Source organism: Cryptotermes secundus, unplaced genomic scaffold (genome assembly GCF_002891405.2).
Source record: "Cryptotermes secundus unplaced genomic scaffold, Csec_1.0 scaffold825, whole genome shotgun sequence".
Lineage (NCBI taxonomy): Eukaryota > Metazoa > Arthropoda > Insecta > Blattodea > Kalotermitidae > Cryptotermes > Cryptotermes secundus.
Genome location: NW_019738888.1, coordinates 679,780 through 751,868, shown reverse-complemented (window position 1 = coordinate 751,868; position 72,089 = coordinate 679,780). Strand labels below are relative to the sequence as shown.

The 72,089-nt window shown below is 37.9% G+C and overlaps 3 protein-coding genes across 4 annotated transcripts in view; 2 read left to right on the top strand and 1 right to left on the bottom strand.

Annotated features, from left to right (window-relative positions):
- The window catches only part of LOC111871288 (WW domain-containing adapter protein with coiled-coil homolog), a 23,735-nt gene extending 8,306 nt beyond the window's left edge, over positions 1–15,429 (top strand). Inside the window, exons 5-11 of the mRNA XM_023864290.2 lie at positions 4,944–5,030; positions 7,708–7,915; positions 8,003–8,170; positions 10,372–11,103; positions 12,825–13,009; positions 13,666–13,793; positions 13,899–15,429. Coding sequence (XP_023720058.1) covers positions 4,944–5,030; positions 7,708–7,915; positions 8,003–8,170; positions 10,372–11,103; positions 12,825–13,009; positions 13,666–13,793; positions 13,899–13,977 — 1,587 coding nt within the window. The 3' untranslated portion in view covers positions 13,978–15,429. The remainder of the gene's footprint in view (positions 1–4,943; positions 5,031–7,707; positions 7,916–8,002; positions 8,171–10,371; positions 11,104–12,824; positions 13,010–13,665; positions 13,794–13,898) is intronic.
- Positions 15,430–18,903: 3,474 nt separating this feature from the next.
- LOC111871289 lies at positions 18,904–60,372 on the top strand. Of its 2 annotated transcripts, none has more exons than XM_023864293.2 (12): positions 18,904–19,046; positions 20,266–20,422; positions 28,715–28,900; positions 30,968–36,405; positions 39,432–39,675; positions 41,005–41,182; positions 41,262–41,453; positions 48,294–48,457; positions 50,204–50,378; positions 54,080–54,274; positions 54,991–55,308; positions 57,351–60,372. In XM_023864293.2, the coding sequence occupies exons 2-12, from the start codon at positions 20,304–20,306 to the stop codon at positions 58,782–58,784; spliced, it is 8,643 nt and encodes a 2,880-aa protein (XP_023720061.1). In that variant the 5' UTR covers positions 18,904–19,046; positions 20,266–20,303; the 3' UTR covers positions 58,785–60,372. The 2 variants fall into 2 exon arrangements, with proteins under 2 accessions (XP_023720061.1, XP_033610080.1); XM_033754189.1 differs by lacking the exon at positions 18,904–19,046 and adding an exon at positions 19,529–19,736.
- Positions 60,373–72,076: 11,704 nt separating this feature from the next.
- LOC111871291 (UPF0428 protein CXorf56 homolog) overlaps positions 72,077–72,089 on the bottom strand; it is a 9,196-nt gene continuing 9,183 nt past the window's right edge. Inside the window, exon 4 of the mRNA XM_023864294.2 lies at positions 72,077–72,089. This exon is cut by the window's right edge and continues 294 nt beyond it. The gene's annotated coding sequence lies outside the window, so the exon portion shown is untranslated.

Sequence of the window (72,089 nt, the reverse complement as noted above, 5' to 3'; positions counted from 1 at the left end):
TTTCCAGGCATCGAAGGTGTCATGGTAGGCCTCCTCCGGAATGTCCTTTAGAGCCTTGGTGCAAGCCTCTTTGACTTCATCAACTGTCCCAAAATGATGTCCTTTCATTGGAGTTTTCAAGTGCGGAAACAAAAAGAAGTCTGGGGGGAGCCACGTCAGGACTGTAGGGTGGCTGGAGAACTGTTGGCACCTTTGAATCAGTCAGGAAGCCGGTCACGAGGAAGGCAGTGTGGGCTGTCGCATTGTCATGGTGAAGTTTCCAATCGTCCACGATGTCGGGTCGGATGCGATAAACCCTTTGTTTAAGTCTCTTTAGCACTTCCACGTAGAATTTGGCGTTGATTGTTGTACCATGTGGCACAAACGCATGGTGGACAAGCCCCCTGAGGTCAAAGAACACAATGAGCATAACCTTAACCTTTCACCTGCTCATTCTGGCCTTCTTGGGACGAGGGGATGCTGAGGTGTGCAACTCGGCACTTTGCCTTTTTGTTTCGGGGTCGTACTCAAACACCCAAGTCTTGTCACCTGTGATGACATCATCTAAAAAGTGAGGGTCACTTTCACATAAGTCCAAAAGTTCTTGGCACGTTTCAACTTTGCGCGACTTTTGGTCGTCCGTTAACACTTTGGGTACCCGCTTTGCGCACACTTTTCGCATCTGCAAATTTTTCGTGACAATTTCGTGAACGGTACTTTTCTAATGTTTAATGTCTGTGCCATTAAACAAACACTCAAACAACGGTCTGAGTTGAAAAGTTCTCTCACACGCGTCACATTTTCGTCGGTGGTGCTTGTTGATGGCCGTCCAGCGCAGGCTTCATTGCCGACCTCTTCACAGCCTTCTAAAAAGGCCTTGTGCCACCGGTATACCTGACCTTCCGACAAACAATCATCACCGAAGGCCATCTTTATCATGGGAAAAGTTTCCACTGCAGACTTGCCAGCTTTCACACAAAACTTGATGGCAATCCTTTGTTCCAAGGAGCGCTGCATTGCGGCTTGCACGGGAGACAAAAATGAGTTTCACGGAAAAGCCTTTCGTCACTCTCAGGAAGTTCGGAGACAACTAAGTGACCCCGCGTTCATAAGCTGACTTCCCCCTGCACCGATCCCAACCAGTCTGAGCGTGCTGCGACGTATAGTCACTTCACAATAAAATCACTGACATTACTTTTCGGACAAACCCTGTATATTGTGTTCTGATTATCCCACTGCAGGATTTGTATTAGCAACTAAATAAATACCAAGGCAAATTATGTAAACAAATGTGCAAAGAATACGCTTAGGAAATATGTCTGCCATAATTGGAGAATTCTTTGTGCTCTTCCTGGCTGAAAATAATCCAGCTGGTTTAAATACAAAGTGCATATAGAAACAGATGAAAAGGATGGTTGAAATCCACATAGTACTGTAAGATTGAACAATCAAGATTCAGTGGGCTTGAGTTATTGCATTGTCATGTAATACAGGGTTACTACAAATGATTCATTCCATTTCAAAACCACTATATTTTCCAAAGTATTACACATACAAATATGATTGATACATGAAAAGAACTGCAAACTCACCAAGTTTGTATCGTGATACACCAGTTGGCAGCATGAATGCAGTGCCTCACAGAATGGTGACAAAGCTGGAAAAGAGTTTTTGTGTGTTGAAATATGCGAGATGTTCGTCTGTTATTACAGTGCAGCATGCATTCAGAGCAAAGCACAGAAAAGAACCACCATGTAAACAGCATTCTGCGGTGGTACCAGCAATTTAAGGATACTGATTGTCTGTGTAAACGGAAAAGCACCAGGCGACCAATATAGTGTTTTGAAATGGAATGAATCATTTGTATTAACTCTGTATTTAGCTTATGGTTTTTTCTCTTTGTTTCTTTTCTTCCCTGCTGGCATCATCTGAATTCCTGCTTCATTTTAATTATAATCTCTTATATGATTCACTGGTAATGCAGATACTGCTCCTTAGAATGTAATGTTTATTTATGTACTTTCCTACTAGAATCCAAAATAATTAATCTCTATAACTGATAATATTTTTACTGATCTTATTTTTTTTTATTGCTAGCAGGGTGGGACTAAGTACCTTGTACTGCGGCCACTTCTGGCTTATTGTACCAGCCCCAGATGATAGGTGAGGGTGATTGTGGAGCAATTTGTGGAATGAAGATTGTCAGGGGAAACCGAAGTACTCGGAGAAAACCTGCCCCAGCACCACTTTGTCCACCACAGATCTCACTTGACCAGACCTGGGATCGAACCCGGGCCACCGCGGTGCAAAACCAGCAACTAACCGCTTGAGCTATGGTGCGGCCCTTTACTGATCTTAACAGAAGTGGAAATTATACCATAAGCCCGTTTGTTAATGATCTGTCTGATCATGATGGCCAGATTATATACCTAAATAATATTAACTTACAAATACATGAGCAGTTGCACCCAATTAGTAAGGAAATTTAAATAGTCATCTGTGAATGACTTTTTGATTCAATTAAGTTATGAATATTGGGACAGTATTTTGTTGATCAGGATGTTGATACAGTATTTAACTCCTTTCTTAAGAATATTCTACTCTAACTTTCCAAAAAAACAAGTTCAGTTGAAAACTAACTATAATCATGGATGAAAGTGGTATAAAGATTTCATGTCAGCACAAAAGAGCTCTGTATAACTCTTATGGATAGTAGTGATCAAAACCTAAAATAATATTATAAAACATACTGCAAAATTTTGTCCAATGTTATTAAAGCAGCTAAAAATCTTTATTATAATAGATTAATTTTTAGTTCTAATAACAAAATGAAAGCCACTTGGAGCATTATAAAATCAGTCACAGGTAGAAAAATTAATAAATCAGGTATACAGTTTTTAAATATTGTTGTGAAATTAACTGATAATCATCATATGATAACAGATTCTTTAAATTAGTTTCTAACTATAGCTGACAAAATCAATACTAGTAATGCAAGTGTTGGCCGCATTATGGGCTGAAACTGACAAATATTTGAATTGCCTCTCTCAAGTTTTCAGGACTCCCGTCCCTAAAATTAAATTCAACTATACTTCTAGTAAAGAAACTGAAAAGATAATTAAATCTTTAAAATAAAAAAATTCCAATGAGTATGATGAAATTTCAGTTAAAATTCTAAAAATCGGCATGCCTTTCATTAGTTTGCAATTAACTTATATTTGTAACAGATCCCTTGCAACTGGTGTCTTCCCCACATGGTTGAAATATTTAGAAATAAAACTACTATTTAAAAATGGAGATAAAACTAATATGATTAACTGCATTATTAACTTCCTATTCAAAAGTTGTTGAAAAGGTTATGTATGCAAGACTGCACCAACATATAATGAGTAACAACATATTAGCAAAAGAACAATATAATTTTAGAAGTAATTCATCTACAGAAACGGCCATGTATAAATTAATTAATGAAATATTAAATGTGCTGAATATCAGAATATTAATTTTTATTGTCTGTGATTTGAATAAAGCTTTTGACTGTGTCAGTTATATTTTATTATCTAAACTGGAATTTTACTGAATAGTTGGTAAAGCCAGTGCATTGGTAAAATCCCACCTCAAAAACAGATACCAGAGAGTTGTAATTAATAATTAGCATATTCATTCCAGATAGGGCAAAGTTAATAATGACGTTCCCCAGGGATTGATTATGGGACCTTTATTGTTTCTCTTATATATAAATGATTTTGCGAGTACAGAAACAATCAGATTGCCAAATCTAGTAATACCATATTTCTTGGATTAATTATTAATTAACAGCGAGGACTGTTAAACCTTATACACGTATGTTACAGGAAACATGATTTATTTTTCATATTTTCATTCTGTTATAGTATAAAGAACTTACCTCATGACACAAAACAATTTAGATTTGCTTAAAAAGATTTCTACTTTTAAATTAATTTTACTCATTGGAAGAATATTTTCATTTCAGAATTAATTAATGATCTTAGACTATTTACGCTGGACGGCTAGAAGCATATTCTTATGTTTGATTATCTTGTATGAGAATAGAATGATGCATGTTTTTATGTATATACTTTATAACTGTTTAATGATTTATTCATAATGATTTCTCATGGATAATATGAGCAGTTGTGATGGATTAAGTATAATTAAGTTGTATTTATGTAATTTCCATGACTTATCTTGTTTATCATTGACTGTTTCTGTATCCAGTGGTTTTCTAGCCATGTAAGGAACCATGGAATGTAAATGAATGAATGAATGAATGAATGTTGTGTTTTCTTAAGTAAACTTGAGAGAGTGCAGGAAATGCAAGAAGTGCACTTGGTGGAAAACCTAGGCACAGTTGGGAGCATAGTGTTAAAATACATTTTAGAGAAATAGGGTGGGGGGTGTGGAGTGGATTAACCTGTCTCTTGAGTATGGATCCACTAACAGGCTCTTGTGACATGCTAAATAACTTCAGCTCCTGATGAATGACTCTGTTGCATGGAGTTTGTGTGCGAAAACGTCCAAGAAATCCAAGCTGTTTTTGACTGATTTTTAAATCATTGTGTTTAGCAAAAAGGCCCCTTTTGTACACACATTCCTGCATTCTTGTATCTTGCCTTCCATGAGTTCAACTTTTAAGTTTAATTTTGGAGTATACTAGTATTAATATTCTGATTAAATCTTAAGGTAATAACAGCAAGATTAATGTGAAGATGATTTGGTATACATGTGTTAATACATATGATCATCATTGGATACTTTGAATGTTTCATATATTTCTTTTATCATTTATACATTAAAATTATGTCAATTAATGCAAATTGTTAATGGTATATTGCAGAGTTTAAGTTACTTGTGACTGGATTAGTGGCATTTTCTGTGGAAGACAAACTGTGTATACATTGTAGTTTACAGGCTTTCTAATTTGTGTTATATTTTCTTTTTAGAAAATTATTCTTCACCCTATTAAATTAACAGCGCAGAATGCATCATCTCGGGAATCACAGCGGAAGCCTCTTCACAATTCTTGTCAAGTATGATAGTTTGCATACTATAATGAGTAGAGTACTTACGTAGAGTTGAATTCTTAAAAAAGTGTGTGTGTAAAGGAACATGTAGATTAGTGATGTTTTTCAAAAGTTTTGATCAAGGAATTATGATAGTCTTTCTTTATTCTGAAACTGTGAAAAACTTTCTAATACTTGATATTATCATTAATTCACCAAGAGCAAATAATGTAACTCATTGAAGGCATGCTTTACTGTGGCAGTGGTCCATAAAATATCCCGACTATACAAAATTAAGGGAGAAATTTTGGGCAAGATTCTCTTCCACTCTCAAGTATTTACCACATTTACTTATAAAATTTATACGTTTACATATATTACAGAGGGAGCCGGGATAGCATAGTTGGTATAGTGATTGGCTGTGGGCTGGACGACCGAGGGGTCAGAGTCTCAGTAGCATCAAGAATTTTCACTTCTCCATGTCATCCAGGATGGCTCTGGGGTTCACCCAACCTCCTATCCAATGGGTACTAGGGACTCTCTCCCAGGGGTTAAAGCAGTTGGGGCATGAAGCTGACCACTCACCTCTTAACTAGTGCTGAGGTCAAGAAAATGTGGATCTATACATTCACTCCCCCGTGTGCTTTCATGGTGTAGTGTTTAATTAGTTAAGGAAAGGGATAACTTTACTTTTACCTTTACATAAGTTATAGACCTAACTTTTAGATAAGGAACTTGATGAGAAAAATAAATGCTGTACTTTTACATTCAACACTTTGACGCAGATGTTTTGTTAAATGTGTATGGATGTATGTAAGTAATTCATAATACAGTTTACAGCTTTGCCTACTACGTGCTCCTTAGTTTATATATTGTCAGTTTGTACAACACATGTAGGTCAACAAAGTAATGCATAGAGCATTTGTTTATCTCACTGAATAGGAATAAAAGAACCTGATCCATGGTGTGGTAGCCAGACATAGTTGCTTAGGGTAGAAACAGAAAAATGGAGGGCCAGGAGTTACAGATGTTGACAGTAGTTGGTTTCATTCAGATGGTTACTCTAGAGTAATTTATGATATACCTGCTCAAGAAGCTGTTGCTGTAGAAGCAACTGAAAGTGAAGACAGTGACAGTGTGCAAGATGTGAGTGATTATCAGCATGTGGCTGGCATTTTCTACATTATGTGTGAAGGCATGTGAAATTGTACAGGGCAGAGAGAACAATTTGTTTGTAATCATGAACTTAGAATAAAGTAGAAGATGTAGCTGCAGGATGAAATGTGTTAAAGATATTTTTATACAAGAACTGCCATGAATTATCATATGTAATACAGATCTGTATACATCATGTGAGGATAAGTAAGACATATCCTCAAAATATTCATATTTTTATTTGCAGTTGGCCCCACTGCCGAATGTGAATGCAGCCACAAGCATGGAGCCTCCCTGTCTGTTGTGACTTACTTAATTTCACTTTTATTGTTCACTTGTCTTTTGCCACAGTGGCATCAGCTTGGCCACTCTGCTTACCACATGCACCAAAGAATTGTTGCATGCAGTGATTCGACTTCTGTGGGCTGCAGGTTTATGTGTTGTAGAAATTTACTGAAAACTACAAACTCAGTATGGTAACACTGTTTTGACACAGTGGAAGGTGTACGCATGGCTTGACATGTTCAAAAATGGCTGTACAAGTGTCATTGGTGAAGAGATGTCATTGTCCCTGGCATTTAAAGGAAAGTGGAAATCAAAAGTTCTTTCCATGAATCCTGTTATAGATATTATTAATATAGCTGCAGTGATAGAAATACAGTATGTGCCAAAATATGCAGCACTTAAACTTGCGCATCTTGAACGCACATGTGCGTTTGTCGATGGGGCATAGCTCCAGCCACACATGTTCCCACTAGTGAAAAGGAAGTTGTGTTGTGCAGTTGTTGGAAATGGGTCTCTCGATGGAGGGAAAAGTATTCATAATTGAGTATTATTTCCGCTCATACGGAAGTGGTTGCCAAACAACTTGCTTCCTTGGTTTTGAGCTGCCAGATGTTATCATCCAGAAACTGCTACATAGTACACGTGTGAACATATGGTGTGCCATCTCAGCACACGGTATATTAGGCCCCTATTTCATTGAGGATGAGGATGGCAATGCTCTTACCGTCACCCAACAATGCTACAGGGACATAGTGATCACACCATTTCTTCAGGATTTGAGAAGGTTCTGTTGACCGTGCCATAGCTCAAGCGGTTAGTCGCTGGCTTTCCACCACAGTGGCCTGGGTTGGATCCCGGGTCTGATCAAATGGGATTTGTGGTGGACAAAGTGGCGCTGGGCCAGGTTTTCTCGGAGTACTTTGGTTTCCCCTGCCAATCTTCATTCCACCAATTGCTCCACAGTCACCCTCACCTATCATCTTGGGCTGGTACAATAGGCCAGAAGTGGCCGCAGTACAAGGGACTTAGTCCCACCCCACTAGCATCAAAAAGGAAAGAGGTTCTGTCATGTAAGGGCCCTTCACATGAGCAGACAGTGGTATCAACAGGAAGTCTTTTCATTTTCAGTACTGTTTTATTTTGGCGCATACTGTACTTCTGGGGGAATTTATACTATCCTTAAATATATTTAATGCTAAGGCTGTAATTTCCTAGACATTGGAAGTAAGCTTGAGAAATGAAATGTCATGATATAATTTTGCAGGAAAAACGCGAGGAAAGGGACCGTATTGCTCGGGTGGGAGACTGGTCAGAACACATCAGTTCATCAGGGAAGAAGTACTATTACAATTGCAAGACAGAGGTGTCACAATGGGAGAAACCTCAGGAGTGGATGGAACGTGAGCGCATTAGAGATAAGGCCAGAGACAGGGAAGTTGATAGAAACTATAGCAGCAGTTCCAGTCGTTCCTGTAAGTGAAAAACGTTTAATATTTAGTAATGTACATAGAGGGTTGTTGATTTCACTTCTATTACAGCCTGCTGGTATATTTTTATAGCACATGATAAACATTCCAACTCTCGGCCCTCAATAAGTAATTCGAGGGATCCCGCACCAAAGTCAGCATCTTCACGCCAGACAGACAAAAGGGATGTGTACTGGAACAGCCAGTCCAGCAGCAGCCGGGATGAGACTGATGTGCATGATCGGAGAAAACATCTTGATGGTAAGATTGCTGATTAGTCATGTCAGGCCTGCATATCATATATCACAGCCCCTCTTATTCCAAATGTCATTAAAACTACATTATCTTGAGGCAGCTTCTGCATAACTAATTTTTAAGTCTGGTAAGCACTGAAAAATGAAGATCTGAACTTTTTGTTGTATTTATACCATTAGAAATCCTAGTATGGCAAATTAAATTACCCGCCATTCTTTACTGCAGTTTTCTGTCTCATCACTGAACACTTTAGTACTCCATTGATTGAGGAATCTGACTGAGAGGTAGAGATATTTGGAAGGAATCAAAGAGCTCTATGTCAGAACTAATTGATCCTTCTCATATTCTATGCGTATGTTGGGAGAGGGGGGGGGATTTGTAAATGGATCAAGAAATTGTTTAATGCTGTCATCACATTTTTTGCCTTCTTTTTGAAAGTCATCACAGGTCTGGTCAGATTGTTTATTCATTCAAGAAAAGAACATTTCATTATGTTTGCTTGCTTTTATATACTGACTGTAAGACTATCTTGAGATCTAATAAATCATTTAGATCCCCAGCCGATACTCTAATGCTCACTAGAAGTATGAAGAGATCAGCTGTGCTGTCAAAGCAACAGCTGACAAAAAGTTTAGATATTAGTAGTATGGAACATTTATTAGATTCACACAATGACATTGAAAAGAATGTAGATTATTTTGTAGTAACTGGCACATTAATGAATGATGATGATTGAATGACAGGTGACATTTTGTGCAGAACAGTTCATTAAATTTGTAGGTGAAAATGTTCACACCACATATTCACTATTGACTTGAAAGCTGTTAACATTGGATGACATATTCATGACGTCTGTGTGGATAGCCAGCTCGATAAGATGCATATCTGCATATGGTGGGCTGCACACCGGCATGTATCAAGACATGTAACAGTCAGGACATGATGTCTGTGACATGACGCAAAGAAAGGAGCACAGTTCAAACAAATGAAAACTGCCATACACAACTGTCTGAGTCATGACGTCAGCATCATGACTCAGGCCAGTATCTTGCATCGCTTAATAGTACATATATACAACAGAATGTAGCAATAGGTAGGCCACACACTGGCCTGCATCAAGACATGATGTCTGTGACATGACTCAGACCGTTGTGTGCGGCAGTTTTCATAATCTCATTTATTTCAATTGTGCTCCTTTCTTTGTGTCACGTCACAGACATCATGTCTTGACACATGCTGGCATGCGGCCTACCTATTGCTACATTCTGTTGTATACATGTACTGTTAAGTGATGGAGGATACATGTTGATGGGAGTATACCACATCCATCTTTAAATGAAACCATTATTTCTATATAAATTATTGGCCTGAAGCTGGTTCTCAATGGCCCTCCTTCACTAGGCAGTCCACGTGCCTTGGCTTGGCTGTACCCAACATTTTATCACATTTAGTTGCTGTGAAAATTTCAAGTTTTATATGATATTGTCGCGTATCGGGCGTATATCGCGACAAATAACTTCACGCTGTATTTGATGTAGGGAATTTTATTTCACATTCGCACTTACAATCACCCAAATTACAGATTTACGATTACTGCTATCTGCAGTATCACAAATAGTACACTCCAAATGCCACAATACAACTGACTGGTTGCTGGCTAACTCGGAACTAACTTGGAGGTAGCTCGAGGACTGACTCGTAGGTAGCTCCAGGACTGACTGACTCAGTACAACTCACTGTGAATAGCCTTCGCTGCTCCTTATGTAGCCTTGATCGGACAATATGGAAAACGGCCACGTAATAGGCACCCTTGTTACCTGGCGCCATGTTGCTAGTAACGCTAGCGGTAGTAACCGCTGTTACTACCGTAACAATCCGGTTGCATCACCGTTACGTTACCGTGCGGAGGAGGGGGAGGGGAGCGCTGACTCACCCGCCGCGTCACTGCTGATGGGGGGGGGGTTCTCCTTTGCGCAACATGTCACAATATTTTAGTTGTTACTGGAGTGCTTATACTAAAGGCAGAGTTGAATGCTAAAATAAGGTAATGTAAGTCACATTTCATTGAGCAGAATGAATTACTATTATTGTGTTTTTCCTTTACTTTGTTGGTTAGTATGTTAAATTAACTGCTGTTACATGCTGGTAAAGATGTGGAGGTTAATCATGCCTCTAGTAGAGAAATTTGTGCTGTCTTTGTTTGGCAGGAGAGTCTCAGGCACAAGACATGGACATCTCCCCAGGTGACAGCACGCCAACATCAGAAACATCATATACACACACACCCACCAGCAGAGGAACATCCCACCAACAGCAGCAGCCAGCACCCCAAACTCAGCCACAAGCACAGCAGCAGCAGCAGACACAAGCTCAGGTGTCAGAGCATCACAAATCCAACACAACGGGACCAGTGTTGCTTGCAAATGCCCTTCCACATCTAATATCTCATCCTCACATCTCCACTCCCACTAGCACTGCTTCCTTAGCTCCAGGCAGGAACCTATACCAGCCATCTGGTAAGTCCAGTACTCAGCAAATCCCATCGCCTGTCCAACAGTCCTCAGCATCTTCAACTCCTTCCATGGTCCCTGCACCACTTCAGGGTTCTGTAGCTGCAACAGGCCCTCCTGTGTCCCTGGCCAACTTATCACGTCTGCTTTCTCAGATTACGGGTGCCAAGAATCTGGAACAGCCAGAATTATCCCCTCAGAAAGCCCTACAGACCAATCAGACAGCCCTGCTTCTTTCAAGACAGGTGTCCCTTGAACCAGGAACTGTAGGAACAGGGGGAGGAGGAGGGAGTACTGGTCTTAATAACCAACATCCTTCCCAACCATTGCAACCGCTGAAAGTGGACACAACTAACAACACATCAATAGGAGAGGGCCCTCCCACACCAACACACTCAGAAAGTCAGGACTGCGTGGATGCAAGAAAATGTAAGTAGGATACCCACAGGTTTTAATTTTGTTCCATGTCATATTTTAAGTCTCTGAAGCATGAAACTAATATAAATAACATTTAAGAATTCATTTCCCATCTCATGGAATATACACTGCATCCCCATTAGTCATGCTGAATTCAGGAAAATTATCCAGCAACTTTAATATCTATGAGAGATTTGACTGACAGTGACTGGGATTTCACACCATGTAGTCAGGCAGATGTTTACTGATGTGTGGAGGAGGAGCCTCCCATCTTCAGGGTACAAGTGGAAGCTGAGCATGGAAAAAGTACAGATGTAGGGAAAGGGAGGGTCAGGACTGTGGCCCTAAGCAGACTTGTAGGGTTAAGGAGAACCATAAGAGAATGTAGGGGCCATAAAAAATTATTTTCGAAGAATAGAAAAAGTGGAAAGAGTAGTGGGAAATCAGGAGGGACAGTAAAGAAATGGGAGGTACTTAGCCTATTGGAGTATAGTGTGAATGAGAAAAAAGACAAAACATTAACAGGAGCACAATTGGGGGAAAAGGAGTAGGAAAGATAAACTGAACAATGTGTGTACAGAGGAATGAGGTGCTAATAAGAGTAGTATACAGTAGGCCTAGTGGCCTGGTTGAAAAACCCTGGTACAGAATTTCTGTGAAGGAAGTTTGTCTCTGTTCTCCTAGGGAGCAGTTGAGAGGTTTCTATGATGTGGGAAGCAGCTTATTTGTCAAAATAAATTGACCCAAAAATTTTCAGTGGCCATGATTTATACAATTTTGAAACATGGAAGACAAGTCACATTCATCATACACTGTTAATCTTTTTACACCATTTTATCTAATGGGCTTTACAGGATAGATACTACTTGATTCTACACCAGTTTAGATAGACAAGCCCTTGAAAAAGACTTTATTGTTTCTTAATGGTACCAATTTTACTTCTTTTGTTAAAAAGCTTTTTTTTTTCCTGATTTTACTATCGGGGAAAATAGAGGGTCACCTTATATTTTGGTTTATATGGTATATCTTTCATGGCCAGAGAATACACAACATCCAAACAAAATTCTCCCATTATACAACTTGGAGCTTAACACAAACATTTTTGAAGGTGAGTAGTTTCCATATGCCATACTAAGCACGTGGAACTTATTTGATAATTATAAAAAATAAAACAATTCCGTCCAGTGTGACTGGTGAAGTTTTTCTTATTTCAATTCTTCATGCCCTTACATGTTTGGGTCCTTAGAGTCCATCATCAGAGGGATATCGATACAGTTTGGAAACCACTATTACACTAGGTGTTCTGAATGTTAAAATATACATACATACAATGTTGACAATACACAAATGGATACAAAATCCAAAGTTTTCACAACTACAGCAGCTTTCTTGATATATTAAAAATTTAAACTTTTATTATTTAAGTTAGAATTTATAAACCAAATAGGTTCGTGTCCTCTCTCTTATCACCTCTCTTGACAGGGGCCAAACTTGTGCCACCTGTCTTTCTTGAGAGGGAGGTTCTTTGATGTCATCCTGTGGTTGTTCGTGGCGTGCTGTGTTGTTTTTGTTTTATATCTTTTATAATATTGTTAGTGTGATGGACTAGAATGAAACAAATCAAATTGTTTGATAGTCTTGGTTACTTGTAAACTTTATTATTTATGTGGGAAGTTCAAGATCATCTAAATAATTTCTGACAGCTAATTTTGTATGGAATGATTCTTTTCCAGTGTCAAGCCCACCCAGCAATTTGAGTTCACTGCAGAACCTTGCCCAAGCTGGAGTTGGTAGTTGTAGCTCGCTTCACGCGCTGCGTCCACAAGGTCCACATCTCACTCCCACTTTGGCCAACCACTACCGAGATGACCTTGTAAATCACGTACGTGGCTGGCCTGCAGACACCTTAGAGAAACAGGTATGCCTTGGAGCATATTGTTTTATATCCTGGTAAGGACTTAGAAAACCATGGCAGATTCCAGTTTTACAGATTGTCTCTCATGATATATCATACATATAGGTTAGGCAGATAATATGTTGATTATTCCATACCCATGCTAAAGGCATTGCACCCGTTCATCAGCTGTAGAAGGAAAACTGTAAGATTATTTATAAAGCTTTCATCAAAGTCTTAAGCTGCAACTCATGTTAACAATCAAGCCCCATACTATGAAGAATTATGGGAAATTGGACATTTAGCTGAATGCATTCTTAACATTGGCAATAGATACAGGTAACACTTTTGGAAACATTTCCATAGTTATGTTCACTGGATTTTGACTGGTTGTTATATATCTTAAAGCTGTTTTGTCATTTATGACACACAATTTAGATATCAGTATTTAGCAAACATACTGAGAACATATTGCCTGAATTGTAGAATATGTGTGTGCATGTGTGCCCATGCTTGCTTGAGTAAGAACTCCATGAAGCAGTGAAAACACTTGTAACTTTACACTGTGACTGAAGTTTATGAAAAATTAAGCATGTTGAATCCTGCTTCCTTCTGAGTTGGCATTCTTTATTGATCAATTGGGGTTGAGATTTTAATTTTTGTTGCGTATAACATTTCAGGCCCAGAAATTGAGTGAGGAGGGTCATACAATGGGAAGCCTCCAGTGTACTCGGGTGTCTGCTGATTTGAAGACAGCACGATCAATTGTTAGGTTAACTGAAATTCAAGCAACTTTACAGGAACAGAGGTGATATAATTTTATATTTAATAAATGCACTAGTTTGTATGTAACATTCTCAGTAATACACATATTTCTGAAATCTTACAAATCTAATTTGATCGTGTGTTTCAGGATACTTTTTCTACGCCAACAAATCAAGACGTTAGAAGAATTGAAATCCCAAAATTCCTTTATGTCTGATGATTCATAGTGCTAGGATTCAAGCACATGATAGCAGTATGTGTTGGAACTGAGCAATCGAATGAGTGAGTGGGAGGGCCAGGAAGTTATTTGGTATGTGAAGATGCAGTGGTGAGGAGTGACATCCCCTCAGCATATACACCTCCTAACTACTGCATAGTTATTTGTTGTTCTTGCAGGGAAAGTGGTATTTGGAGTCACTGTGTTGATCTGAAACTGACTGCAGTGCGTGTCATTCTTGCTCTTTATGTGTTTACTGTATTGGCAAAGTGGGGTGGGCCAGCATTTTAATTATTTTTTGTAAAGGAATTAGGATCATGTATTTAAGCATCGTGTACCTTTCATAGGTTACAGACATCAGTGGCAGTGAACACTTCTATGTGGATGCCATGTTCCTTTACAAAAAGATGAATAATTTAATAGCTTACAGATCTCCAAGATAAATTTTTGTTATGAAATACGATTTCAAGACGAGTTGCTACAGCCCTGTGCTGTAGTACAATGACGGAAGAAGGGACTTGGGAGTAAGCAAAGAATGTAAAATATTCCTTTATTTTGCACATTAAGTGGTTTAATTTCCAGTGCTGATTCATGTTGTATTGTCACTTGCAAACTGATGATTTGGGGGTGTCATTCCTAGGCCAAGACTGATACTCCTAACGTTGGTTGGGAAATGACAAAATTTCATGGCTCAGATAGCTTTTTGTACATATTACTAAAATAATTATTATTGAATGGGCTTCTCAAGATTCTTGCTGAATTCCTAAATGTGTTTCAGATGTGTGGATGTGCCCTGCAGGGATGATGTTCAGCAATGTACATACATACAGAATACAATACATAAATATGTATTTTGGTATAGATTTTTTTTATTTAAATCATTTTGTCATGGGGTTTGTAGTAGGAGCATAGCGGGGTACACTACTTTGTGTCAGATTTATTTATGTCTCAGATGTCATTCTTGAGAAGCCCATCATTTTCAAGTTAGTATAACAAAAGAGTATTGTTGAAGAAATAAAAAAGAAAGAAAAGAGGAAGCTATTTCAACTTTTATCACCTATTTGTCAGTAGATTTCAATTTGGAGGGTTAAAAAGAAAATTTCTTTTTGTGCCAGTACTAATGGCATTTGTCTTGTATTTTTGCCTGTACAGTTTCAAAATTTATTTTAAAAAATTACAGTCTTAGATGCGTGCTGCGGATTTTGTCAACCCCCTTGTCCTGAGTGCACTAGTTAATGTGTCAAAGCACAAGTTCTGTCATACCTTGTGCAATGAGGCTACTCCACAAATTGTGTGAATGGACGATAAATTTCTTGCATCATTTCCAGAAAGACTATTTCATACATGTATGTTAGTCTGTTGTATTTAAACTACTAGGTGCAGTAACAGTGTTTCATGCTATAGTTGTAAGGAATGTGTATTCAGTGCAAGGGGTAGCTAAATAAACCATCTTTCACTTCAAGCTGGAATGTTTATGGTCATTTTCCTATTCACTTCTTTTCCTTGCCTGAAAACTGGATCCATTGAAATGTAAGAGGCAGATCCAGCAGTAGCATCCCTGTTAATTTAAGTATCCTTTACATTCTCAGACACACAAGATGAAGATTGCTGCTTCCAAACCACCGTAAATTGTATTTTAATTTCTCTCTGTGTGCATGCATGCGTAGAAACTTCTTGTAAACATGAGATTTATCTTTCAGTTGTGCAATTTCAAGTCTCCATAGCAACACATTATCAAGTGTTAACATTTTGCATGAACAACAGTTATGTAGTAGGTCATGATCAAGTGAGCAGTCATTTGTTTTGGTCTGTCATGTCTGTTCTGTGACTATTGGTAATATTTTGATGTAGGTATGTGAAACGTAGTGTACTGATATAGAGGAGACAGATTACAATTGACTATTCGTGCTGGTTTCTCATCACAGATAATATCACACATTGGCCTCAAAGCATCGTTCAGTAATATTGGACTGGAAACAAATATGGGAGAAAGGGGAAGCTAATAGTACAAAAGTTTATATAACAAATTATGAGACTACCCATTGAATTCTCAATAAGTGTTACACTAGTATTTATTTATTTATGGTTTATATAACACTGATTTCAGTAGCTCAAATCATATGTCATTAATGATATGATAAGTGAATAAAAGGATTGGGAAGAATGTGGGAAGACGCACAAGGCCCAGTTTGAGATACCATCCTAGTATGTATGTGGAGGGACTGAGGGAAACCACTCATAACTTGTCAGGATAGCTGGTCCCCAGGCTAGGATTTGAACATGTGTGCTCCAAAATACAAGGCAATAATCTGACCCACTGAACCACAGTGTTCCAGTTGTAAGTTGTAATGACATTTCTATGATTTCTCGAAAGGACGTCCTCTTTTACAGCTATTAGTTCATCTGTTCACACAACCCTACAATAATTCCCATTATTTTGACCTCAGTTTTACACCCATATATATCTCAGTGGCAGTCAGAAAGATGTATAACATGGTAGAGCAGTAAGTCACAAGTACCTATGTGAAGTTCTGGATACCATTTCCAATAGTATTCACTTCATTTTAATGCAGAAGGATTGCACTCTGACACAGCCACTTTCATTTTCCCAAACACTGTCATCCTTCTGGAAGCATCTGTGAAGGTAAACTACGGGTACTATTCCTTAACTGCTTCATTTACCCAAAAAATGTTACTTATTGACTAAATTCCAGCTTACTGTTGACATATGAAGTGCTCACCAGATAGCTGGCAAAAACACAAAGTAAAACAACATTACTGTCCACTGCCAGACTTTCGTCATTTTTTCTTCATGGTATCCTTTTTGTTTTGCATGAACTCAGTTTGTGAATACACGCCGATCGTGCAAAGATAATGCCAAACTGTTATGATGTTGTGTGGTCATGTGGCATGAAGTCACAAAAGTGTGATACCATCTAGTGTTTAATATGTGAATAAACTCTTACTTTGAAGATGATGTAGCAGAAATGTGTCACAGGATAAGAACGTTACATGAAAAAAACCATGGAGACTTCCACCATCAAATTCATTTTAATTGTATCAATTTTGAAATGCACAACATTGAACTTTCTACACCTACTTACTTACTTACAGAGCTTAGCCCTTCTTGAGGAGCCACCAAATCTGCAGCTACTCAAGAATTTCCAAGCATTTTATGGAACACGAACGTTCATTACCATGTTCACAAGAGCCCTCCACTGAACCATATCCTGAGCGAGATCAATGCAATCCATATCATCCTGTACTATCTCTCTAAGATCCATTTTAATATTGTCCACCCACCTATGTCTTGTTCTTCCCACTGATCTCTTTCCTTCTGGCTTTCCCACTAATATCCTATATGCATTCCTTTTCTCCCCCATTCCTCCTACATGACCTGCCCACCTCATCCTCTTTGACTTGATCATTCTAATTATACTTGGAGATGAGTACAAGTTATGATGCTCCTCATTATGCAGTTTTCTCCAACCTCCTGTCACTTCACCCCTCTTCGGAATAATAATAATATCAGTAATAATGCTGTGGGAACTGCCCACATTCAAGCTAATAATGCTAATAATATTAATAACGAAATTCAATTCAATTCATGTTTATTTATGTGCAAACTTAACATCACAGTGGCCAATTACAAGGTTAGCATGAGTACACTGAAATACACAAAAACAAAATACAAAATTTGAGAGTCTATATAATGGCAATAAATTAATAATAATTCCAAGAAAAATTAAAGTTCACGTTAACAGGAGGGAAAAATAAAATAAGACCAATATACATACATACATACACACACTTTAATATTAAGAGTATTAATAAATATTATTAACAGTTTTAGTTTCAATGTGATTGACAGAAACTGTTCCGATTGCAAATATATCGAGATCTTTACCCACCGCGTTTGCAGCATACACGTACCGAGCAGGACAGTGTTTATTACATGGACAAACACCAAACAATGAGAAGTCCCTAAGATTGCTGGGAGGAACACAAAGGCTAACATTTCCCAAAAGGGAAGGCTTGAGGGGCTGGAAGTGTGCGTGTACATTAGGAAAGTAAGCTGCATTACTTCCATTCTGTTAGTATTATTCTGATATCTTACCCGGTGGTAAACTTCATATGATTCAAACCTAATGGAAGACCCATTACGATTTGACAAGTTTCATATTTATTTGTATGCGAATGGATTTCTCGGCGTTCGAGAACAGCCCGGCGTTATAATACTGTCATCTTACTCCGTTATTTCTGTCACACGGCCAGGAAGACCAGGAACATGAAACTCAGAAGTAGATTAATACAACACAAGAAAAACACAAGCTATTAATAATAATCTGGTCCCGGATTCTAATGACCTAAAAATATTTTAAAAATACCTAAAATATGACCCAAAAATGTAATATGCAGGGCCCGGATTTTAATTACCTGAAAATAATAAAAAAAAATGACCGAAAAAATCCAGAAAGATGACCTAAAGGAGAATAGTGAGAACAATTTGCTTCTATGTTATTCACATTTCAGAATACATATGAAGAAAAATTCCCTAAAATGGCCAAAAAAAATAACAAGAAATACCCTTAAAAAAAAAAAAAATTACCCCCAAAATGAAGAAATGACCTTAAACCTAAAAATGTCAAAAAATGAGAAAAAATTACCTATAAAATTTACATTTCTGTAACCCGCAGCTCATATCCGATATTTATATATTTAAGAGCATCGCATCGATTACAAAGAAAAAAAGATGACATGTCATCAAAATCCTGGCCCTGATAATAATACTATTGCGCTTAGATTTCGAGCATGCGTCCAAGGATGCGTTTCGAAATAATTCTGTTCAGGTGATGAGAAAACTTATAATCTCTATTAGGTATTTCCATTCTGGAATTGTATATTGGCTAGCCTGTTATAGGTATGAAAGTCCAAATGTCCGTCTGCTTAGAAGAGGTGCAGCAATGGGCAGGTGATGGACAGTGGATGGTAGAGTAAAATACTTTCGTTTTGACGTTTGTGTTGTGCTCGAGAGGTAATGTTGCTGTGCGTTATATTAATGTATGGTGGTTAATTTAGGTTTGTATTATACATTTGTTACATGCGTGTACTCTGTATTTCTGTAATACTGATTTTACTGTGACACTTGCTTAGTTTGTCGTGTGTTTAATTATTTGATAGCCCTGGCGATAAATACAGTGATACGCAGTATCGAGTTGGATGCACAGTAATAATAAAGTCAGAAGCCACACAAAATACTAACGTTCCTGTGTATAACAACGGAAACACTTAAATGCAATTGTTGATTTATATATGGCGTAAATGAATGATCATCTACAGTTAATAATAAAGCTGTAGCAGTGCACTGTGTACGGATGTGGATGTATTTTGTGCACCGTTCGTTAGCAGAGGGCCAAAAATTACCCTACTTTCCATCATTGATTTACTGAAAAGGTTATTGGTATTTAATGTGCGGTCGTATGACAGCCAACGAAGTGGTATGGTATAGACTATGATGAGTGAAAATAAACTTTGAACAGTCTACATTATTGGTGGTAAAGGTGACAGTCGAGGACCACTGCGTAACTCTGTGTTACGTTAACTCTCCAAGTTGTGTATCAGCCGTGTTGTATTTTTTTTTATAGTAGTAAAATTGAAGTAGAACATTAGGGTGTGGACTGTGTTCAGGTGGCTCATGATAGGGCCCAGTGGCCGGTTTATGTGATCATGGTAGGGGTGCATAAAAGACAGAATTTCATGAACATTTGAGTAAGTATGTGTCTGCGAAGTAGAACTCTGTAGTGAAATTATGTAGCGCATTATTTAATGTCATTCTGTTGCTTGCGAAAGGGTCATGAAATCCAGGTGTTATAGATCATCCACATGCCTTTGATTTCGTTTCCCTAATGCATTACATATCCATACGAGATATATATGCTGGGATGTGGATTACTATTTTTGATTCTTCTGAAGCAACAATAAAACAGTTTGAAAATCAGTCAAACCAAAGATGCATGGACTATGTAATGCCACAGTTGGACAAGATGCTACAACAAGTTAACCTATTTGTTGAGTCATAAACAAATGCATCAGCTGAAGTTGAATATATGATTTAATAAATGAAATGCATTGATATTTAGTTAAAAACCTATAATATCTACTGGAGTGGCATATGTATGTTACACCAGGTACAGCTAGTTTTATCTAATGACAGTGTCAAGTAAGATGTTTTTTGTTTCTTGTAAACATGAGTGGAGCTGACATATTTCTTCTGTGTTATGTATGTATTCTGTTTCAGGTTGCAGGGAGTGATTCGGACTGAAGGAGTCATGCCTCATGGCAGGAGAGGCTGTCTCTAGGACATCTCTCAGTTTAGCCTTCCAGAGGAAACAAAACTTGGAGTGGCGAAAGTTAAGGGAGCACCTTCATTTACAACTACAACAGGATATTGAAAGGTCTGAAAACATTCTTAATTTTTGTAATGAGTGATTTTATTTTCTATATGGAAACTCAGTGGAGGTATGCAAGATTTGTTATATGTATTAGGAGCTGGATTTGAAGACAGGGATTAAAATGTGAGGTGTATTACAGTAATATTATGATTACAACATAGAATTTAAATTCAATTTTTGGTGAAAGGGCGGACTAGAACGTCTCTTTTTGGCTGGATATACTTTCAGAGTTCTATTTTCTGTCATTTTTGGAATGAATTTGTAGGCATGATAAAGAAGTGAAGGCAGCCTTCAGGGAATTGTCAGTATTGAATCCCCATAATAAGATGTGCAGATTTGGATGATATTGTTGCAAAGTTCTGGATACAGCATAAAAGTTTGTTTCCAATACAAGTAAGGAGTCTGAAACAAAAAATTTGACTCATATTTTCATAAATATTGATGTGGCATGATCAGTGATATTAAGGCCATAAATATTCAAAGGAAATTTTGGATTTTCACATAGAGAAACTTAAGTTTCTTTCAGTCCTTATTACCACTCCAGTACAATCTTGACATAACTATACTTCATGTACTGTGGATAAGGATGCACATCATCAGTTACTGATGTAAAGAGTTACATGATAATGCTGGCATTCATATGCTGATGGGAAGTTCAAACATACTTACACTGGCATTTTTTTTTTTCCAGTAAGGTTGCCTAAATAAGTCATGGACACAGTTTGTAGATGGACTTTAGTGTGAAAGTTTATGCTCAGTGACCAAGCTCATGGTGAAAGTGGCAAAATTTGAAATTTGTATTGCTTGATCCCAACCGCTTTCAATTAAGAAAATATAACCGTAGGTGTCTGATATTATGGATATTATGTAGCCAGTGATTTAGAATGTGTTATTTCTTTCATCACCTAGTCCAGGTAGTGGAAGATTTATTTTGTTAACAAATACTAACTCTAATGATATATCATTCAACAGTCATTTTAGTCCTGGCAGTGCAGTCAAATGCCATTCCATATATTCTTTATACTTTTAAGTTGGTTATCTGATGTTGCTGTCAGCATCAAAACTGTACATCATTGATCCACATATCATCATCATCATCATCATCACCATCATCATCACTGGCACGACAGCCCTTTGTGAGCCCTGGCCTGCCTCAGGATTGCTTGCAATTCTTCTCCATTCAATGCTGTATTCCTCCAGTTCTTTACTTCCAAAATTCTTATGTCCTGCCACACACATTCTTCCAATCTTAATCTTGGTCTTCCCATTCTCTTATTTCCTTCTGGTTTAGTATTAAGTATTTTCTTAATTGTTCTAGTCTCACTGGCACATATTATGTGTCCAGCCCATTCAGGCCTTTTCACCTTTATAAATCCAATAATGTCTGGTTCTTTAAATAGTTTGTATAGCTCATGGTTATACCTCTTCCTCCATATTCCATTTTCTTCCACTGGCCCAAAGATATATCCCAAGATCCTCCTTAAAAGTATAGTTAACAGTCAATCATCCGATCTTGACAGTGGCCAGGTCTCAGAGGCGTAAGATAGCACTGATCTTATAAGTACTTTATACATCATAGTTTTGGTTTTCCTGGGTATTAATTGGGATTTCAGGTGTTTCCTAAGGCCATGGAGACATTTATTTGCCACAAATACACGCTTTTTTATTTCATCACTGATATTTTTACAGTTAACTTCTGATCCAAGGTAAGTGAAACTACATACAGCCTCAAATTTATGTGAGCCAATTTCAATATATGCAAATCAATTAGCACAGTCTTTCTTGGTTACCGGCATATACTTTGTTTTATTTTGGTTAATTTGTAGATTCATATTTTTTGCTGCTCTTTCCAAATTAAGAAAAGCTTTTTCATAGATTTTGTGTTCTACCAATTATATCAATATCATCTGCAAATGCCAAAATTTGAACTGACTTTTAGAATATAGTTCCCCTTGTGTTGATGCCTGCATCTCTAACTACCTTCTCTAATGCTATATTGAACAAAAGGTAGGCTAGGGAATCCCCTTCTCAAACTCCATTTCTAGTTATTATAGGGCTGGACAACATATTCTGAATCTTAATTTGGCATTGGGTCCTTCTCATAGTGGCTCTGACTAAGGCGATTAACTTCGTGGAATGTGCATCTCTTCCATTACCAGAAAAATACTATCTCTGTCTATGGAGTCATAGGCTGATCAGAAGTCAATGAAAAGATGATGGGTTTCAATTTGGAATTCATTACACTTTTCAAGGACCTGGCAAATAGTGAAAATCTGATCGTTAGTTGATCTTCCTTTACGAAACCCACATTGGTAATCCCAAATTATGCCTTCCACAGAGGGAGAGAGTCTGTTAAATATAATGCTGGAAAACATTTTATACGCTATGCACAACAGACTAATTCCTCCATAGTCAGAGCATACCATGACATCGCCTTTCTTATGGATAGGCCAAACAGTACTTAGGTTCCATTCCTCTGGGATTATTTCAGTTATCCATATCTTAACTGTTAGCTGGTGTAAGTGCTTAGCATATTCTTGGCCTGCAAATTTCACTAATTCTGCCGTGATGAGATCCATTCCTGGAGCTTTATTATTTTTCAATTTTTTGATAGCTTGTTTTACTTCTTTTATGGTCGGCGCTGGCTCTTCAGCCTTAAAAATTCCTTGATTACAGTCTGTGGTCATACCTTCCACTTGTTCAGAGGCATTACCATTTAATAATTCCTCAAAATATTTCCCACATCTTTCCAATATTGCATGATCGCTACTCAGTATCGTGCCTTCTTTATCTCTACATAAGGTTGTTCTAGGTTGAAAGTCCTTTCGACTCTTGTTTAGTTTTTGATAAAACGCTCTAATTTCGTTTGAACTTCTTAAATGCTCCAGTTCAATCAGTTCATGTTTATCATATCCCCTTTTCTTCTTTTTATGCAATCTTTTTTTCTTTTCTTCTCACTTCACGTTTTTCTTCTACAACCCCTCGAGTATGGTTCCTTTGCTGCATTCTCTTATATGCCTGTTTTTTTTATATGTCACTTGCTCACTCTCTCCATCAAACCAATTCTTATACTTTATCCTTTCCATTCTTCCTAAAACTGCATCAGCAGCATTTATAATAACATCTCTGAGGCCCCTCCAAGCTTCACTGACATCCTCACTATCAGAGAGACCAGCCAGGCATTCACTAATTAATACAGTATATCTGGTTGCAACTCCTTGTTCCACCAATTTTCCACAATTAGTTTCTTAGCCTGGGATCCATGTATCTTCCTTGCATTAGATATTCGACTTCTAATCGTTGATATTATTAAGCAATGATCAGAGTCAGTGTTGGTCCCCCTGTAGCTCGTGGCATCCATCAAGTCTGAACAATGTCTTACATCTCTTAGGATGTGATCAGTTTGGTTAAACACATTTCCATCAGGGGATTTCCAGGTTCAATTATGTATATCCTTGTGATGAAACATTGTACTACCTATTACCATGTTTCTTGAGGAAACAGCATTTATTAATCTCATCCCATTATCGTTTGACTTGTTATGTAGGCTATGTTTTCCAATAAGCGATCTATATACATCCTCATTCCCCACTTTAGCATTCATGTCCCGTAATTATTTAACAATCTCTTTTTGGACATTCACCATATATTTCATCCAATTGATCATAAAAGGAGTCTTTCTCCTCATCACTTTTATCTTCAATTGGGGCATATGCACAAATAAGGCTATAGGTAAAAAACTTTCCCTTAATTCATAGCCTACATGTTCTGTGAGATTTTGCCTGGAAGTCTAAAATAAGATGCTTCATTTTTTATTAACAAGAAAACCTGTTCCAAACCTGTGACTCTTCTTCTGACAGCTGTAGAATACAACATGATCCCTCTTTTCCATGACTCCTTTACCCAGTCACCTCAGTTCTTGTAAAGCAGTGATGTCTAGTTTATAGCTATCTAGTTGTTCAAGTAGCTGTTTTAGTGCTCCGGCTCTGTAAAGAGATAACACATTCAAAGATCCAATTCTCAAATCCTTTAAACATTTTCCAGGTCATCTTGAATAGGTCCGTCTGGCTACTCTTTCCACGGATTTCTGAACAATTTAGTTTTTACGGTGTGCGGTTGTTAGCTTCATGCCCAACCCCCAACCTGGAGGACCAGGGTATCCCTCTCTGTCTGGCTCCTACCCCTTGGCCTGTCCAGCATGGGTGTCCCTACCAGTAGCTACGCTACCACCTGCATAGCTCTCAGGGTCTCAGGAGCTCTCAAACCCCACCACCACGATAAGGTTGAGATACCATTGGTGGGATGGTTCACATGTATTAGTACTATATCTGTGCATGGAGCTGAATTTATCTGTACACTGTTTCTTTGAACAGTGATGTTCAAAGCACATTTATGAACTCCTTGTTGTGAGTTGTACCCAGGAAGAAAGTGCAGTTTTAGTTCCAAATGATTCTGCATATGCCTTATGGGCTTTAAATCCTGTGTCACACTGTTATCACCCACACAGCCTTGTGCAAAAAACAAAATGTGTGAATTAGATAGGTAAAAAGACAGCACTTCTGAATTAAGGTGAATAACTCAGGGATAAACAGAACATAAATGTACATACTTTATTGTACTTTATATTTTGGTTGTTTTAAGTTTTTTATGTTATGTTGCAATGTGTATATTAAGTTTATTGAGTTGTATTAACTGATGTATATATAATTTGTATGTATTTTTTGTTTCATTATTTGTTGTTTACAGATTTTCATATATTTTTTGGAGAAAATCTATGAAAACTCAAGCTAATAGTCATTTTTGCTTATGGCTCTAGGCTGGCATATTTGGTGAGTCATTCTGTAGTGTATTCTGATTTTTTATATATTTGCAATAGTGTGTGATATTCTTATGTTGAAAATAAAAGTTGTATTGAATTTAGACAGTCCATAAGGCTAAAGCATCAGATTCAAGGAAATGAGACTTGAGTAATTGCATCAAGAAAAATGTCCGTATTCATCCTTCAGTATGAAACATACTTCACTGACTTCACTTTAGGTTTTCTAGTTTTGTTTCATTTGGGCAGAAAATTCTAGCACTCCGAGGGGTATTAAAATTCTTCTCCTTCACTATGAAAACTATTAGTCATACATAAGAAGACCTTGATTGAATCTTGGTCCTTGGGAAAAACATAAAATTTGTTGTGATTATACAGTTTCAGAATATGCATTATGTGATTTGGTTATTCTTTTTGTACAAGGTGGTTCACAAATGACCAGGACTGATTTTGTTTTAACATAATTGCCAAACACTTACTTGCACATGTCAGCCTTCAACGTACTCTCCTCTGGAGTCAACACATTTTTTCCAACGTTCCAGAAGCATCCTGATGCTCTTTTCGAAAAGCCTTGTGGTTGGTGGCATATCCACTCCCGAACAGCCTGGATGACAGCGTCGTCCACAAACTACATGCCTTGCAAGTCTGATTTGAGCCTTCCGAACAGGTAGAAATCACTTGGGGCCAAATCGGGACTGTACGGCAGATGTGTCAGAAAGTTCCATTTCAATTTCCAGAGGGTTTCCATTGTTGTTTTGACCGTATGGGGGCGTTCATTGTCTTGAAGGAAGGCTACCCACTTTCCACCTGTCTTCTGCTTGGTTCAGAGCTTTTCCTTCACATCTGTTGCCAGGAGGTCTGAGTAATAAGCTGCATTGACTGTTCTGGCATCTGTTAGAAGGTCTACATGGATAACCCCCTGCCAGTCCCAGAAGAACGTTGCCAACACTTTTCCTGCTGAACGGCTCCTCCACGCGCTCTTGGGTTTGGGAGAACTGGTATGCCGCCACTCACGTGATGACTGCTGGGACTCAGGAATGAAGTAGTGCACCCATGTTTCATCGGTGGTCACTGTAGACTTCAAAAATGTATCACCTTCATCTTCAAACTGCTGTAGGAGACGACTGGCAGCTTGCACGCACACCATTTTGTTCACGTCCGTCAAAGCTCATGGTACCCACCGTGCATTCACCTTGCGATAGTGCAGGTGTTATTTCATGATGTATTCTACACTACCAACACTGATGGACAGAACTGCTCCAAGTTCCTTAATAGTGATGCGCCTATTCTCATGAATAAGGGCATCTGCACAATCAATGTTTGGCTCAGTGATGGATGTTTGCGGCCGACGATCATGCTGTTCATTCTCCACGCGCTCTCTGCCCTCTCTGAAGCACTTACACCACTCAAAGACACGGGTCCATGAGAGACGCTCTTCCCCATACTGTTGTTGGAGTCTGTGGTGAATTTCAGCTGACGGGACATTTTCTCCAATGAGGAATTTGATCACAATGCGTTGTTCCACACTACGCAGTACCTTCTGTTAGCTCATCACTCTAGCAACTCCCAGACAGGACTGAACAGGTTCTAACCCGAACAGAAGTTAGGGCGGAGGTTGTGGCTTCGCTCTCTTGAGGTCGCACAGCAGCTGCACAGTGCAGCTTGTTTACACACAAATCAGTCCCGGGCTTATTTGAACCACCTTGTATTTGACGCATGGATGTGTTGTACTGCAACATGCTTAAAGATACCTGTTTTCAGTATTCATGAAGTAGGTTCAGATACTCTGGATTTTAATACTGTATTGAAGAAGAAACTATAGAATGTGCAAATCTTTTACGTATCTTCTTCCTACTGCATTCTTTATGTCCAAATTAGAGTCTGTCACATTTCTAAATAAAAGAAAGCACCTGCACATACATGTGAATGTGAGGAGCTGGGATGGCTCAGTCAGTATAGTGACACGTTACAGGATGGATTGATAGGGTTTGATTCCTGAAAGATAAGAGGGTTTTCTCTTCTCCATAACATTCATACCAGCTCTGGAGCTCAACCAGCCTCCTAGTCAGTAGGGACTGGGTGCTCTTTTCCCATGTGGAAAGTGACTGAGGGGTGAAGCTGACCACTTATCTCGATCTTGTGCTGAGGTCAAGAATGGTGGAGCTGTACCTCCACTCCCCCCATTGTCTTAATGATAAAAAGAAAGTGAAGCTATCCCTGTAACAGGCCATGAAGGCCCATAGGGTTGTGAGACATTGAGGGTCCCACATTACCTAGACAGTCGGCTCAAAGATGGCGGTAAGGTTGTCAGCCTTTCGTGCCAGCCACGCTTTACTCCCCGTGACCTTCCAGCTTATAGCATAGTGCCTCAACCAACTACGCTACCGGGGGCCCTTTTATCTTCATGGTATACTGCTTAAGTAATATGTACTTAAAACGTTGTTTTAAGTATATTAGCTTTAGCAGAGTGGAAGGGACAGATCATATTTAAAATATTTTAATTGTGTGTGTTCTTCAAGATTTTGTTACATTGAATAAAAGAGCCTCCAGATGTCTGTTATCACGCACTTTTCTTTGTGCTCATCCTTCATTTGTACCTTTCCTATACTTATTACTGTTGACTGTTTGGGTAATCCATCTCAGTCTGGTTTGTCCTGTCATCTTTTGCCTTCCACTTGTAATTCCAGATCTCCTCTCTGTATTCCATTCATATTCATTCTTTTAACATGTAACTGTTTGATTGCTATAATCTTTCCATCTCTTAATTGTTATAAAAGGTCAGTCTCCCCTACCTTAATGTTAACCTGGCCATCATATGGTGCCCCCCACTGTTGCCAACAATGATCTAGAAAGTAAGTGGTGATGATCTAACAGTTATTCTTGGTGTGAAGGAATATGGTATTTAAAGCTAAAGAGTAAAGTTTTCTCGAAGATAACATTATGTAGTTCAGAGAAAGTCTGTCTGTTTCAGAGGAACATATCTCTTCCATGTTCAGGGTCAGAGAGTACCAAGCAAGAAATCAGCAGGCACCCACTTCTTGCTGGTTTATTGATAGGCATACTCCTTGATCTGAAGTTGGAGGTGACTTATTCTTCTGAAACTTCAGGCTTTCTCAAACTATGTGGCATCACAATGCAGAAGGCAGTGCTCTTTATAATCACCACTGTAAGAACCTCAGATCCAACATTTAAAGTCGAGTTTTTAAATTTTTTGATTTGCTTAATGCATTCACAGTTATGAATAATCAATATAGTATAGTCAGTTACACACACAACTATGTTTTCCTTATTCTCCCTGTTTTTCTTTCTCAGTAGCTGAGATTTGTTCCACAGATGTCTGACTTGGTGTAAACAGAATTGATTCAATTATCCATAAGAATTTGTTGATTCATGTGTCTTTTTAAATACAAATTGCTTGTGTGGCTTGTCAGTTTCATTTTTTGAAACGATACTATAATAATATTTTCCATGTCTCACAGAATCTACACTAATTCCTTATACTGTGACTTGGAGCTTGTGTTCAATTCCACGTCAATTCAAACCCACTGCAGTATATTGCAAGTTAGAGCTGCTAGATTCTTCGCAAAACTCTGCTCCAAACATCCTACACCACATTCTGTATTTCTTGGCAATGCTTCTGTGGATTATATAAAAAAATTTATAAGGTAAGACTTAGAAACAGTTGTTTACAAATTAGCTTAAAGGGCAGAAGAAGCCTAGATAACAGTATGGAGTCAGACAGCAACAACAATTTTTTTATTTTTTATTCCTTTAATGTAAGGATAGAGTATACAGTATGTTAAATATTTTTATATTTTAACACCAGCCTCGTCTTGATTTGGTGTACGCTATTCCCAGTGAAGTCCTAGCAGTAAAACTGTTACCCTTGGAGGTAATGTAATTCCAGTCTTGCCAGTACAATTATTTAATTTCATTTATAAATTCTGATTCAATGTGCTTCATTTATTGGCAGTTATGAATAACTCTTACAGTTCAGTTAACTTTAAACTTCTGAATAAAGAGAACAGAAAGATTATTCATATACACTTTGTGTTTAATCTGTTGAGTCCTAGTGGTATCATTCAGCACAGACTTAGCATCAGTTCCTATTTTGTATTAAAATTTAAAGATAGACTTCTTACATAATACTAATTTGCATAGAGTGGGAAATACAACTTCTGAGAAACTTGTAAGAATAACATGAAAACTGATGGCTTTGCATGTGAGGCATTTTGTTTCTTATTTTACTCATTTTCTCATGAAATGTGCTTTGAAACTTTGTTGTTCATGATCATATTGTATCTTTACATCAATTTTTTATTTTATTTTTAACAAAATTCAGTATTGATACAAAATTTCAGCAACTCATTTGGAGAAGTTACTAAGTTCACATAATGGAACACACTTGGTATTGATATATTATTAATTACTGATATAAAAACTAAAATGTGAGAGATAATGCTTTGTTGCCTCTAGACATGCAGTTTTTAAGAGGCCTAAAACCTTTAAACTGTGTTATGTAGAAATATACAGAATGTGAATATCTTTGTCTGTAAATTATGCAGGTCTTTAAAATTTTTTTGACAGACAAAGGAAGTATTTGTGGAGCCATGTGGTAGTGTAGTTGGTTGAGTCACTATGCTACAAGCTGGAAGGTCGCAGGTTCAGTTCCTGATGAGGTTATTGGATTTTTCAGTTGACCTAATCCTTCCAGCCACACTATGGCCCTGGGGTCAACTCATTCTGTAACAGAAATTAGTACTAGGAATCCTTCTGGGGGTACAGGGTGGCTGGCACATAAGGCTGACAACCTTGCTGCCACGTGTGAGCCGATTGTCTAGAAAATATGGGAGCCTCAGTGTCTCACAACCCTATGGACCTTCACAGCCTGTTACAGGGATAGCTTTACCTTATTTTAGGAAGTATTTGTATGTTTTTGACATCTTTGATGAAACAGTGAGCTAAGAAATACACAGAATTCAAAAGTTTAATTTCTGACTTACGCTAACCAGATGCTAAGATAATTTAATAAGTGTGTCGCAACCACCATCTTTGTAAATAACCTCCAGCATTGTGTTACAGAGCAGTTTGGTCTAGCAACATTGTTCTGCACTTGAATTTGGTAGATATATGGTTCAGATCTTGTTCAGGTTACCACCTTATCTGAGTGAGATCTTTCATGGCTCTTTTCAGTCTATGCATGCAAATTGCAGAATAATATTCTTGCTCACTGTTTATCATTGTCAGCATCTTCCAGTTTCATTTAGCATTTTAGAACTTTGGCAGTTAATAATGTAAGAATCCGCTAATAAATCTTTGATTTACTGAGGAACTAGCCCAGCAGTATTGTGAGATGGGCATACCTACACATACAAGTCTTTCAGGCATGCAAATAAAATGTTATCCCTCCCCCCATAATTTTTTGTAGTGTAAAATGCTCTGCAGGAAAAATAAGTAGGATGGGAAACAAGGTAGCTGGTCCTAATTGAATTAAGAAACTTATGTATTTTAGGGATTAATGTGGCATATGCTGATCATCTGGAGTCTCTCTGAATGAAAACTGTATTTTATTCCAGAAAATAGCGTGTAGCACTTAGAATATATTTCTTTTTTAATGAAAGGCTGCTTGAGGTCTGTTTGCAGGTATTGAGTGAACTTACATTATTATTTAACGTTGCCTATTACTGGGGAAAATTTTATGATTGTGAAACTGTTTTCTCTGATGATTGTAGGAGTCTGTACACAAAATGTGCTGTTGTTGGTGAAGAGGATGCAGTACAGTATCTTGGAGAGTTACATAACCCTGCCAAAGTTAGTGGTGACTCTGGACTAAGTCCTGAATCAGATGTCTATCTAACACCAAATTCTTCGCCATCAGAAATTTATCACCACTTTAATGTGATACAGAAACTTAGTTCAGATAATACTGAAAGTGAGTCTGCAGAGACACTTATTAATCTTCAGAAGACAAATCAGTCTTATTATACAATTGTGCCTGTAGACGAAACTTTTATTGAGGAAAGTAATTGCAGTAAGTCACTTGATGCAGGCAATGTATTAGAAAAAGAATTAGCTGAACAGGACGAACTTTTGAAATCCTTTCATTCCATCAGATCAAAGGAGGAAAAGAAAAGCTTCGTGAAGAAAATCAGTAAACCAACATCCCTGCCCTTCACTTCTAGTCAGTACACCAAAAAATATAAGCGCAGTTGTGATATAACATATGCTCGACATAATAAAGAAGGAAAGGATTTGCTGGAATCCAAACTAGAACCTTCACTTTGTAATAAGGAAAATTTTACAAGTTCAAACTCCAGTCAGTCTGTTCACAAAGATCAAAGCAATGATAACTTGTTGAAAATAAATTATCAGAAAAAGGACAAGTATTTAGTTGATAAGTTTGAAAGCAGGGAGAACACTATTCAGGAAGAGGAGGAAAAGGATTCATCAAAGAATATAGTTGGAGTTTTGGAGAAGTCAGATTGTGTTGAGTCAAATAACAGTACTAGCAACAATGACATCCCTGAAGAAGAAGAAGAGTTTATGGAGAGCCCAGGGGATGGAATGGATTGTGAATTAGAATGTTGCAAACAGAAGAACCTTACTGCTGAAGATTTACTGAATTTTCCTTGCAGCCCAGAGATGGATGCAAGTGGCGGTGGTCCAGATTCTGGCATAGATACCAGTTCAGCAGGCTGTATGCTGGGTGGTGGTCTTAGTAGTCCACGTGAACACACAGTCTCAGAAACTTCAGGGGTTGACCTCACTGAAGCAGCCATTGGCGAGGACATGCCACATGATGGAGATATTGAAGTTCTGCTCCGAAAGCCTGTGAAGTCGTCAACTTCTTCTTCTGTATCATCTGATGCAGGCACATGGGATAGTACCTTTCCTGCCACACATTCACATGACACACATGTCACAGAACTGGATTGCATGACGGGCTGTGAAGTGCCATTGGAAGGTACTGGTGAAACTTTGAGAGAGTCGTGTGGCAAAGAAAAATATTCAGTAAGGACAAAAACAAGTTCAGATGAATTTGTGTTTTCATATTCTGATGAAGCACAAACTGAAGATGTATCAAAAATGGAAACTGACTCACAACTTGATGTGCACCATGTTGAAGAAAAAGTTCATCATTCAGAAGATAAACTATCAGATGAGAGTAAAAATGGTGTATGTGCTTACAGTAAAGATCTACATATATCACCAGAAAATGTTCCATCACAGAATATCAATTATGTTTCCTCTCAGTCTGAAGACAATATAAGAGGTTCTTCACGATCAGGCCCTGAATCTGTAGTACAGGCAGTTTCAGTTCAGCATAACTATTCCTCAGATAAACTCATTGAATCACTTACACTTATCTCTGAGGATGCACATACCTGGAGGCTGAGTAATCAGAACAACTATTTCATCAATGCTGCAGACTTGGCAGATGACAGTGACATGTTGCTTCCACCCCCTTCGGGTGCATCTGAGCAACAAGATAAAGTAACTAATGAAATTGACACTTCAGAACTGGATGTTCTGCAGAAGCCTTCCAGTGCAGCATCACCGTGTGAAGAAAGCACTTCATCCACATGTGATATTGTTACTAAAGGCATAACAGACTGTTTAAATATCAAAGCAAAGTACACAAGTACTGACACATTGCCTGTTCAAGCTCATACAGAGACATTTTGTGATGATGTAGTTCCATTTCTGTCTTCACACCTAACAATAACAGATGAAAATATAATTGTGAATAATTTGGAGCCTGTGACTGAAAGTAATTATCAGACAGTAAATGAGGAGCCTATCATGAATAAGTTTACTGCTGTTAGATCTGGGACTGGCAAGCATGACTTACAGATGTCAAGTGGACAGGATATCCTTGCAGAGTTTCAAAAGGAAATAAAAATGATTGAACGTTTGGAACCACAAGAAAATGCTAGGAAACTTCATGGGGTGTTGAAACATGTTGATCCATCCAGTTCAGAAGCTGTAAGTAAAAGAGAAAGCCAGTCATTGCCAGTATACATATCTTCTGAGTCTGATAAGCCAGAAATTAAGGGCACTGAAGTACTTCTGGCAGGAGGAAGCTTGAAAGAAAACAGTAATAGTACACCATCAGAGGAAGGTTCAACAGGTGTGATTCCATCTGCAGTATCTAATAGCAAACAAATTGATGAGACAGAACCTGGATCTGGTCAGTTGGGTGAAGACAAAGAAGGGGAAACTGAACCTCGCCGCCCAAGCCTTATACGCAGGAACACTTTTGAACTGGATCCAGATGATGACAGATTGGCGCTGTTAAGACAGGAGTATGAGCGTCGACAAGGAAACCTGCTGTTTCAGAGCTGCATTCCACAATTTTCAGGACATCGTACAGGGAGTGAAGGCTTTCGAGATGTTCAAAGTCTGCTGATGGCAACATCAAAAGATGGGGATTTAAATGAAGCTGAGGCTCATCAACAGTCCCTTCCAGTAATCATACCTGATACATCACTTACAGAGACAGGATCATATGTATCAAATAAAAATGAAGGGCAAACAGTGTTTTCTAAAACTTTAATAACTAATCCCAGCCATTTAGTATTATCATCTCATGTGCTTTCCAACTGTGACATTCAGGTACTTGACTCTCTCAATAATGACAGGCCATTGGACAGTCTCTTTGACACACATATGAGTCATAACATGCTGTCACAGCAGAGATCTAAAAGTCAGCAGTTTTGTGAGACAGTAGATCATGGGTCAGAGTACCTAGAAGAAACAAACTTTGTGGATAACACTAATGGAAAAAATAGGTCTTACACACAAAGTAAGCACAGTGTAGATGCATCTGAAAAGGAGCAGGATGGGGAAAGAACTCAGAAAGGTGACTTGAAGAAAGTCTCAAGCAGTTTTGATAATTCAACAAAGCCAGTTATATCAGGTGCTCTAACCTGCAGTGATATAGTGGTTGAGGAGAAACGGTCATGTGACAGCCCCAAGAAACAGAAGCGAACTGAATCAACGCCAATTGTATCAGGAGGTGTTTCAAGTGTAGATTTTGTTGCTCAAACTCGCTCCATCTCGGATAGCCCTATCATGGCACGTAGGAAGACTGAGTCAACACCGATTCTTTCTGGTGGAGCTCCAGTGATGATAGAACCAGCACCAGAAAAGGTAGAGGTGAAGTCATCTGCAAGTGTGGCTTCTTCAGTGAAGTCCGCATGGATTGTGGACATGAGTGATTGCAGCAGCAGTACTTGCAAACCTCCTCTGGAACCCAGGAGACAAAAGAAGGCTGATGTGGTTGGAAACACTGGACATCATGTTGAAGGGAGAGTTGCTTCACATCACAAACAGAGTGAAGTGAAAGTCACTGCTTTGGGTTTCTTTGTTGATTTGAAAGATAGAGCCACTGACTGTCAGATAAATAAGAAGCCCAGAAAAGAGACTGTAAGTGTCAGAGATTCTGAATCCTCTCCTGGGAGAAGAAATTCAGGAGTAGGTTTTTTTGTAGATTTGAAAGAACAAAAGGAGCCTGTTGAAAAAAGACTTGTGCCATCTGAAGGAAGTGAGTTAGCTAGTCACATTCAAGCAGATGAACCAGAGTCTGTAACAAAAAATGCTTCTTGTGGATTTTTTATTAATTTAGATAAAAAGTCTGTTAATGACCAAGTAAATGAAAATATAAAATTATTGGATAGTGGTGGTGGTGATGAGAAAAATGTTTCAACAGACAAAAAGAATACCTTGTTCTCAATGTTCATCGATATTGGTGAGACTAGTGTTAAACAAGAATCTTCTGTGGATCCAGGCCGAGGTAAGGTGTCTTCGCCACAGCTTTCTTCTCATAAGAAGTTAGGATTTAGAAGGCAGGCAGAAATAGTGTCCAGTTCTGATCCCAGCCAGACCCCTGAGAGTAGTCTGACATACACAGATGCTAAAGGTGGAGAATCTGCTTCCCAGGATGAGGCAGAACACAAAAAACAAGGGTTCTTCATGTTCATTGAAGCAGATTCACCTGTAACAAGGCGTAAAGCCTTGCCATTAGGTCTGAGACCAAATTTAAATAGGCATTCTTGGAATTTAGAACCTCACACTGGTGAACAAGGAGATGGCCAACATAAAGGTAATGGCAGAAGGTGTCATAAACGTGCGCATAGTTTGTCTGTGGAAAGAGGAAATGTATGTAATCCTTCTGATGAAAGCAGATCATCTAGTTCCACATCTCTAGCGAAAAGTAAAGTGAGAGGTAGTAGCCAGTCACTTCATGAAGGAACTACATCTCCGAACCAAGGAAGTCTAACACAATTTGGAGATGGTCTGCAGGTTAAAGAGATGTCTAGTTCAGTTCATTGTAAGCAGTCATCCAAGAGCTATGATCGATTACCAAAACGTGCCCTGAGCTATGAAGGGAAATCAGAAAGTGGCAGAGAAGCTCCAGAGATAGACTTCACTTCAGAAGTAAAAGTGACAAATGAAAACAGTTCTCTCTTACCAGAGAGTTGCATTGAATCAGATGGTGCTGATGCTAATAAAACAGCACATCAGATCTCTTATCCAGATAGTGGAGAATCAGACAGAACGGTAGACAAGGTATCCAGTCCTACACATAAGGTTGTTATTGAAACTCAAGAGGAAAAGGATAATGTTTGCAAGAATAATTCAGAGCCTTCAGATCTTCATCAAACAGAAATTGCTGAAGATGTTTTACACATTGATGGAGGACACAGTTTTGTTGAAAATTGTGTTACTGTTGAAGCTTCTGTAGAAAGTGAAGTATTGTCAATTGGTCCGTGTTTTGAAACAGAATCCAAATCTTTGGAAACAAGCTTTGTTAAACTTTCAGACTTGGACAAAGAATCACACAAAACCATGAATACTGTCTCTGAGAGTAGTGATGTTCTGCCTTCATTTGCCACAGCTAATAGGATGACTCGTAGTATTCCTGAGACATCATGGATTGAGAGTAAACTTCTTATGACACGGTCAATTGGGGGTGGCACCAGCACCAGGTCACTGAGTCGTTTATTTCCACACTTGCATACTACTATGACTGCCACGCCATCCCCATCAAATGTAGGCAGAAGCAAGTCACCAAATGCTCAGCCAGATGCAGATGATAATGATATGCAGATTTCTGAGACATCTGACCTGAGCAGCATGCAGAGCAGTATGGGGCCATCAGGACTTGGTAAGGTTCTTGTTCTCTTAGGGTACCTCTGAAGACTAGTTGTAATGAAATTTTGTACATTCACTTGATATTTGTATTATCTTCAATTACATGCCTTTATATTCTGGTTCTGCCTGAGGTTTCAGAGATTTGTTCCTGTGCTGTCAGTATAGTTGTACATTTTCACATATTTTTTTATCTTTTCTGAAGATCCTAATGGTATATATGTTATATGTAACTGGATAAAATATACTTCATTTACTTTTTTGCTTTATACTTCAGGAGACAGTTTATCCACTACTGTTTATTGATGGTAATATTACAAATTATGGAGCTCCTCATTATGCACTTTTCTCCAGCATCCTGTCACTCCCTCTCATATTCCTATGTAATTGCCTTAGCACCCTGCTTTCAAACAACCTCAGTCCATTAATGAGAGAGACCAAGTTTAATATACAGTGGAACCTCACTTAACGAGTAATTTGCATAATGAGCAAAACAAATTGTAAAAAAATTACTCACTTAATGAGCGACGTTTCGCATAACGAGTGACGAGAGGGAACGTCCTGGATTGTGCGCTTGCTACATCAGTCTGTGTTTAGCACTCGTGCCGCTAGCATCTTAGTGTCGCTTGTGATCACACATTTTTCTAGACTTGTGTTGAGACATTATTTGTGATTTTTTTTGTGCAAAGTTTAATAACCCTTGCAAAAATGTCCCCGAAGAAAAATCCGCAAAAAGACAGCCATAAGAGAATAAAAATAACCGTAGAAATGAAACGTAAAATCATTGAAAAGTGAGAACGAGGTGTGAGCGTGGCTGATCTAGCACACACATACAATCTATTTACATCAACGATTTGCACTACCCTCAAGAACAACGACAAGATTAAGGAGATAGATGCTTCAAATGGAGTGACAAGAATATCTACGCAACGGTTACGTATTCTCAATGATGTTGAAAGATTGGTCCTCATACAGATAAACGAAAAGCAAGTGCAAGGCGACACTATTAACGAGAACATCATTTGTGAGAAGGCGAAAGTGATTTTTGCCAACCTCGTTAAGAAGACGCCAGGATCATCAACGGCCGAAGAAGAAGCATTTAAGGGAAGCCATGGGTGGTTCAAGAAGTTTAAGAGAAGAACCGGTATCCACAGCGTTGTAAGGCATTGTGAAGCAGCAAGCTCCGACACAAAGGCAGCAGAGAACTTCATTGGTGACTTCAAGAAGCTCATAGTTTCTGAGGGTTACCTGCCGCAACAGGTTTTTAATTGTGACGAGACAGGTCTCTTCTGGAAAAAGATGCCAAAGCGAACCTATTTAACAGCAGAGGATAATGTATTGCCCTGCCATAAGCCAATGAAAGACCGTCTCACGCTGCTATTTTGTGCCAATGCAAGTGGTGATTTGAAAATTAAACTGCTGCTTGTTTACCATTCAGAAACTCCACGAGCCTTGAAGAAGTGTAAAGTCCAGAAGAGCAGGCTAAATGTGATGTGGAGGTCCAACAACAAGGCTTGGGTGACACGTGACCTTTTTACTGATTGGATCAATGAAGTGTTTGGTCCTTCTGTGAAAAAATATTTGCTTGAGATGAGTCTGCCACTCCATGTCTTGCTTGTTATGGACAATGCTCCTGCCCATCCCCCAGACCTACAAGATGACCTTCTTGAAGAATTTAAATTCATCAAGATCCAGTTTCTGCCTCCCAACACCACTCCGTTACTCCAGCCTATGGACCAGCAGGTTATTTCTAACTTTAAGAAGCTGTACACTAAAGCACTCTTCAAGCATTGTTTTGAGGTGACTGAAGGGACCAATCTCACTCTCAGAGAGTTTTGGAAATATCACTTCCACATCGTTGCCTGCCTCAAAATGATCAAAAAGGTGTGGGAAGGGGTTACCAAGAGAACCCTCACTTCTGCTTGGAAGAAGCTTTGGCCGGAGAGCGTTGTCGAATGTGTCTTTTAGGGATTTGAGATAGTACCTGTGGAGCAAGGCAGTGGCTATGCGCGCTACAAATTTATTTAATGATAATGCTGTGTCGCTTTTTCACCCAAATTTGAAGCGTCAACAGAAACAAATGTCTCTAGACAGCTTTCTAGTAAAAAAGAATTAGAAATGTATCATAAATAATAAACCAATTATTTCAATTTTTTTTTTTCTGCAAATCGAATTTTGCATTTCAGGTTGGTTCATTCTGCATAGAAGAAAAGATGAAGATGATTCACGCTCCTTAACAGTGTATATATAATTTTCTTTGAATAAACGTTATACATAAAATTTTTTGAGTATTTTTTTCGGCATGTAATGCATTATTGTATTTTACATTAATTTATATGAGAAAAATTGTTTCACTTAACAAGTGTTTCGCATTATGAGTAAGATTCTGGAATGAATTATGCTCATTAAGCGAGGTTCCACTGTACATACAAAGATCCTGAGTCCTTTGACATATTCTCCTGAAACTTATTGTAAAGCACTTTTATCATTTAGGTATTTTGTATTATGATCACAAATATTGTTTAACCATATGTTATTGCTCTGCCGTCTAGCAGATGTTCATTCAGTTTATATTGCATTGGATATATCTAGGTCAGTACACCCTCAGGGATACCTCTGTGCATTCTTGTGTTAAATAACATTTGTGCTCTATGAGTATGTCATGCTGTTCATATAAGAAACCACAACATTATAATATTTTAAAACTGTTTGCGTTACATGGTAATAGGGTGTTATATCCAATTTTGAACTGAAAAAAAGTGGGAAATTTAAAACTTAATCTTTGGAATATACATTGTTATTTGTTGCAGAATAATGGATTGCATTAAATTCTGTCCTAAAGTGAAGAATTTAAGATTTTTCAAACACTGTATTGTCAGTGACATTCACAAGAATTTTTCTGTCTTATGGGATATAATGGCTTAAAGTCTGGTAAAAGGGTTGACTTTTGTTTGAATATATGGTATTATATCCCAGAAGATTGATGTCTTCATAGTCACCACTGTGAGATCTCAAATCTGACATTCACATGTTTTGTTACAGAGGGCAGCACAGAAGAGACTGATGCTTCATCTTCATATGCAGGCTGCAGTGGCCCAGTTTCAAGATTAGGTGAAGATTTACTCAGAATGTTTCTTGAAGAAATCAATCCTGATGTGACAGTGGAGGTTGGAGGGCGGAGATTGAAAGCCCATAAGTGTATTTTGTCCTCCCGTTGCCAGTACTTCGCAGCAATGCTGAGTGGTGGCTGGGTTGAAAGTGCAGGAAATGTCATATCCCTTCAGGGGTAAGTAGTATTGTAGAGGAACCAGTCTCATTCTCATGAATATTTCAACAGAAGACACCAAATAGCAACACAAGTTCCCTATAACCATTGTATGTGAAATCATAAACTTATTATGTAGGTGACTATTATTACCCTGTGCATGAATTGCAAAAGAATTAGGTTGCATATCCTCCCAGAAATCTAACATAAAAAGAACAATGATTGTATACCTGAATTGTAGGAAAATATGATTGCATCTGCTCCCAGAAATGTTCCTTAAAGTTTACAGTCATTTTTTTTAATTGTACACACAACACACAACGCACAGCAATAATCCAACTACAAGCCAATACAACCTCAAGACATCTCCCAACATCGGGATAAATTAAGAAGCAGCCTAACATTTTTATATTTTACTTCAAAAGTCTTAAACTTTTAAATATTTTTAAATATTTTTTAAATATTTTAATAGTGATGTTTTAACGCGAGGGCAACTTCGGATGGAATGCGAAGGTTGAACGTGCATTCTGTACGTGCATTCAGTACTCCAAGCTAGTGTTGTGCTTTTACACATCGACATTTGTAGCAGTGCCCACACAGCATATATACTGTGTACAGTTAAACAACGCCAGTGTTTTCTTGTTAGTACCATGTGCCTCTGAAGATGGTTTTACTAAAACCGAAACATGTAAGGCAAGAGTGAGAAAGAAGTGACCTAAAAAACATTGTTACACTTGACGGACTTTGTATTGATTTTATTTACAGTCATTGTATGCATGAATTGCAAAAAAGATGAATTTGTGTCTCACCTCAGAAGCCTTAACATAAATTGGCTCTCATCGTATGCACGAACTGCAGAAAAATGAGGTTGCATCTCATCCTGCAAGACTTAACATGAGGTGGCAGTCAGCCTGTGCATGTATTGTAAGCAAATGAGCTATTTCTTGGCTAGCTGAACAGCTAGCTAGCTTATGTAAGTTCCTCCGAAACGTCGGCCAAAACGAAGAATACACGGTGCCTAAACCCAGAAGACAACTTTCTTCAGCTAGCTAGCTTAATTTAATCTTTTCACTCATTTCCTACATGTTCAATTTCAGTGATCCAGGGTCAGCAGTCTTAGTGTTAAATTACCTCCATTTAAGATTTTCATGAGTTTAGTGTTTGAATGCACTACCCACAAAAGAAATGTTTAACGGGGTTTACTGTGGTTACAGCCAGAAAAGTTTTGAGGTAGATGCGAATGAGTGGTTAAGAAATAAACGTATATGAGAATCCTTTATACAAGTTGCTCTGCTGATAAGATAAAAAGTTTAACATTTATGAATTACATGTGATTCTTACTTTTCCCAGCTTTTCTTACAATGCAGTCCATTTTGCATTATGTCACATCTACAGTGGAACAAGCAACATTCCAGACACCATCAGCATTGTTGAACTGGCAACATTGGCTGATATGCTGGGGCTTGAAGGATTAAAAGAAGTCATAATGTACACACTTAAAGTAAAATACTGCCATTTTTTCCACAAAGTAAGTAATTGATTTATTAAAGTATGTTTATGCTTGAAGGCTGTAGAACTCTTTGTTGAAAGTATGTGTACTGTTTCAGCCATGCACTATGTGTGCTGCTGGCGTTTTGGAGTGCCTACCACTTGCTGCAGCATATGGTCTTGACGACATATACCGGAAGAGCCTACGGTGGATTACTAAGTACTTCGTAAGAATTTGGCCAACAAAGGGATTTGCTTCGCTTCCCAGAGAACTTATTGATAAATGCTACCAGCAGCATGTTGTCCACGCGGTAAGATGATTCCATTGCTAAACCTGTGCAAATAGAACAAACGATTAGTCTGTATGAAATGAGAATCTGAAATTTCAAGAAAAAGTGACATACTACAAAAAGAACAATCTTGTCAACATCTCATTGCTAAGGTAAAACATTATTTTTGAATGTTTTTTAGAGATAAAACTATTGGGACATGCTAAAAAATACTTACTGTTTAAAGAAGTGTTATGTTTAAGATTTGAGGCTTTCACGGCGGTGACTATGAAGAAAGCAGTCTTCTGGGATTTGGCACCGTGTATATGTGGTTAACACCACATATACACGGTGTTATAATACATATACATATACATATACAAGTGTTATGTTTGCTCACATTATTTCCTTTCTTCTTCATCCTCTTTCCTTCTTTCCACATCTTTATCTGAAGTTCTTTGGGTGTATGTTGCAGGGTGAATATGTGGTCCAGTATGTAGGTCTTACGAAGAGAGTGAAAGGGGGGGCATGATTCTAGCCAATGGGAAAGGACCATGGGCCCTTTATATAACTATCAGGTGGGGGTAAGGGTGGGAATGTGGATTGTGGTGCTATCCATAGGAAGGAGTTGCACGTTTAGGAAGAAAGCTTAGAGAAAGAGTGTGGATCATACTTTACTGAGCTCATATCTGTCATCATGACAAGGTTATGGGGGCATTTAGCTATTTATTTAACTTCCCTGATTATGCAGGGATGATAAATGTGGATGTTGCTTCTATTTTATGATATTTAATGCCACCTTTGATCTTGGAATGTTCATCTACAACACATTGTTTTCTGGCCTTGTATCTGTTGTGTGTTTTGGTGTTCTAAAGGAGATGGGACAACTGGTTTAACCAGTGTATTTTCTGACACAGTTGCATGGGGTCTTTAATGTTTTAATATGTATATTTTAGGTGGGGCACTATGCTACAAGCAGGAAGGTCGCGGGTTCAACTCCTGATAAGGTTATTGGATTTTTTCAATTTACCTAATCCTTCCAGTCGCGCTATGGCCCTGGGGTCTGCTCATCCTCTAACATAAATGAGTACCAGGAATTAATTAAATAATGTTGCTGGGGAGTAAAGCTCGGCCGGTGCATAAGACTGACAACTTTACCGCCATCTTTGAGCCAATTGTCTAGATAATGTGGGACCCTCAATGTCTGAGAACCCTATGGGCCTTCATGGCCTGTTACAGGGATAGGTTCACTTTTTTTTTATGTTTTAGGTAGCAGATGGGAAGACAAAATATTCTGAACTAAATGGTAGCAGCACTCCTCTATTTTAATCAGTTATTCATTTCTTTGTTAATGAAATGTTGATATAAAATTATCTTTCCAAAGAATTTGCAACTTTGCCACTTTTTGAAGGACTTATTAGCTATCTTTATAGTATTGTCATGTATATCAGTTATGGATTGGATAATAGATTTATTGACCACTTGTATGCACCACTCAGAACTACACTTTACAGATCACTGACACACACACAGACTAGTGTCGTCAGTCTATTACAGTCTCCACTAGCTTTTTACTGGCTACAGCTTCTACTGAGGGAGATTGTAGTCAGACTCTCTTGTCACAGCAACCTGTGGAGAACTCTTGTCAACTGGTAACCCTCAACTAACTAGGTCCCAGGCTGGCAGCCCTTTGACACCAACCTCCTACTCTTCTCTTAACAGTTTGACTTCCAACTGACAATTGACAACTGAACTTTCTCACTCACTAACCATCTACTTCACGTTACTTCACTCAACCGAACTGCTGACAACTCTAACCAAAAACTAACCCATCATCAAAGTCAAAGTTATGTTACAACTGACAGTCAGTCGGTCAGTCTGGCCCATCTGGGTATTAAGATCAGATCTTTGTTACTGTCAGTCAGTTGCAGGCTTGTTATTGTGGGACAGTCTCTCTGATGAGAGGATGGGTCTGTAATTTTCTGGAGTCACAGTCAGCAGTAATAAGTCTGTTGTCAATACGTACAATTTACATGTTATTAAATGTGTGTGTATATACAACACATTACATTTACATTTATTTTCACTTCATGGATCCAATCGTCTCCCTGTAGGGCTGGATATAAAACATGTTACATACTACAAATTCATGATGACTACATATCATTCGTCCTTTTTCCAGTAAAATATATAATCAGGCCTCTCACAGATAGCTCAAGTTGTCAGGACAACACATGGGTCATGGAAAAACCACTGTCAAATTCACGCCTTGCCATTCCACACACATTGGCAAGCTGTATCATTAAACAGTTACATTATAAAATATTAAAATTCATAACAAAAACAGACATCATACATACTACTACACTTACAACAAGCAAGTCTCAACAGTATATAATTCACGCACGCAGACCGTTTATTAACTCTTAACTTTTGAGCCCCTTGCATGCTCAACAAATTCATCAATAGAGTAAAATATGTTACTTTGCAAATAATTTTGTAAAACAAACCTAAATTGTTTTCTGTCATTTTTTAAAACTGTGATATTTGATGGCAGAGTGTTAAATAGCTTGCTGCCTGAATAATACACCCCTCTCTGATAGGATGATAAATGTGTTGAAGGTATGTGAAGGTGGTCATTCCTTCTGGTACTATCAATCACATATACAGAGTTATTGGTTTGAAACTTATCCAAATTATTAACAACAAATGTCATCAATGAAAGCAAATATACACATGGAATTGATAGTATGTCAAGCTTTTTAAATAGATCTCTACATGTATGAGTTGGGCCCACTCCCATCGTTATTATTATTATTTTCTTTTGTATAACAAAGACCTTATGACTGTCTGATGTATTTCCCCAATATATTATTCCATATTTCAGCACTGAATGATAATATACATAGTATACACCTTTAAGACTATTTATATTTAATATATAGGATAATTTTTGCATTAGAAAACAAACCGTGCTCAACTTGTGTAGCAAAAAATCGATATGTCCCTTACAAGCCAGATGATTGTCCAGCTGCAAACCGAGAAATTTTATCGTTTCTACTTCTTTCAGCTTTTCATTAAAAACAATGTACCGTATTTACGCATGTATAGGCCGCGTGCGTGTATAGGCCGCAGCACAATTTTCAGACAGAAATTATAGAAAAAATAATTTTCTTGGAATATTATTTCAGGAGTATTACACCCTGTATTACTAATTATGAATATAATTTTTTTTAAATGAAGTGTGATTTCGAATATAAGCTGCACCCCAGTTTTCCTCTTGAATTTATGGCAAAAAATGTGCGGCCTATACATGCGTAAATACGGTATATAGAGGGTAGCTCATGGCTGCTGTTGGGGTGAATTTTATCATTTTTGTTTTATCCAGATTTAACACTAATTGATTGTTTTGAAACCACGTAAACATGTGATTAAAAGCAACATTCAATTTTATTTTTAAATTATAGTAGTCTTTAGCTGTGCAAAGAATACTTGTATCATCTGCAAACATAATAACTTCCAAAATTTTACTTATTTCAAGGGGGAAATCGTTTACATGTATATTAAAAAGTAAGGGTCCCAACACTGATCCCTGAGGCTCACCACATCCAACAATTTCCCAGTTAGAATAATATTTATTATTTATATAATTTAATTCCACTCTTTGACCCCTATATTGCGTCAAAGGCCTTGGCTGTGTCACAAAATATACCAGTTACATATTCTTTTCTATTCCAAGCTGTAAGTATTACATTGGTTAATTTAAACATTGCATCTTCGGTTGATAATGCCTTTTGGAATCCATACTGCTCTGAAAGTAATATTTTATGTTCTATGATATGATCATTGAGTCTTCTAAAAATTGCTATTTCAAAAACTTTTGCAAACCCAGTTACTATAGATATTGGCCTGTAGTTACTTATAACAGCCTTTTCCCCTTTTTTTGTATACTGGCTTAATGACTGCATATTTTAATCTTTCTGGATATAGACCCATGGTTAGTGACTTATTAATTACATAAGTTAGAGGTTTACTAATTTGTTGTCTGCACAGTTTTATAATTTTATTTGTTACACCATCATACCCTGAAGAGTTTTTTATTTTAATTTGCTAATTATACTAATTATTTCATCTTCTGCAACTAAATTAAGATTCAGATCTGGAATACCATTTGGGAAATGGGAATGCAAGTATGACATTGCAGTATAAATATTAGTTTTCTTAATATTAAGATTTTCCGTTATTGATGTGAAATATTTATTAAAACTATGAGCTACTTCTTCAGTATTTATTTTTTTACTATTGTTTTGAAAAGTCTGAGGTAGACGTTCTTTATTCTGATTGTTAATCCTACCTGTTTCAGTGTTGATAATGTTCCAGGTAGTTTTTATTTTGTTCTTGGCTGATGTAATTAACTGATTATAATATTTCCTTTTAGCTTCTCTTATTTTTTTTTTCCTTGGCACTACAGCCCCAGTGGGCCTAGGCCTACCTCCATGAACTCCGTTCACTTCAGTTTTTCTCGATCTTACACATATGGAAGGACTCCTTGGGCGAGTGATCAGCTCGTCGCAAGGCCTCTACCTGTAGACAAACACAGAAAAACGAAACATCCATGCCCTGAGTGGGATTCGAACCCATGATCCCGGCTTCTGAGCGAGCAAAGACAGTGCATGCCTTAGACCGCTCGGCTACCATGACCGGCAGCTTCTCCTATTACTCCTCTTAATATCATGCAGTAGGATTTATAGCATGATTTAAACAAATAGTTGTAATACAAGGCCTCTGGCAGTCCAGGCTCAGTACAGCAGATCATGCCCTATCATAAGTAGCTCCTGGTACAATGGCAATCTAGTCACTTGGGGCTAACCCATTGCTTCAGACTGTGCTGCTTATAGCATCTTGGCATGGACCACATAGAAAACATTCTTCTCATTGTTATGATCCAACAGTGCCTCGACTGTTGCTTAGAACCAGGTTGGATAACCCTATTCTTCTGTTGTTACATGTGTGTTCCTTGCCATGGGAACCTGTTTATCAAGCAGTTGCCTAATGATAGCATGGGTATTGCTAACATGTTTACCAGCTTTACCAAGTAGCGCATGTTCCTTCTCGTGATCGTTGCATAGCAACAGCTATTCATGCTGTAGTATGATTTTGTCTTGCAATCTGGTGATGAGACATGGACACATACTAAGTTTTATCTGTGTTTTCTCTCCAGTCAACTTCCTTATTAGTGTATGATAAAGCTTTTGTGTTCTATTTGCTGATAGGAAACAGTGTACAAATTCAGAGGTATAATTTTAATATGCCATTATTTCAAAAACATCATGGAATGTCACTGAGAAACATTAAAAACTAGAGTGAGAATAATAGGATCAAAAAAACAACATAGTTTAGTAATTTAATCAATAAGAGTTTTCCTGTATTGACTCAAGAAAATTATATTAAAAACTTCAAAAATATAAGTACTTAGAAATTCTGACAAAAAATGTCAAAATATGAAGTGAAATAAGATTTTTTAATAGATGGAACAATAGGAAAAATAAGAACATATGTCAAAGGTGTGATAATTGTGTAGCTGTTCATATTAATAAAGTCATTGTATGGTTCCACAGCAAGACATGATGCAGTGAAGATTTCTCTCTCTTGGATACTCATGCTCTGACAATAAAGTTCGCGAACTCATCGCGGTAAAAATGCTACATACCTCATTGCTGAATATCACTGTGATCCCCTTGAGAGTACTCCCCTTGGGAAGCTAGGCATCGATGCCTGCACCTAGTCCACTCTTCAAAACAATTATGGAACTGGTTTTGTGGAAAGGCCTTCAGAGCTACCATCGTATTACTCCTGATATCAAAATGTCTTCCTTTCAATACTAATTTTATCTTCAGGAACACAAAAAAGTCACTGGGTGCTAGACATGGCTAATAGGGAGGGTGTTTCAGCACTCTATTAGCTAAAAGCTTCCTCACAGACAGTGTTGTATGAGCAGGTGCATTGTCGTGACGCAAGCTTCATTAGTTGTTGGCGACAGCACACCAAAACTCACTCGGACAGTAATAGGCGCCACTCAGAAAGAGACTACCAAAGATCATCAACAGCAGCAGCTGTGAAATGCTGATATGTCAATGTCATGAAACCATACTGACGTTTCTGTCCACTGCTGCCACAGCAAGCACACTGTGGCGAGTTCGTGAACTTTATTGTCATACCTTGTATCTTCTGTATGATGAAACGTTTCACTACACGAGCCATATTTCAAAACCAACATCTTTTACAAGCCCTTAAATTTAGTTATGTTCAAAATGCTGTCCTTCAGTAGTTACATACTTCTGCCAGTATTCACACAATAATTCAAAACATGCAGATGTCAAAATATAGAGTTAAAATGCCATTGATCAGCTTATTAAAAATCAAATGAATTATCCGTTATGAATTTATTCCTTTAAATCAGAAGTGAGCCTACTCTTCTGCCTTCAAGTTTTGAAATGTTTATGGCAGCACATTCATTAAAAAAGACTAAATCTTCAGCTACACACTGGATTTTGCATTATGGCATTGTATCTTCCGACAAAGCACTTTTGGTAAAGCCATTTATTAGTGAAAAGAAAGTGCAACCTAATTTGACTCCGGGTTCCTTTTCCATGTTTCTGGAATTACAGATTTTGAGAAAGCCATGTTTTGACACTTTACATTAAGAGCCATGTGGTCATATTACAGAAAGGACTTTCAGAAAATTATTTCAAGCAGTGTTTCTAGGCATGGAGCAATGGAATCTTTGTATAAGCTAGGAAGGAAGTTGATGACAACCACAGTGTATTTCTTATTACAAGATCAGTGCATTTAATTGTCAGACTTCATATATATTCTTTGCAGACTGTGGACAACATTCTAGAGACAGTGATGTGCTGTGATAAGCTTCTAGCTACTCTTCCCAATGTTCGATGGGCAGAACCTGTGTTCGGCATAACTTCACAACTTCTGGAGTCCTCCATCAAGTTCATTGCAAATAACTTTTGTAGTGTGCTCAGCAGTGACAGGTACATTTACTGGATTTGATTCAAAGTGAAAGTCATGTTATGAAACTGAATGTCTGTAAACTGTAAATTAAAAATAGATATTTGGAGCATTGCATCTATATGTGAGGCCGCGCCATTGCTCAAGCGTTAGTCATTGGCTTCCCACTGCGGCGGCCCGGGTTCAATCCCGGGTCTGGTCAAGTGGGATTTGTGGTGGACAAAGTGGCACTGGAGTGGGTTTTCTGCGAGTACTTCGGTTTCCCCTGCTAATCTTCATTCCACCAAATTCTCCATCATCATAATCACCCGGGGCAGGCTACAATAGGCCAATCAGTGGCTGCCATGCCAAGTGGACCCAGTTGGACTCCACCCCCCACTAAGCAAATTAAAAAATTGCATCTATATGTGCATGGTGCGCTAACATATGCATCTGCATGCATGCACATGAATCATATTTCTGGACATACAACAGTGCTGTTATGTTGACTGCATGAAATACATAGTGATTTTCTGCCCTGCAGTAATAGTTGGTTGGCTTTTGATCATTATAGCATTGAAAGCAAATCATCATCAGAAGTTGGAAAACAAATTAAAAAGACCCAAGGTATGTACAGAAAAATCCAGAGACCATCTGTATTTTAAATGACCTGCAGTATTCTAATCTTGCTTAACAGTCTTAGAGACATGAGATTTTGTATAGCTCTAGCTGTGCAGGCCATGACTTTAAAAGTTTTGAATTTACGAGTACATGAGCATAACATATTGCAGATGGGTTACGTCTGAACCAATAGTTTAAATCCCACACATTTCATGTGGGTCATGTCAAAAGCTATGATATAAATCCCATGGGTTGTATAGATATACAAGGGAGAGTCAGTAATGAGGCCACAAGTGGATATAACAGTCCCATTCAGTTAATTTTTTCTCAATTCTTCAATTCTGTGGGCACCCACCATGCACACACTTTCCAAAACTTCAAATAATCATGCATTATGCTACACCCTGGGAACACACTAATACAGTTGCTACACTGTCTATCGTTATCCTCCTGTCAGCTCGAATCAACTCTTCCACCTTGTGCACAGTTGCTTCTGTCACAATCTCAACAGGGTGAGCTAGTCAGGCATCATCTGTGACTTTCAAATGTCCTTGATAGAATTTCTCTACCCAGTTGTGAGGTCCTTTATGTGACAAACACTTCCCACTATAAACAGGAAAGATATCCTTATGAATATCCTTTACACTGAGTCCTTTTGCCCACAAAAATTGGACAGAACGCTGCTCTTCGGTAGTATACTTGTCAAGCATGGTCACCGCTTTGACTACTGAAACTAGCTTCTGAACATGTGCATGCACATGAGAGATTCCATTCCATAAAGCAGTGCTAAACTCCCTGCATGCCTTTCTCACACAGTTAAGCTCCAACAAATCCTTTGCAACTTCAAAAGGTGACATTGTCCCATGCCTTGAAAAGTTAAATGCATGTGAAATATCTGTAACTCAGTTATATGATTAAAAGTACATACCTATCTGCAGTGTGTTAACTTCATGACACACAGCACTGAAGAGGTAAGATCTTGTGGGCTTGAGTCTAATACAGTGCCAGTGTTGTTCCGTTTCGCTAAAATCAGAACATGTCACTGTCATGCCAGTAACAGAAACATTGTTATCCTAGCTAGTTTTCATCATTATTTCAAGTAAACTGATCTTCAGCTCACCTGTAGAGCAATACAGAAACTCTGTGAAGACAATATTTTCTCATTCCAGCTTCCTATCTCTTGGAAAGGAATTGAGTTGGAATATTAGTCGTTTAGAGGATAGTTTGATGGCTGCAACAGATCGCCTGCCACCAGATCAGGCTTGCCAGAGTCACATTCGCCTCCACAACATCCTAACAGTTGCACAACCACCAGAACCACCACCCGAAATGCAGTGGAGCCCTGTAAGTACATTGCAGAGGGACTATAGAAATACAGTACATTTCACAGTTTAAATAATTATTGTTTGGTAGTTTATGATTGTGTTTGGACTCACCTCTTTAATATATTTGACATGCATAAAATGCTGAGAATTGTATATAATACTTTGGCTGTGGTGTCCTATGTAATAATCATTTTTCTTTTTTTTCTCTCTCTCTCTTTCTCTTTCTGTCTTTCTTTCTTTCTTTCATGTTTACACTCTGTGTGGATCATCTAGCAACCAAGTCTTTTGGTCTTTATCTCCTTATTTCTTCCCATGTTCTTCATTCTTTCTGGTTGATTGGCATTTGATTTCTAATGCCACACTTCAACAGTTAAGTCATTTTTACTTTTATGCTTTGTGCATATTTGCAACTCTTTTTCTGTTTTGATACCACATAGGTGAGTAATGTTATCCAGTTATGTGTACTTCAGTTGGGTTGAGTGACTCTTGTCTGCCAGAGGGCTCAGTAGTCTTGCAACCACAGTGACATCTAGGAGCAGAGTAGGGAGCTTTGTTGGCAGCCGAAAGTTACTATATTATATTTAAGAATCCTGTTGCACTCTACACTTCTACATGTATAATATAAATACCATCATAAATGCAACAATTTATTGTAGTTCTGTCTTTCTTCTTACACACCACATGTTTCGGCTGTAACTGGCCATCATCAGGTGTATTTCCTTTACGTAGCTGTTACACTGCATGTAATTTAAAATTTAAAAACACCAGCTTTCTCAATTGTCATTGCTGTGTTTCAGTCAGTCCCGATATATCAGAATCCCCTTGCTGATTTTGTCAGTTATGTTTAATTTCTCTGTTAATATACACTCGTCGATTTAAGTTTAAAATTATTTTTTTTTATCATGGATACATGCTTTATGTCTACATGTGCTGCAGGGGCTACTTCTTGTTTTTAGCACAATTCACGTATTATCTGTAATACACAAATATTCGTATTACTATCTTATGTTCTTACATTATTCCTATATGTTTTATACTGTTATGTGTACTTACTCTGTGCAGGTTCCCTGTGTGCGTGCCGCTGTTATCTTTAATATGTTTGCTGTCTGGTGTGTTGTGCGCTGTGTTTTTATGTTGTTGAGTGTAGGAGGGTAATGGGTAGTGGGGAGGGGGTACCGTTAGTCGATATAGATCTCTTGTATTGTTTGAAATGTGGGATTGTGTTTCTGTGTGTGTGTCATTCATGTGTAGGCCCTTCTTACTTACTTTATATACAGTCAACTCTTGATTATCCGGGGGCGGCTTAACCGGGGCTACTGAGGCTTTTTTTGAGGCTTATGTGTTGTTTAATATTCATTCACTTTTGTTTCACATGGTGAGTTGTAACACTATTTTCGCACTAGTGTGAACCGAGCTCTGCATTCTTTGGTCCCGTTATGCTAACACAATGTTCTAGGGTAGGGGTGAAAGAATGCAAGGATTTGTGGAAAGTTTCAAGGACAGATACACCACCCCAGTTGGTCTCTTTGTATCGATCTTCAAGTGCGTTAGCAAAATGTCAGGTTGTAAAAGGAAGTGTGTTGTGTTAAGTATTCAACAGAAACTTGAAATTATCAATCAGTTGGGAGAAAGAGATGTAGTTAAATAATTAACAGTGCAATACAGTAGTAAGAAAATATCACATGGTGCTGCTCTTAATCATTTGGAATCCTTACTAGACTATCTGGAGAGTGAAGAGAACAGTTTATTAAGTGACAAGCTAATATTACGTAGGCTTCATACAGATATCCGTAAAAAGGAAAATGCCGCGAAAAAGCAAACAACAATATTAATTTTTTTTAAGTGTTAAGTGTGAATATTCGTAAAAAGTGTTGGATGTTTTTGAACACTGTGATTGAAATAACTAATTCACACTTCAGTATAATGTAAAAAAAGTATTAAATAGGCCATGAGATGACATAAAAATGAGGTTGAGTAAATTTAAATACAGGTAGGCCTATAGTATTATGAAGGTACAGTATTACAGTACTACTTTTAATAACATTTGTCTTAACTGGGTTTTCGATTAATCGTGATTTCCATGCCCACCATTATCCTGGATAATCGAGAGTTGACTGTATATGGTATTTCTCTAGTGTATTCAAATGTCTACCCTTCTTTCCCGTTGTTACAACTTCAATTATGTTTGTTATTGTTCTGTATGCATGTCCCGTATTTAGTATGTGATTTGAGTATCCGGAATTGCTATTATTATTTCTAATATCATGTATATGTTCCTTATATCTGGTGTTAAATGTTTGGCCCATTTATCCAATATATTTTAATGGGCAATCTGCACAATTCATTTGGTATACGCCACTTTTATTATACGTGGGGCAATCCAAAACTTACTGAAATTTGAATTTTGCGTGCGAATGATTATGAGTACATCGAAATACCGCTAGGTGTCTCCTCACACATCCTTGAATCAGTGTGGCAAGCGGCGTCGATTTGAGTGGTTGGGTTTATTGTTGGTGAACGTATTTCCAGTGTTGTGTTTCTGTGAGTTTGTGGTTTTGCGATGGCTGACCTGAGAGAGCAGGGTGTCTGTATAAAGTTTTGTTTCAAACTTGGGAAAACCGCTGCAGAAACACACCAAATGTTGAAGCAAGCTTTTGGTGAAAACAGTTTAGGCCAGACACAAACTTACAACTGGTATAAGCATTTTAAAAATGGCCGAACATTGACTGATAATGACGATCGTTCGGGACAGCCGTCAACGGACAAAACACCAGAAAATGTCACGAAAGTTAGGGATCTGATTCTGCAAGATTGTAGACTGACCATCCAAGACCTCTGTAACACCTTGGGACTAAGTTATGGTACATGTCAACGAATTTTGTCAGAGGAACTGAACATGAGGATTGCGTCTACAGGGAACTTCAGCAACAGCTTCAAGAGGATCCAAACTTTCTTTCGAAGGTTGTGACTGGTGACGAAAGTTGGGTTTATGGCTACGACCCTGAAAGCAAGCAGCAGTCGTCGCAATGGAAGAGCCCTTCTTCACCTCGGCCAAAAAAAGCTCGACAAGTCAAGAGCAACGTTAAGTCCATGTTGATCTGTTTTTGTTTATATTGACAGAATTGTTCATAAGGAGTTCGTCCCTCCTGGTCAGACAGTCAATAAAGAGTTCTCTCGCGATGTTCTAAGGCGTTTGAGGGAGGACATGAGGAGAAAACGTCCAGATAAGTGGTGCACCAACTACTGGGTACTCCACCATGACAACGCATGACCGCATACGGCTTACATTGTGCAGGAATTTTTTGCTAAAAACAAGATGGCAGTTGTTCCCCACCCACCATACTCGCCAGACTTAGCTCCATGCGACTTCTTTCTCTTCCCCAAGATGAAAATCAAGTTGAAGGGGCGAAGATTTGATACAGTTGAGGAAATTCAAGTGGAAACACAGACGGCACTAAACACCCTAACAAAGAAAGACTTCCAGGATGCATTTGAAAAGTGGCAGGAACGCTGGGATCGATGTATGCGCTCCCAAGGGGACTACTTTGAAGGTGATGGTGCAGAATAAGATCTAGGTAAGATGTAATAGTTTTTATTAATATATTTCAGGAACTTTTGGATTGCACCATGTATCTGCCTCTTTTATGTTCCTATACACATTCTCTTCAAAGGTGCTACATTTCTGAGCACAACAAATGTATCAAAATCCCTTGTTGTTAGAGTTTTGTTGAGCTACTACGCAGAATTCAGAAGCGAGTAGAAGCAAGTTTGGTACGCCAAGCTGCAAGAGCAGCTCGCTGTCCATCTTGGGGTCAGATGGAACTAGAACTGAGAAAGAAGATTCAGGAAGCTGCCTGTCTTGTTCTGGTTCCAGGAGAAGAAGGCCACAGATCCCGACATGCCAACCTTGCAAAGGTGAATGTGTAGAAAGTGGTAGAATACATAATTTAGTGTAGTGAGATGTTCATCCTATCACATCTGAATCCATATATTTTCACCAGAAACTGAAGAGACATTTACATAGTATTTATGTTATAATTTACTGTACCTAGGCATGAAGGGTGGAGGAAGAAGTATAATGGGGATATTCATAATTGCATTCCAACCTGGTATTGTTAGGGTGATTCATTAAAAGAGAATGAAATGGGTAAGACATAGAGTATACTTGGAGAAGATAAGAAATTCATACAGAATTTTTTTTCAGTAGGAAGATACCACATGGGAGACCTGTGCATAAATTACAGTTATCATTTTATGGAGCAGTTGATCCCCCACTGTCCTAACCATCTGTGCTCTTGAGATAAATTCTCATTTCACTCATTACTGCACCCTAGCACCATTGTTCACTTATTGCACCCATCTCTAGATTTCTCTGCACTGCACTGACTGACACATCATCAGTAAAGATGAAATGGGCAGGGTCTGTATCGTGTATTGAAGACATAAGAAATACGTAGAAAGTTTTGGTCTGAAAGATATGGAACTTGAAAGACTTTGAAAAATGTTTTGCATCTTCACATGACTGTAAGTAGAAATCAGAATTTCTTGAGTAGTTCACATGCATATATGGATACAGCTCTTTCTTAAAGTGATTATGCTGAGAGATAGGGTTCATATTTTGTTTCTTTCAGCGTGGTGAGTCTACTGGCAGCAGCAATGTTCACTGTGCTGTACCACGATCTGTCTCAAGTTCAGGATCTCGTAACCTAGATCTGCGTCAGGTCAAATTGGCCATGACACAGCAAGCAAGGCGTGCAGCATCTGGTGGACGAGTATCCATACTAAAAGCCGACACCAAGTCTCGTTCACAAACTGCAAAGAAATCACAGTCAGGCACTCATGTACCACCACATAAGGCTGAAACAGTATCATCACAGGCCAAGAAAGTTGGATCAGAGAATACAGAGACAACCTTCAGGCCAAAAACTTGGCCATTGAGGATTGTGGAAGTAAGTGAATTTTGCTTCCTTATGATATCACCCATTCAGACATTGAATACCCATTTATTAGACAGGCACTCTGCTGGTGCCAGATATTTTATTTTCAGTGTAATCAGGTTTGTTCTTCACTTGACTTATGCTTCAGAAGAACTTAGTTCTGAATTTCTCCCTTGATATTTTTCTGTCATTGTTTCCTTCTTTAAGTTCACAGGAAAACTATATAATGAGGAGATTCATAATGTCGCTCTTTACCAGTATTGTCAGTTTGATAAAATTAAGGACAAGATTAATGGGACATGTTACATGTATGGTGGAAATGAGAAATATAAAAAATTTCAGTCATGAAACATGAGAGACTTAGGATAATATGAAAGTGAATCTCAAAATAATATGGTGTGAGAATGTGGATTGGATTTATCTGACTCAGAATGAGGTCCAATGGTAGGCAGTTCTGAATATGATAATGATCCTTCAGATTCCATAAAGCTGTGGAATTTCTTGACCACATAGGTGATTAATAGCTTTTTGCTCACAGGAAGTCACATGTAACTGGTCAACAGCAGGATAATTCATCCATGTGTTTCATTGTGCTTCCATTCTGTTTAATGCCTTGCCTCTCCAGTTGTGCTGTCTATTTGCTGATTGCACTTGCTCTTATATTTTTATGGTGATGCACCCTAAGAAAGGATGTATACGAAGGGGGACCCAAAAATAACCGGAAACGACCTGTTGCGCGCGCATGCTTTGTAATTACGAGTTGTGCTGCTAGGTGGTGTTAGCTGGGGGTCTCCCGCGACTGTTAGTGAGCTGGCGTCAATCTGAGTTAAGTGGTTTGTCTGTGGTGCTCTGTTGTGTGCATTCCTGTTTCAACCCTTTGGCGATTAGTGAGATGGCCGACCAGAAGGAACAAAGAGTGTGCGTGAAATTTTGCTTTCCGTTAGGGAAAACTGCACTTCACTCTTCAAGTCGTGGCAAACATTCACGNCACACTCTTTGTTCCTTCTGGTCGGCCATCTCACTAATCGCCAAAGGGTTGAAACAGGAACGCACACAACAGAGCACCACAGACAAACCACTTAACTCAGACTGACGCCAGCTCACTAACAGTCGCGGGAGACCCCCAGCTAACACCACCTAGCAGCACAACTCGTAACTACAAAGCATGTGCACGCAACAGGTCGTTTCCGGTTATTTTTGGGTCCCCCCTTGTATGTCGCTGAATGATAACAGATTATTTCTTTGGGTTATTATAATATTCATGTCACTGAATATGTAAAGTGGAATAGACCTTCATTTGATGAATAATGACATAAACTTTCAAATTTTCATCACTGTAGCTTGACTTCTGGCTGCATTTAAAATTTTGCATGTTTATGTACAAATTAAAAATTTTTAGTGATATGTAGTTTATGCAGTTTGATTACTGTACCTCAATGTTGCATGAATGGATTGCATTGCTTAGCATAAGTTTACAGGACATGAAGTAGCATAGCTGGTTGAAACACTATGCTACAAGTTGGCAGTTTTATTCCTGATGAGGTCATTGGATTTTTCAGTTTACAAGGCATATCCACAAAATAAGTTCCGTTTGCAAATATAGCGCTGAAATCACTATGGTGTGCATGCATTCAGAGTTTGTTGATCCTTTTGGAAGACATGGACGCCATTTGTAGACAATTGAACTGCATTTATGCACCATCCTATGTGTTTACAATGTTCAAGAAAATTAAGTAGCCCACTGCATGTGGAATGCAGTCTGTAATCCATTTGTTGAATGCAAGAAACATGAAACCAGCCGACATTCATCATCAACTTAGTGAGGTCAATGCATAAGGCTGACAACTCACAGCCCCATCTGCAAGCCGATTGTCTAGAAAATGTGGGAGCCTCAGTGTCTCACAACCTTACAGGCCTCCATGGCGTGTTACAGGGATAGCTTTACCTTTTACCTTTAGCATAAAAGTACATGTCACCTGTCTTTGAAGAAGGAGTTAACAACTTCACACAGTCATATTGTAAAGTCACATTTGGTATTACTTTTATTATTTCAGAATAAAACTAAGTCTGTGAAGCAAAGAGCTAATTCAAGTTCTTCAAGTATGGGAACACCAGAGAAGTCTGGAGCTATGTCACGAAGGTCAGGAAAGACCATGATATCATCCTCTGACTCGTCTCGTACATCATCTCCTGCAATGAGACGCTCAACATCCAGTGGTGAAGCATCTGGCAGGGGTAGAGCTGCTACTGTGGGAAGTGCCTCCAGCAGGAACTTGGTTAGAAGATCTGAAACTCCTCCAGGGAAGGAAATGAAGAGCAAGAAGAGGAAGGACAATGAAATCACTGCTATTTCAACAGATTCCCTAAGCGAGGTGCAGTCAAACGGTGGTGGCAGACACACAACAAAGGAAGTAGGTGATAGTATTAATAGTCGAAGTTGCGTCTCCACACGTCCAGACACACCTTCAGTCAGGCAGAAGCTTGGAGAAGAAGTTGTGATGTCAACAGATTCATTAGCAGAATCTGTAGCCAGTGGAGAGAAAGTCTTAGCAAAGCTTGAGACTAGTACAAGTGCTCCTAGTCGCAGTTTGGGATCTACAAGGCCAGATACTCCACCCATAAAAGAGAGAGGAAGAAAATGCTTGGGCAAGATTGGTGTGGAAGTGACAGTGTCCACAGACTTTTTAGCTGCTACTGAACAATCTCTTACTGGTGAAACGTCTACAGTAAGGAAGGTGGAGGTGTCAAAAGCAGTGACCATTTCAAAATCACCTACTTCAAAAGAATCTCAGTCAGTTAACTCTCATTTTGATGGCAGTAAAGGAAACCAGATAAAAGGAGCAAAGACTGGTGAAACAAAAAATGAAATTATCCAACCACGATCACCAGCTGCTGCTGCAAGACGAGTGGTGATGCGACAGACAATAGTTTCTCCCCGTGATTCTCCCACCTTTCGACTTCGATCAGGTATCACATCCTCTCCATACATGGGGTCACCTTCACTGAGAAGAAGCCTGTTGCTTGCAGCTAGATCACCTACAAATGGCAATGCTGCCTCCATGAACAGCACTGTGCCATGCACTGCTAAACCAGAAAAGGCTGGTAAATCTCTCTTCAGTCCATCTACCAGTATTTCAGCAAATAAGCGTACTCCTTCTAGGCTTCAATCACGTAACCAGCCAACTGCAAGTCCAGTGAGAAGCAGCACTGACTCAGGAAGAGGAGTTAGCAGAGCCTGTGGAAGAGATGCAGGAAGAGGTAATACAACTGGCAAGGGAATTGCAAATGTAAGTAAGGCTAATAATAATGCTGCTCGCAAAGTGATTTCTAATGGCAAGAATAAACAGAATAATAATGAAATGTGCACTCCAAATAAGAAAGAGTCTTCAGAGGAGAGGCAGCTCACTGTTGGCTCTCGGTCAGGCACTTTTCTGAAAGATGAGCCAACCATTTTAAAGAAACCAGATGTCAGTAATGTACAAGAATAAGCAGATGCTCTTGCTGTGTAACAAACACACTTGCTCATGATACAGATTTAGCTTAAGCCAGTAATTCTGTGCAATACAGCTCACAGTATTTCACTTTTATCTTTCTTTCCCTGTGAAGTACATAGCATCATAAGCAATATTACTTTGGTAATATTCTAGCACAATAAACCACTGTAGGTCGCGGTGCAAGGGCCAAGAAGGCCCACCCTGTATACATTCATACATTCGTTGGTAATATTCTCGGGAGGGAACTGTGTGTGAAGGTGGGGTGGGGGGTAGTGTACTAGTGTCATAACTTGAAAGGAAAGTGGTACAGTGTTCTAGAACGAAGCACACAGTTAGCTAGTCATGATGCCATTTATGATTTGTATATAAATATTAAGAAATTGGTGAGGAAAGATTGCAGAAATTGTTAAAGAAGTCATACATGTTTAGAACATTTATGGTAGTTTATTTTAGGTTAAATGTATGATCTATACATATGTATTGATTATATACTATGGGTACACACACACATGCATGTGCTTTTGTTTGGCAGTCTATATGAAATTCAGCCTTTATATGTGCAATGGGAAGTGTCTGGTTTTTAAGGTTTTAGCATTTTATAAGCATATGTGAAGACACTGGGATACAGTCATGTACTGAAGCAGTGTGCAGTGGTGTATTACTGTCACTTTAAGTTAGATTTATTTTGATGACCAGGATAGGCTGTTGGAACCAGGATAAAGCCCCCAAACTATGCTGTGCCCATTCTTAGCTTTTATTATTCCTTGGGGTAGTGCACATTTAAAAATGGCCTTTGTGAGTTACACCAGTAATTTCCCTGTTTAGTAAGTCTGAGAGATTGTGAGGAAGTGAGAAGCAAAGAATGACTTACTTAACAGACCAAGTGCCAGTAAAGATACAGATGGAAAGACATCAATATTGCATTTGTGACAGCAGATCTTTGGACTTAAAAAAAGAATTCACATTTTTAAATGAAATATTTGAGTATTCTTTCTCATCAGGGTTTCTGTAGATGCTTTAGCTCATCTGATTTATTCTGAGTGCTTATTTTAAATCACGTTCTTTCTTTCTTATATATCGTAGCCACATATTTAAATCCTGTATACCATAAATTTAAAAGCTCCATTCCCCCTGAGTGACTGAAGTAAATCCAACTGCATTTTATTGCTTTTTGGTTTATTGAATGCTTCATAAACAATGGGGAGACTGAGAAAGGCAGGAGCACTATGAAACATGAATTTGTTGAAGCAGTGGCAGAAATGATCAAGGTATTTTATCCTTCTGTGAACATTTTCACAATGTTAGTCACTACTGAATTCAAATAGTTATTATTTATTTTTTGTAGAAAAATCGAATTCTCTTGAGTAGAGCTTAGATGTCCATTAATACAAAGGGTAACACAGAGAGAACACTCAGAAAATTTTACTCTTTGTTATAAAATAGAGCTTAACATATTTTTTTAAAATTGCAGTTCAACAATTTGTATTAATTATTAATTTAAAACGAGAGTAGCAGGTTTCAAGGAATGAGGTAATATTAACATAATGCTTTTCATAAGTTAATGATGCTGTACCATTCAAAAGTTATGCTACAGTATGCAGTGCATACACAGTGCAACCGTGCAGATGTTTCTGACTTGTTTGAATTCTCCCATTTATACGTGGCCATATCTTCAACTAGAGAGTTAGCAGCCAAAATATGAAGAGCATCACTCTTAATGGCACTTTCTTAGATCAAGAACAAGACACTTCCTTTGACATGCATTTCTGTAAATTGTAAATAATTCCATGTCTCTGACCATATAATGCTCTGTTATCTGCCTTGGATCAGAACATATTGTATGGTAGTGTAAAATGTGAGACACCTGAAACTGCTGACATACAAAAATCAGTTATATTATTGATAAAATAACTAGCAAACTATAATAATTCTTAACTGATCAATCATAAGTAATATAAATAAACAATAGCTGAAAGGATCACATCTTGTTCAGTACATGGCATAGGCAGTCAAGCCTGTTCTGAATTCCCGTATTCATTCCATCTTTTCCAAACTCATCCTTGGTCTTAATGTCCTTCTGATTCATGCTGTGGAGAAGATCATGTTGAGGATAATGTTTTTAGACTGCATTGATGTGATTGTGTGAACTAAACTGCACAGTGTATAGGCTGGATGAGAGTTGACCCAACACCCATATAACAGCAGTTCTGAGATGAGCAAATTTTCAGATGCAGTGGAACCTCACTTACTGAGCATAATACGTTCCAGAATCTTACTCTTAATGTGAAACACTCGTTAAGCAAAACAGTTTTTCCCATATAAATTAATGTAAAATACGATAATGCGTTCCATGCCAAAAAAAAATACTCAGAAAATTTTATGTATAACGTTTATTCAAAGAAAATTATATATACATTGTTAAGGAGAGTGAATCGTCTTCAGCTTGTCTTCTATGTGGAATGAACCAACCTGGAATGCGAATTCGATTTGCAGAGAACAAAAAAAAATCGAAATAATTAGTTTATTATTTATGATACATATCTAATTCTTTTTTACTAGAAAGCTGTCTAGAGACATTTGTTTTTGCCAACACTTCAAAATTTGGTGAAAATGCGACACAGCATATCATTAAATAAATTTGTAGAGCACATAGCCACTGCCTTATTAGGGTGATGCTTCTCAATGTATGATGCAACAGTTTCCCATGCTTTCAGCATTTCTCTTATTGTGCCCGAAGATTGTTGCTTTGCTGTTACCTCCCCCTCCTCCTCCTCTGACAAACTCTGCTCCACAACTTCTTGCTGTGAAACACAATGCAACTCCATAAGCTCTTCAGTGGTCAGCTCTTGGCTGTGCTCTTCCACAAACTCATCGATATCATTGTTATCCACCTCCAACCCCATGATCTTGGCCAAAGACACAATTTCGTTGACTACAGACCCCCTCAAAGTCACATTTGACAATGCTCTCCGACCAAAGCTTCTTCCAAGCAGAAGTGAGGCAAAAATCACTTTCGCCTTCTCACAAATGATGTTCTCGTTAATAGTGTCGCCTTGCAATTGCTTTTCGTTTATCCATATGAGGAGCAACCTATCAACATCGTCAAGAATATGTAACCAATGCGTAGATATTCTTGTCACTCCCTTTGAAGCATCTGTCTCCTTCATCTTGTCCTTGTTCTTGAGGCTAGTGCAAATCATTGATGTAGACCAATTGTATGTGCATGCTAAATCAGCCATGCAAACACCTCGTTCTCACTTTTCAATGATTTTACGTTTCATTTCTACGGTTATCTTTATTCTCTTATGGCTGTCTTTTTGCGGCTTTTTCTTTGGGGACATTTTTGCAAGGGTTATTAAACTTTTCGCAAAAAAAAAAGACACAAATAATATGTTTGAACACAAGTTTGGAAAAATGTGTGGTCACAAACGACACTAAGATGCTAGCAGAATGAGCGCTAAACACAGATTGATGTAGCAAGCGCACAATCCAGGACTTCTCCTCTCATCACTCATTATGCGAAACATCGCTCGTTAAACGAGGTTCCACTGTACTGGTATGAAAAGTATTTATTCACAGCCGTCGTACATAATAGTACATTTTAGGGAAATGGGTCAAATGCAGGCTGACAGCTAACATCACAGGTTCATTTCACTGAAATATTTTTGTGTTAAAATTGTGATAAGGGAAAAATTAAATTCTGTATTTGCTATATGTATGCTGTAAGGAAAGCTTCATTCTAATGTTGTTTATTGTAGTGAGGTCGTTTCTGTACAGGCACCTTATGAATCATTATATTTGACAAAATGTCGGGTATTGTCGCAGGTTAGTGTTTATTATGGCCTTGCTGTATTAAACTCCTGCCTTTCTTGGCTTACACATGCTCTTGTGTAGTATGTGTTGGGTGGTTGTTTTTCTCACATGAATGTTAAGAGACATAAATATTTTCCCTTATAATATATATTGAAATTTTTCACTGTTGTCACTTAATGGAACAGATTGTCAGCTCCAGTGCCATCATTCATACACGGGAAAAGCCATATTATTCTTTAATGTAATTAATTTGCTGCTCTTATTTTAAAATTGCTGCATCTTAAAGAAGAATTTTCTTCCTAAATGCTTTAATGAGTTTATGAAAATTTTTTAATTTACCACTTACCAAACCATAGGCAGGACAGTCTTTTCAGTTTTGAAAACTTCAGTACCCATAATCAAATTTTGTTACAAGGCACATATCTAAACATCTCTCACACTTAATCCATCAAATAATTCCAAAATGGTAAAAATTTAGATATTTTTAATAATGATACTCTCATATTTCCTTCATACCACCATGGTTACAACAAATATAGATGAGCCCCTTTCTACTTCTATACAAAACATAATACACAGATTCAAATTAATTTTTCTGAAAACTGAAGATAGCTGCAATTGATGGATGTCATACAACCAAGTAATAAGTGTATACTAGTTTCAGGACATTCATGTAGTTGTATATTGCAGTACACATGAAAGGATTAATTAGTTTTCATTCAGAAATAGTGCCATACTTAGCACATGAGACCGTTGTCATCAAGTGCATGTTGAATGTGAACCCTGTATTAACACAAAGGGAATAATCCCTTCAGAACTCCTGAGCTTCTTGTTGTGGTAAAAAGGGGGCTTGAGAGTTATGGAGCTGTGTTCCCTGTGTTCATCTTCCATTGCTGTTGAGAAGGGATTCCTAAGCAGAACGTAAGATTTGAGGTTCTCACAATAGTGGCTGTGAAGAGTACTGTTTCCTTCTTTTTTTAAGATCTGTGTTTAAAAGGTTGCAAACCTTCTGAAAATACTTGGGTTAAATTAAATTAATACCAGTAGGAATAGTATTTTGAGTTACAGCTGTTGGTCAGAGATAAGTTTGTGCCACATGTATGGAAACTATAAAGGTTCTTCTCCCCCCCCCCAGAATTCTACATCTTTCAAATATACAAAGGGATGAACTTATTATTCAGCAGATTTAAGACACTAAGCCTCTTACCATTGTGAATGTGATGTTTTGAATCAGTATTCATATAGAAACTTATTTAATGATAAATCCATTTTTGGGTTGGTACACCATGTGGATGTGGGTGATGTCTGGGAGGTTGAGGCACCAATATTCACTCCCCCTTCCAGCCCTGTTGGTTTTTCTTTTAAACAGTATATACAGAGAAATTCACCCTAATTACAAACTTGTATTCTGATGATGGAGGTAGCATGTACCTCTACAGTGTCACCAGGATCACCCACATCCGTACAGTATAACACCAATAAATAACCACAATGAAACCCTAAAATCAGTAACAAATTTAATTGGCATTCCCGCCTCTGTGGTCTAGTGGTCAGAGTTCCTGGCTATTTATCCAGAGGCCGGGGTTCAATTCCCAGCACTACCAGATTTTTTCTGAGAAGTAGTGGGTCTGGAACAGGGTCCACTCAGCCTCGTGATGATAATTGAGGAGCTATTTCAAGTAAATAGCGACTCCAGTCTATAAAACCGAAATTAACGGCCATGGGGATTTGTCGTGCTGACCACGCGACACCCTCTATCCGCAAAAGTTGGCAATAACTTCACCGACAAGCGGCGGTCACTCAGTCGGTATAATTCACTTGCGAACTAAAAATCAAAGAGTTTTTGTTCTTTTTTAAAGAATTTCATTCTATTTACCAGGGTGTATTTTGTTTAGTAAGTGGTAGTCAGAGTTAAGGTCTGCTCGCTTTTAGTCCCCCTTAATTATATTGTCTACTGAAATTTTAGTTTTTGGCCATATTTTCATATGTGTTCTGCTCCCTAGAAACCATAGTCACTGAAGTGTTGAACAGAACTGATGACGTTGTTGATTTTATTTACACCTCTGTGTTTTCAGTGGTACTCTCTTTTGGGATATAATGTCATGTCTGGTAGAAGTCCCCTGATATTTCTCCAAAACATTCTTGGACTTCTGCCAGACTACATGGCATTGCATCCCAGAAGATACTATTCTTCATTGTCACTGCTGTGAGAATCTCAAATCTGACAGTATTCTGTTTGATTAAAATAGTTTTCAAAAATAATTGTAATGACATTACAGATGGTACAAAACCCAGATGCAGACATGGGCTGAAAAAATATACTGTACAGTTTTCAGGAAGATAGAGTTATGATTCACTTGATTTAGACATGCTACAGAAAATATTACTGATGGCTGGGATTGTACATCACTGGTTTGAAGGCATGAACATATGCTGTCAGTGCAGAAGTTTTTGTCCCAACTGCTGCCAGAATAGATGAGGTGCCTCATTCTGTTTGCAGGTAACTTAAATTATTATAATTCAGATGTGTACAATGTAAAGAAATTATCTGAAGTAGAATTACTTCAGCTTATTTTCAGTCATACAATAGTTATTGGATTCCTTGATTGGTTCCAACAGTAGACTGATAACTGTATGTGCATGTACATCCAGTTTCACTGCTGCAGTTGAGGTATCTGTATTCAGAAGATTCTGAGAGCATGCCAATACTAGGATGTAGGACTCATGCAAAAAGAATAGTTGCATTCCTCTTTTCATAAAGTGTTTGGAAATTGAAATAGAATGGAAAACAATTCAGCACTTAACATTGAATGTTATGTATATGCTGTAATTCAGATTAAAAGGACAAATCATATTATTGACACATCTTTTAAGTTTTGTGTTCAGTGAACACATGTTGATTTTTCCAATGCTAAACAAAATGTTAATGGCATTAGAGCATATCAGTTTTCAGATATGAAGCTGGCAGTTTAATAAGCTATGCAAGTACCTTCAAGACTTCTGTATATATTGTGGGTGTTACTAGTCATCTTCTGTCTTTAACATTCCTTTTTTATTTATATTTGAGGGATTCTTTATTCATGTTGTTATTTTTAAACCTTTTCTTTCGTCTGTGATGTGTTACTTGTTAAATGTTTGCTAAATGAGTGGTTCAAAATTAGGAAATTATTGTGCCATTTTCTGCAAGCTTTAAAGGCTCTTTAATTGTGAAGCGACAGAACTTCAAACAGGCTGGAATATTTGGTGTTACAGTGTTCAAATTTTATTTTAACATTGAACTTATCACACTTGAGATATGCTGATGTATTTAATAAATGTACTTACACAGACTGTTGGAAATAGGAAATTCTGTTAAAATATAAAGTTTTTCTTACTTTTGCTCATTACAGTATTAATGTGACCTGTCAGAATGTGTGTAATATTTAAGTTTTAATCCTTCACACATTTACTTGTTGTTCTTTTCAAGTTTATTTTTTGTTTTAAAATAATGACTAACAGTGTTTTAAAATGTTTAATACTCATGTGTGGGCTTAATATCTATAAAATATTTATGAAGTAAGTATAGATTGCACTAAAGTAAAATAAATTTATACTTCAGAATGCAAAAGACACAGATATACATGCATTATGAAGTTGAATTAGCATATATATTGTCTGCATTAAATGCAGTTTGACTTCAATTTCTTCTTCTTTTGTAGATAATTTATAACAATATGTATGTTACATGTAAAATATATGCCAGAGTCCCTAGGAAAGCATCTTGTGCATAATTTTTAAGTTGCCTTGTTCATATGAATTCAGATGTGCATTGCTTCTAATATGAAATAGGTACTACTGTAGAATGCCTCTTCTGTTTGTTAAACATTCTAACTGTGCACATCATAAAATTTATACTTTATTATCTGTCTGTGAATGTGCATTTAGTTGAAAATGAATTTTGGATCTCAGCAGTGAAATATGAAATTGAAATACAAGGCTGCTAGCATTTGTCTGTTGTTGGGCATACATGTCTCCCCCCTTCTCTTATGACATGTAAACTGATAGTTAACAACCAGTGCTGCTGATTTGGAAGACTTTAGACTGCTGACTGTCAAGGTGCAAAATTAGTAATTGTTTCTTCCAAACAGAGAGACCATTATGCATTTGTCATATGATGGCAGTGGTCTCTACCATATAGATATGGATTTATGTTACTTCAAATTGTTCAGGTGCAAACCTAGGGCTGAAAGTTAATGTTCTTAATAACATAGCTGCTTTACTAACACTTAAATTCCATTATTTCAGAAGTGTTCTCGACTCATGGAGAAATATTTAGATGTATAATATGGCTTGTAAATGTGATTGAAGTATCTATATTCTGTATGTTCTCTGTTTGCAGCAAGCAGTATGTGACATGAAGAATACCACCATCTGGGATATGATGTCATTTAGTCTGGTAGTTTAGTGATGCTTCAGAGAAATGTACAACCTCCATTTTTAGGGTCAAAGAATAAGCAAGCTAGTAGAATTGCTCTTTAATCCTGAAGATGGAGGCTATACATTTCTCTGAAACATCAGTAACTTCTACCAGACTACATGGTGTCACATCCCAGAAGACAGTATTCTTCATGGTCATTGCCATGAGAACCTCTCACAATGTGTGACATATTTTTCATGAATTCTGAAGTTCCTTTATACTTTCATTACTGTTTTATAAGTAAATTTAATGATGTGGTCCAATACACAAGTCACCAAACATGCATTTTATTTTTAACTTCATGATATTAAACCTGCATTCAGTGTCATGGTATTACTTCAGATGTGACATTTTTATTTTTATATGAGTTATTGTATTTTTGTCAAGTCTTATTGTATCCAGGGCATAATGCAATGGTATATTTTAAATAAATAAGGTGCTTCAGTAAAATAATATTGTAACGTGTTTGGTCTACTGTGGATGCCGTTCGGATTGTTAATTGGTTTTATTAACAACCTACAAGTCGTAACTACAATTGATAACACTATTGCGGGTTTACACAATTTACAAACCCTACACACTAATCTCTTCATGCTATCTTCAGTAGTCTTCACTTATTTATAGTACAACACGGGAGCTATATAAGTGTCACTGAATTACACACTCCCAATGCCTTCTCAATTATCACAAACTATCACTGATTCTTCTCCTTCTTCATTTCTTGAACACTTTGGCCTGCCCAATAATTTCCTTCCAACTACTTCTGTCCTGTGTGCAAGTTGTCCAGTTATAAATTCCTAAATCCTTTAGATCTTCCCTTACGTCATCTTTCCATCTTATCTTACGTCAGCCGCTCTTTCTTATAGTGTGTGGCTGCCAATCATATATTCTTTTAACTGTTCATCCAACCTCCATCCTTGAGATGTGTCCAAGCCAACTTATTCTTTGGGCTTTTATAAAGTTAACTATATTCCTTTTATTAAATTATCTAGTTCATTTGTTTTAATTCTTCAGGAGCCATCATAATTGACTATCAGTGATTATCACACATAAAATCTTCTCATCACATGTTCAATTCTTCTTCCCGTGGCTGCTTTGACTGACTTCTGGTCTACCGAATACTATGAGAACTAACTGCTTCTTAGTTACTCCAGTTTCTCTTATAAACCCTCAATCGGACAGGCGGAAAATGCGGCTTGTTTCACTGTTGCGTGACACCGTGTTTACAGAGGTATTGCTTGGCAACGCTGCCAATAGTTGTTTACTGCTGCGTAGCAACCAGCGCGGTTTGGCTCCACTCAGTTCGGCACGACACAGAGAAACACCACTTTCCTTACTGTTGCGTAACTTGACAACCCACCATTTATCAAGAGTCTGTCTTTGTGGTAACTCGTTCCACATCCCGTTGCCCAACAACGGTTTCACATGTCACAATATTATCTGTTACAGAACTATAAATTTTGTTCACTGAGTTTCAGTACACAGATGACAGATGGTTTATAACCATCCAGACAGTGTATTCTCCATAACTCTGTCCCACACACATTAGTGTCATATGATGTAGTGTGCAAGTCATAACTGATCTGTGGAAGACTAAGAATTTAAAATTCCTAAAATTGTTCTTTGTCATAAATGATGATTGCTACTTAAATGTATGCCAACCAAACACGTCATTATATTGACACATTGCTGATAATTATCCAGAAGAGGTGCAACTTCACTGATTTATTTACATGCAAACACACACACAATTGGAATTGCATCTGTCTTTTGTTTTCTTATAGCCTTCTGAATAAAGGGTGAGATGCAGGCTAGAAGCCATCTTCTCTGGAATAAGAAAATCACATGCTCCACATCTGGAAAACATTTTAAGTGAAATTACAGGGTGGTGCTTGAAATGATCCAGTATTTGATTTAGGATTAAATATTCAAATATGCAATGAATGATGTTCTGTAACATGGTAACACAGTAGATCATGGAGATTAGTTCTTACTCTTCCAAAGTGCACTGTTCCTGCTCATGCGCCAGTTCACACAATATCGCTGACAAAGGAAGAGAGAGAATTACAGTGTGGGTCACTGTATCAAATTGTGGACTGTTAGGGCGAATTGTCGTTGAAGAGTCCGTGAATAGTGAGTGCCACTTAAGCATATTGTGCAATACTTTTGTGCCTCACCTTGCTTCAGGTTTCCCATTACAAACTCAGTAGTTTATGCATGATGGAGCCAGGTTGCACACAGGGAGTGTTGTTTTGGACTCTCTGCATGACACTTTTGACTTGCATTTCATCTCAAACCAACTTCCTAACTGGCCCCCACATGGTCCTGATTTAAACCCATGTGACTACTTTTTTGGGAATTCCTTAAGGAAAAGGTTTTTCCAAAAAATCCGCAAACAGTAATAGAATTTTGAACACTAATCATTCAGGCCTGCAACAAGATAACCGTGATTATGTGCCATCCAGTAATCACCGTCACAATTTGCGTTGAAGTTGCCAGATGTGATGGTGGTCATATTGAACACTTTATTCATGGAGGATAAATCTCCATGCAGTGGTCTTTCTTTTTGTATGTTTCTAGTATTATAATTGAAATATTTTATGAATAGATCAAATACTGAATCATTTTATGCTCCACCCTGTACTTACCTGATATAATGGTAGCTGTTACAATTGGGGTTCTCAAACATCCACATATATATCATACAAGCTTAAAGAATTCTGTGACACATAGAAGTTAATATCCACCAAGAATTTGTAAATACACATAAGAAAAACAAAACATTGGCTTTTAAAGGAAAAAATTATGATAAATGCAATACAGTTGAAGAGTTAGTAAATTTTAACCACTGTGGTTATGGTATCACATAATTACAAAGAAATAATAAATTTTATAAAATTTTATATAGCAGGAGAATTAAAATTTTATAGCTGTGGAGGTTCCTGTGTTACTATATGGATCTGAAAATCAGGTATGAAATAGAGCTCATAGAAGATTGATTGAAACAACAGAAATTAAGTTTTTACAGATGTTTGGTCATAGTCTCAAGAATCCTCAATATATGAATATAATACACATCAAAATGGGAATTTTTAATTTATATTAAAGAATACAAGAGTAAAAAGATGGCATTTACATCTATGAATGGAACATACTAGAATTGCCCAAGAAATTATGAAATAAAAATCTGGTATGAAGACATAGGTTGACTCAGAAGATGGTATTTCTTCTGAGACAGAACAAACTTGAGGCTCACTTGTAGCTTCTGCTGATGATGAAGATAGTTTTGTATAATTTCAACAATAACATTCCAAATTTCGATCTGTAGAGCAACCAAACTGTATGGGTTGCTTGCATAAACTGTCTGCTTTAAGTTTCTTCGGAAATAAAAATCACAAAATTCACATCTGAGGAGCAAACGATAGCTAATCTTCTACTCATTATTCATTCATTACTCGTAAAAACATCTTTTAATATCTGCATTTAATTTTTGAAGGTGTGTGATGGTGCAGTGTCTTGCTAAAAAAGGTAAATTTCAGCCTACTTTCATTATCTTTAAAAATCACCTTGCTGTGCCCCCCCCCATTCTGTTCCTAGGTAACGCTTCAGTAAACACAGTCTTACAACAGAAGAACTGCTGGATGTGGTGTTTTCTACACGGTCCATGTTGTATCAAATAATAAGTAATGACAGGAAAGTAACTGGATTCGTTCTCAGAACTTCTTGTTTCATCTTTATTTAATTCAGCTTCAAAGGCTCTAAAATATTTTGTATATGTACCACACTGAATTAATAGTCTTAAAAGAAAATAAGACCTATGATTTCTCTAGCATTTACTACACAAACTTTCTGGTCATGTACTGCATAGTGAACAACATGGATTTTCAGTATTCCAGTAATTCTGAGTTCTGTAATGATAAAGATATTTCATCTGATATAGGAAGAATCTCGGGGTCAATTGTAGTGTATGAATATTGCTCAAAAGCCAATTACAAGAGGTAACTCTTGAAACTGGATCTACAGGTTGAAAATGGTGCATCAAAAATAACAAATATTCTGTAAAAGTAAAATTTCAGGATTTTTATGGTGCTGGAAACAGAAACCTTAGACACACCTGTTTCTTGGGACCATGGACCATGGAATTTTCATAGATTCAGTTTGTCTTACTTGAATGTTACGGAAAGTCTATAGCTTCTATAGTGTCAGCACACTGCTCTCTTCCTATCATCAGCAGATCAGGTTTCACACACTCATCATTCAAACTTTGAAACATACAGTTTGCTGTATAAAAGCAAATCAGATACTTTCAAGAAAATTTATAAATCCATTTTACGAGTTGTTCCTCTATGAAATTCTCAAAATATACACATTGTTCAGTAGTGTGTGTCACTGCAGCTGGGCATAAAACCAAAGAATGCCACAAGCTGGGAGCCACAAGAACAGCAATATGTTTTAAGGAAATGAACTGTACAATTCTTATATGGCAGCAGAGTGCATGAATCCCTGTGTGCTGAATGCCAACTGACTAAGTTTCTGCTCAGACATAATGCCAGTGCCGTTGAGCGGACTTCGAATGAAATCCAGTGGTGTACTTCTGTACTGTCAGTAGGGGATCTTGGTGAATTTCAGTATACCAGCAAAGATATTTCATTGTATGACATTAATAATGGAAATATTAGGATTATAGTTTATATAAAAATTACCACCTCTGCGGTCTAGTGGTCCGTGTTCCTGGCTACAGATCCAGAGGTACGGGTTCGATTCCCGGCGCTACCAAATTTTTTCTGAGAAGTAGTGCGTCCGGAACAGGGTCCACTCAGCCTCATGATGATAATTGGGGAACTATTTCAAGGAAACAGCAGCTCCGGTCTAGAAGACCGAAATTAATGGCCATGGGGATTCGTTGCGCTGACCATGCACACCCTCTATCTGCATAAGTTGGCATTAAACTTCACCGACAAACAGCGGCTGCTCGGTCAATATAGTTCACTTGCAAGCTAAAATCACGGAGTTTGTTTGTTTTGTTGTAT

What these genes read in the sequence shown, in the direction of transcription:
- LOC111871289 (XM_023864293.2), top strand. Translation starts at nt 20,304, where the DNA reads ATGGCAGGAGAGGCTGTCTCTAGGACATCTCTCAGTTTAGCCTTCCAG. An exon ending in ACTGCCATTTTTTCCACAAA is followed by an intron (nt 41,183 to 41,261) that starts GTAAGTAATTGA and finishes GTACTGTTTCAG; the next exon opens with CCATGCACTATGTGTGCTGC. An exon ending in CCGAAATGCAGTGGAGCCCT is followed by an intron (nt 50,379 to 54,079) that starts GTAAGTACATTG and finishes CCTTGTTGTTAG; the next exon opens with AGTTTTGTTGAGCTACTACG.